General features: G+C 43.4%; 1 protein-coding gene across 1 annotated transcript; it reads left to right on the top strand.

Moving 5' to 3' along the window:
• The first annotated feature begins 27,332 nt into the window (after positions 1-27,332).
• Positions 27,333-50,313, top strand: DYNLRB2 (dynein light chain roadblock-type 2). Its single transcript, XM_073605543.1, has 4 exons — positions 27,333-27,456; positions 31,823-31,898; positions 45,613-45,780; positions 50,178-50,313. The coding sequence occupies exons 1-4, from the start codon at positions 27,454-27,456 to the stop codon at positions 50,219-50,221; spliced, it is 291 nt and encodes a 96-aa protein (XP_073461644.1). The 5' UTR covers positions 27,333-27,453; the 3' UTR covers positions 50,222-50,313.
• Positions 50,314-72,089: the final 21,776 nt, after the last annotated feature.

Below are 72,089 nucleotides of genomic sequence, written 5' to 3'. Positions count from 1 at the left end.
CTCTCCTCCACTATGTGTCTTTCATGTTCTATCTTAGCCGTCCTAATTGCACCCTTACATTTCTTGTTGCATTCTTTATAAAGTCTGAATGCTGAGGATGATCCCTCAACCTTGTATTTTTTGAAGGCCTTCTCCTTTGCTTTCATATGCATTTTTACATTGGAGTTAAGCCATCCAGGACTTTGGTTCGCTCTTTTAAATTTATTACCCAATGGGATACATTGGCTAATGCCCTTATTTAATATACTCTTAAAGCAAACCCATCTCTCCTCCGTATTCTTTGTTCCTAATATTTTATCCCAATCTATGCCTTTTAGCAAGGTTTGTAGTTTAGGGAAGTTGGCTCTTTTGAAATTCAGTGTCTTTGTATTCCCTTCAGGTTTCCTATTTGTGTGATTTATACTGAAACTAATTGACCTGTGATCGCTGTTACCTAAATTGCCCTGTATTTCCACATCCGTGATCAGGTCTTTAATGTTGGTAATCAGTAGATCCAGTAATGTTTTATTTCTAGTTGGTGCATCTACCATCTGACCCATAAAATTGTCCTGCAAGACATTTAGGAACTGGTGAGCCTTAAATGAATGCGCGGTTCCCTCCGCCCAGTCTATGTCTGGATAATTAAAATCCCCCATTATGATAACACTTCCCATCCTTGCTGCTAATTCAAATTGTGATAGGAGATCTGTCTCAACGTCCTCCCTCAGGTTAGGAGGCCTATAGTATACTCCCAGTATTATTTTCCCCTTAGCTTCATCCCTTTGGAGCTCTACCCATAAGGATTCCACCTCCTCCCTAGCTCCCTCAGTGATGTCATCTCTCACATTCACTTGTACATTATTCTTGATATATAGGCATACCCCTTCCCCTTTTTTACCCTCTCTATCCTTGCGGTAAAGGGTATACCCTTGAATGTTTGCCAGCCAATCATGAGAGCTGTTGAACCAGGTCTCTGAAATTCCCACAAAATCCAAATCCTCCTTGTACAACAGTATCTCTAGTTCACCCATCTTGTCCGCCATGCTCCTGGCATTGGTGAACATGCCACATAGTTTAGACCGGTCGCATATTGTCCTTGTATTGGGTGTTTCGAGATTGCAACTAGGACTTGCTACTATACTTACCTTGTGTTTTTTTGCTTTTGTCAACCTACCACTAATGCCCCCAATACTACCCTCTGGAATATTTCTGCTCTGACTATCTCTACCTCTGGACCCTCCCCCCCATCGCCTAGTTTAAAAACCCCTCTAACTTTTTGGCCATCTTCATTCCCAGCAAATCTGCACCCTCCTCATTTAGGTGCAGTCCGTCCCTTCTATAGTACCGGTTATCGACTGAGAAGTCGGCCCAGTCCTCCAAGAACCCAAACCCCTCCTTACTACACTAGCTCTTCAGCCACTTTTTTTACTTCCCTAATCTCCCTCTGCCTTTCTGGTGTGGCTCGATGTACCGGTAGTATTCCTGATGAAATATTAAATTAAATACATTGTTCTCATATCTCCAGTGCTTGCAGCATCACACTTCTAACCTCAGAAAGTTTATAATCCACATGTAATATCTTTAGGACACTGGCAACATGCTGTATCAGATAGTTTTTTTGCTAAACAAGATTAACAATCCTCAGGTTATGGACTGTTGCAGTTTTTAAATTTAACGAAAAGCAAACGTTTCTTTTTACATTTGAATAGAGTGGAGAAGGATTAGAACAACTGTCAGGTTTATATTGCTTTCTATTGCTTCCCATGTCAGGGAAATTCATCATCGCTATTTATTCCATTTACCATTATCACCTAGACTAGAGTGAAAGAAAATCTTCAGCTTTGGATTGTCACCATAACAGAAACGCAGGGGAAAACTTCTAATAGGAACACTAGTTCTGGTGACAACCAAGGATTACTTCACTTACATAGTTACATAGTAGGTGAGGTTGAAAAAAGACACAAGTCCATCAAGTACAACCTATTTGTGTGATTATATGTCAGTATTACATTGTATATCCCTGTATGTTGTGGTCGTTCAGGTGCTTATCTAATAGTTTTTTGAAACTATCGATGCCCCCCGCTGAGACCACCTGTGGAAGGGAATTCCACATCCTTGCCGCTCTTACATTAAAGAACCCTCTACATAGTTTACGGTTAAACCTCTTTTCTTCTAATTTTAATGAGTGGCCACGTGTCTTATTAAACTCCCTTCAGCGAAAAAGTTTTATCGCTATTGTGGGGTCACCATTACGGTATTTATGAATGGAAATCATATCCCCTCTCAAGCGTCTCTTCTCCAGGGAGAATAAGTTTAGTGCTTGCAAAATAGAGAAACACATGTGAGAGTACCCGGGCCTGCACGACACAAAGAGAGTTAAAAAAATGGAAGGTTTCCCCAGGGGTTTTTTTTAGCAGCAAAACATTGTTATTCTTATAAAAAAATAATAAAGTAGATAAAAAATAAAAGGTAAATTCTAATGTGCGATAGATTTATAAAAAATTACAACCTCTGGTTGAGATAAACAAACAACAACACATAACATCACTCATGGCAAGAATGCCCCCAGGAGAACATAGTTGGACAATTACATGTACAACATTAATAACATTTTATCCACATGAATACCCCAATGCATTTCGACCCATACTGGTCTTCTTCAGGAGGAATTAGATGCTAGGGAAATATATAAAAAAATATATAATTTAATTTAAAACTTAGGTCAGTATACAGAACATCATTGTGGCATTTCAAGTTGTGCAAAAAAATGTCTCCCCATATACATGGAGGCATATTTACCATTAAGTAGATGATAGGGTGAGGATGCATCGCACAAACCAGATTGTTAAAAGCATTCAAATTCAAAGATCCCAATGACCACATGTTGTAAATGTAATTGTCCAACTATGTTCTCCTGGGGGCATTCTTGCCATGAGTGATGTTATGTGTTGTTGTTTGTTTATCTGAACCAGAAGTTGTAATTTTTAATAAACCTATCGCACATTAGAATTTACCTTTTATTTTTGATCTACTTTATAATTTTTTTTTATAATAATAACAATGTTTTGTTGCTAAAAAAAAACCCCTGGGGGAAACCTTCCATTTTTTTAACTCTTTTTGGGTTGTGCAGCCCCAGGTACTCTCACATATGTGTTTCTCTATTTTGCTTGTCTATTTGGGTGGTTAAATACCCGTTCCCCTTTCAACACATAAGAGACCCATTATGAGATGAGGCATATCCCAATTGTTCGAAGATGTAGCCTGGATAGATTGTATCAACTATTCAGGCATAGGAGAACCATTCTTCTGGGATGAAGGAAAACAATCATTTTTCCCTCCCCATCTTTCATTCAATTGGTTGAACAAATATGCTTTCACCTCCTATAACAAACAGCTAATACAATTTAAATAATATAATATGTATACACATGACCAAATTCAATCAGTATTTCTGTGCATGTAATGTTATAATAGTTTTTTCAACAAATGTTTGGCCATTCAGTGTTCATTTTCCATGGGCCATCGCATCCCGCTGCCCGATACTGGGTGGGGGTTCCCCTTTCCATCTGGCTTCCCAGCACAGGGGGGGAGACGCAATCCCTTTTGTGTTTTTTTTCCCCATCCTTGTTTCCCGCAGATAGGCCCCTTCCCAAGGCCACGTGGCGGCAGCATCCCTTTGATCACCGCTGGACTGTCAGTGACGTCACGCGTGCACGTCACTTTGTGACGTCACGCAATTGCGTCAGAGGTGCTAGTGCAGTGGTGGGGACGAGCAGGGGAGTTTTTGACAGGGAGGAGTCTGGCACCTGGAATATAAGGGTAAATAATTGAGACATATATAAATAGGCAGTTCCCTGATGATCCCAAGGAGATCTCTGTAATGCCGCCATTACACACAAGAAAAGGTTTAGCATTAGGTAAGCGTAGCGCTTGGAACTCACTAGACTGGCTGATATTGATACCTTTCAGAACTTCTCATTCATTCACATTCTTTCCCTTCTTGGGCTCTTCATATAATTACTGTTTAGTATAGTTATCATATTTCCCCATTAATATAAAGAAAAGGTTTCATCAATACCCCAATACTCACACTCATCACTATACAACTTTTATTCTGTTTAGCTCAACCAAGACATAGATTCCCTCACTCTCAAAGGCACACCCTGCACACTTCAATAGTTTATACAATTATGCAATATAGCTTTATTATTAACACCGTATTTTGTTTTTCCACACCACTTTTCAGCATCTTGTATCATGTTTGCATTTATTTTCACACCCTTTTTCATCATAGCACATTGCACATCCAGCACACTTACTTCCATACTCTCACCAAATGGGGTACCAATACCCCATTTATTGTATTTTATTCAATTTATCTTATTGAATTCCTATTTAATCCATCTTACTAAACAAAAGTTCAATCATATAATAAATACATTAGGTCCAACTAATATAAATTAAATACTTGTTTTAGTACGGGCCAGTCTGTAGTCGCAAAACCATACTAGATACTCCCAGAATACCTTTATACTAAGGTTTTTTTAACCAATTGCAGGAGCCTTGCCCCCTGTCCTCCCTTCCAGGACCAAGCGTGTGGCCCCTTGCAAGTCCGATGGACTGTGGGGTCCGCCTGGAGAGCGTGGAGAGAATATGCGTGGTCATTGGGATCTTTGAATTTGAATGCTTTTAACCATCTAGTTTGTGCGATGCATCCTCACCCTATCATCTACTTAATGGTAAATATGCCATCCATGTATATGGGGAGACATTTTTTTGCACAATTTGAAATGCTACAATGATGTTCTGTATACTGACCTAAGTTTTAAATTAAATTATATATTTTTTTGATATATTTCCCTAGAATCTAAATCCCCCTGAAGAAGACCAGAATGGGTCGAAATGCATTGGAGTATTCATGTGGATAAAATGTTATTAATGTTGTAAATGTAATTGTCCAACTATGTTCTCCTGGGGGCATTCTTGCCATGAGTGATGTTATGGGTTGTTGTTTTTTATCTGAACCAGAGGTTGTAATTTTTAGTAAATCTATCGCACATTAGAATTTACCTTTTTTTTTATCTACTTTATTATTTTTTTATAATAATAACAATGTTTTGCTGCTAAAAAAACCCTGGGGAAACCTTCCATTTTTTGAAGTTCAGTGCTTGCAACCTTTCCTCATAACTAATATCCTCAAGACCGTTTATTAGCTTAGTCGCCCCTTCTTTGTACTCGCTCCATTTCCAGTACATCCTTCCTGAGGACTGGTGCCCAGAACTTGATAACATACTCTAGGTGCGGCCGGACCAGAGTCTTGTAGAGCGGGAGAATTATCGGTTTATCTCTGGAGATGATCCCCTTTTTAATGCATGCCAATATTCTGTTTGCTTTGTTAGCAGCAGATTGGCATTGCATTCCATTGCCAAGCCTATCATCTGCTAGGACCCCCAGGTCCTTTTCCATCCTAGATTCCCCCAGAGGTTCTCCCCCCAGTGTAGATTGCATTCATATTTTTGCCACCCAAATGCATTATTTTACATTTTTCTACATTAAACCTCATTTGCGATGTAGTTGCCCACCCCATTAATTTGTTCAGATCTTTTTGCAAGGTTTCCACATCCTGCGGAGAAGTTATTGCCCTGCTTAGCTTAGTATCGTCTGCAAATACAGAAATTGAACTGTTTACCCCATCCTCTAGGTCAGGGGTCTTCAAACTATGGCCCTCCAGTTGTTCAGGAACTACAATTCCCATCATGCCTAGTCATGTCTGTGAATGTCAGTGTTTTACAATGCCTCATGGGATGTGTAGTTCCGTAACAGCTGGAGGGCCATAGTTTGAGGATCCCTGCTCTAGGTCGTTTATGAACAAAATAAATAGTATTGGTCCCAGCACAGAACCCTGGGGGACCCCACTACCTACCTCTGACCATTCCGAGTACTCCCCATTTATCACCACCCTCTGAACTCGTTCTTGTAGCCAGGTTTCAATCCATGTACTCACCCTATGGTCCATGCCAACGGACCGTATTTTGTACAGTAAACGTTTATGGGGAACTGTGTCAAATGCTTTTGCAAAATCCAGATACACCACGTCTACGGGCTCTCCTTTATCTAGATGGCAACTCACCTCCTCATAGAAGGTTAATAGATTGGTTTGGCAAGAACGATTCCTCATTAATCCATTCTGATTACTGCTAATGATACCGTTCTCGTTACTAAAATCTTGTATATAGTCCCTTATCACCCCCTCCAAGAGCTTGCATACTATTGATGTTAGGCTAACTGGTCTGTAATTCCCAGGGATGTATTTTGGGCCCTTTTAAATAATGGTGCTACATTGGCTTTTATCCAATCACCTGGTACCATTCCAGTCAGTAGACTGTCAGTAAAGATTAGGAACAATGGTCTGGCAATTACTTGACCGAGTTCCCTAAGTACCCTCGGATGCAAGCCATCTGGTCCCGATAATTTATTAATGTTAAGTTTCCCACGTCTAATTTTAATTCTGTCCTCTCTTAACCATGGAGGTGCTTCCTGTGATGTGTCATAAGGATAAACACTGCAGTTTTGGTTACGGAAGCCCCCCGATTCCCTAGTGAAAACTGCAGAGAAGAATAAATTCAATATCCCCATCCTTTGTAACTAGATGTCCTTCCTCATTCTTTATGGGGCCAATATGGTCTGTCCTCCCTTTTTTACTGTTTACATACTTAAAGAATTTCTTGGGATTTTTTTTGCTCTCCTCCGCTATGTGTCTTTCGTGTTCTATCTTAGCCACCCTAATTGCACCCTTACATTTCTTGTTGCATTCTTTATAAAGTCTGAATGCTGATGAGGATCCCTCAACCTTGTATTTTTTGAAGGCCTTCTCCTTTGCTTTTATATGCATTTTTACATTGGAGTTAAGCCATCTAGGACTTTTGTTTGCTCTTTTAAATTTATTACCCAATGGGATGCATTGGCTAATGCCCTTATTTAATATGCTCTTAAAGCAAACCCATCTCTCCTCCATGTTCTTTGTTCCTAAGATTTTATCTCAATTCATGCCTTCTAACAAGGTTCGTAGTTTAGGGAAGTTGCCTGTTTTGAAATCCAGTGTCTTTGTAGTCCCCTTATGTTTCCTATTTGTGTGATTTATACTGAAGCCAATTGAGCTGTGATCGCTGTTCCCTAAATTGCCCTGTTTTTCCACATCCGTGATCAGGTCTGTATTGTTGGTAATCAGTAGATCCAGTAACACTTTATTTCTAGTTGGTGCGTCTACCATCTGAACAATGAAATTGTCCTGCAAGACATTTAGGAACTGGCGAGCCTAAGATACATGCGTGGTTCCCTCTGCCCAGTCTATGTCTGGATAATTAAAATCCCCCATTATGCTAACACTTCCCATCCTTGCTGCTAATCCAACTTGTGATAGGAGATCCATCTCCCCCTCCTCCCTCAGGATGGGGAGCCTATAGCATACTCCCAGTAATATTTTCCCCTTAGCTTCATCCCTTTGGAGCTTTACCCATAAGGATTACACCTCCTCCCTAGCTCCCTTAGTGATGTAATCTCTCACATTCACTTGTACATTATTCCTGATATATAGGCATACCCCTCCCCCTTTTTTACCCTCTCTATCCTTGCGATAAAGGGTATACCCTTGAATGGTTGCCAGCCAATCATGAGAGCTGTTGAACCAGGTCTCTGAAATTCCCACAAACTCCAAATCTTCCTCGTACAACAGTATCTCTAGTTCACCCATCTTGTCCGCCAGGCTCCTGGCATTTGGTGAACATGCCACGTAGTTTAGACCGGTCGCATTCTATCCTCTTATTGGGTGTTCCGAGATTGCAACTAGGACTTGTTACTATACGTACCTTCGGTTTATGTGCTTTAGTCGACCTACCACTAATTCCCCCAATACTACCCTCTGGAATATGTTTCATGCTGACTATCTCTACCTCTGGGCCCCCTACCCCCCCCCCCCCCCCCCCCCCGTCGCCTAGTTTAAAAACCCCTCTAACTTTTTGGCCATCTTTACTTCCAACTGATCTGCACCCTCCTCATTTAGGTGCAGTCCATCCCTTCTATAGTACGGGTGATCGACTGAGAAGTCGGCCCAGTCCTCCAGGAACCCAAACCCCTTCTTACTTTACCAGCTCTTCAGCCACTTGTTTACTTCCCTAATCTCCCTCTGCCTTTCGATGTACTGGTAGTATTCCTGAGAATACTACCTTGGAGGTCCTTTTCCTCAATTTAGCTCCCAAGTCCCTAAAATCGTTTTTTAGGACACTCCATCTGCCAACTTGCACCATGACAGCCAGGTCTTCCCCATCCCCTCCAAAGTAATCTGTCCACCAGATCCATGATGTGCCAAACTCAAGTGCCCGGTAGACAACATACAGTTTGACGTTTCAGGTCTTGTTACAGATTGCCCTCTCTATCCTTGAGTCCCCTACCATCAGAATCTGTCTATCCTTTTCTTTCCCTTCGCTTCCCTCCCACTCTCACGGGACGTGTTCTTCCCCTGGCAGCTAGGAGAGTCCCTCAGCTCCAGCAGTGCTGGTCCCTGACTGGTTTCACCAATGTCACTCAATGGAGCGTACTTATTGTAATGCTCCAGCCCTGGATCGGCCTCCCTGGCACTTCCCCCTCTACCCTTACTTACTGTCACCCATCAACTCTTTCCTAGTGCCTGTACCTCTTTGTCTCCACCCGCCTCTGTTCTGGCCCCTGCCAGCACCTGCCATGTACGTTCCTGGCTCTCCTTTAGTATGAAGGAACTGCTCAGTGCTGACAGCTGCTTCCCCAGATTCAGAACCTGGGCTTCCAGAGAAACAATGTGCTTACATTTTGCACAGCAGTATTTGCCGTGATCGGATGATCAAGGAACGCATACATGCTGCAAGATGTACACCGAGTCACATCTCCACACCCACCGGGCTTGGTGTGGATTGGGGATTATACCCTGTCCAAATTACCTAACAACTAGCTTCCTGACACTAATACTCAACAAGACAATATACAGGTACTCGCTGACCAACATGCACTCGCAGACCAACGTGCACTCTCAGACCAACGTGCACTCTCAGACCAACGTGCACTCTCAGACCAGCGTGCACTCGCTGACCAACGCACACTCGCTGACCAACGCCCACTCGCTGACAAACGTGCACTCGCTGACCAAAGTGCACTCGCCGACCAATGTGCCCTCGCTGACCAACGTGCCCTCGCTGACCAACGTATACACACACACAATACACAATACACTAACGATCCACACACACTACTCAGACAACACTCGTACTCACAATACACAGCTACTACCTGACACTCAATACAGCCCACGTGCACTCGCAGCACTCATGTACTTACAATACACAGGTACACACTCACCCTACACAGGTACTTGACACCTGTTACAACCTCTTGTTTTCAACTCTGGTTTTTTAACTCACCATTTAGTACAGTTTCACTAACTCTGGACTTGTTACTATACGTACCTTCGGTTTATGTGCTTTAGTCGACCTACCACTAATTCCCCCAATACTACCCTCTGGAATATGTTTCATGCTGACTATCTCTACCTCTGGGCCCCCTACCCCCCCCCCCCCCCCGTCGCCTAGTTTAAAAACCCCTCTAACTTTTTGGCCATCTTTACTTCCAACTGATCTGCACCCTCCTCATTTAGGTGCAGTCCATCCCTTCTATAGTACGGGTGATCGACTGAGAAGTCGGCCCAGTCCTCCAGGAACCCAAACCCCTTCTTACTTTACCAGCTCTTCAGCCACTTGTTTACTTCCCTAATCTCCCTCTGCCTTTCGATGTACTGGTAGTATTCCTGAGAATACTACCTTGGAGGTCCTTTTCCTCAATTTAGCTCCCAAGTCCCTAAAATCGTTTTTTAGGACACTCCATCTGCCAACTTGCACCATGACAGCCAGGTCTTCCCCATCCCCTCCTAAGTAATCTGTCCACCAGATCCATGATGTGCCAAACTCAAGTGCCCGGTAGACAACATACAGTTTGACGTTTCAGGTCTTGTTACAGATTGCCCTCTCTATCCTTGAGTCCCCTACCATCAGAATCTGTCTATCCTTTTCTTTCCCTTCGCTTCCCTCCCACTCTCACGGGACGTGTTCTTCCCCTGGCAGCTAGGAGAGTCCCTCAGCTCCAGCAGTGCTGGTCCCTGACTGGTTTCACCAATGTCACTCAATGGAGCGTACTTATTGTAATGCTCCAGCCCTGGATCGGCCTCCCTGGCACTTCCCCCTCTACCCTTACTTACTGTCACCCATCAACTCTTTCCTAGTGCCTGTACCTCTTTGTCTCCACCCGCCTCTGTTCTGGCCCCTGCCAGCACCTGCCATGTACGTTCCTGGCTCTCCTTTAGTATGAAGGAACTGCTCAGTGCTGACAGCTGCTTCCCCAGATTCAGAACCTGGGCTTCCAGAGAAACAATGTGCTTACATTTTGCACAGCAGTATTTGCCGTGATCGGATGATCAAGGAACGCATACATGCTGCAAGATGTACACCGAGTCACATCTCCACACCCACCGGGCTTGGTGTGGATTGGGGATTATACCCTGTCCAAATTACCTAACAACTAGCTTCCTGACACTAATACTCAACAAGACAATATACAGGTACTCGCTGACCAACATGCACTCGCAGACCAACGTGCACTCTCAGACCAACGTGCACTCTCAGACCAACGTGCACTCTCAGACCAACGTGCACTCTCAGACCAGCGTGCACTCGCTGACCAACGCACACTCGCTGACCAACGCCCACTCGCTGACAAACGTGCACTCGCTGACCAAAGTGCACTCGCCGACCAATGTGCCCTCGCTGACCAACGTGCCCTCGCTGACCAACGTATACACACACACAATACACAATACACTAACGATCCACACACACTACTCAGACAACACTCGTACTCACAATACACAGCTACTACCTGACACTCAATACAGCCCACGTGCACTCGCAGCACTCATGTACTTACAATACACAGGTACACACTCACCCTACACAGGTACTTGACACCTGTTACAACCTCTTGTTTTCAACTCTGGTTTTTTAACTCACCATTTAGTACAGTTTCACTAACTCTGGTTTTTTAACTCACCACTTAGTCCAGTTCCACTAACTCTGGTTTTTGAACTCACCACTTAGTCCACTTCCACTTGGTTTTACAAGCTCAAAGATGAGCGGTTTCACAATGAGTTCTACAGAAGGTTATATAGGCCTCAAGCACCTGTGACTAATTAACCACTCCCCTTAATTAGTTGGCTGAAAGAAGCAAAGAAAAAAAAACTGTTTAAAAAGTGACAGAAAAAGGTGTTAAAAAGCTACAAGGAAAAGCCCCAACAATCACCAGCAGTCAAAAAGCAAAACTTTCACTCTCCACTCAAGATCCCCACTGTTTAACTTCCAACCAGCAGCCCTTAAAACAGCAAAGTGGTGGCTAATGAAAACCTGTCATGGAATAAAAATGTGAAGGCTGCCTTTCTGGATCTTCTAAAAATGCTTGTTGTTTGGCTGCCATATTGATTTAGTAGCTCAATGCTAATCTGGAACAGGATGCAAATCAGATGCGCTCATTTCACTGGCTGCATACATGTTCTGGTACACTGATTAGAAGTACCGACTCCATGAATCCAGGTGGTACACATAAAATCCAGACAACTAGTATGTTGAGAAGAAAACTGAAAATAACGGTCTGAGGCCCGGGTTCACACTGGTACGACACGACAGTCCTACCACTTTGGATCCGACTTTGCCCTGCGACTTGAAGTGCGACATGCATCTGACTTCAATGAACAGGGATCCGACTTTAATCCCTGACAATACCAGGCACTGTGTCTGGTATGAATCTTTAGGGGAACTCCACACACAATGTAAAAAAAAAAAATGGTCTGGGTTCCCCCTCCAAGAGCATACCAGGCCCTTCAGTCTGGTATGGATTTTAAGGGGAACCCCCATGCCGAAAAAATGACCTTTATCCGAGCACACAGAATGGCAGGTCAGGAAAGGGGGTGGGGACGACGAAGCGCCCCCCCTCCTGAACCGTACCATGCCGCATGCCCTCAACATGGGGAGGCTGGTGGTTTGGGGCGGGGGGGCACTGCGCCCCCCCATCCCAAAGCACCTTGTCCCCATGTTGATGAGGACCAGGGCCTCTTCCCGACAACCCTGGCCGTTGGTTGTCGGGGTCTGCAGACAGGGGGCTTATCAGAATCTGGAAGCCCCCTTTACCAAGGGGGCCCCCAGATCCTGGCCCCTCACCCTATGTGAATGAGTATGGAGTACATTGTACCCCTACCCATTCACCTAAAAAAAATGTAAAAAACAAAACACATTACACAGGTTTTTAAAATAATTTATTAAGGCAGCTCCATAAAAATTAACTTCTTTTATTTGTTCCATTATGACTCTTAAATAAAGAATTTTGCTATATCTGTTGAATGACCGTACGGACGATAGACTTATTCTTATTCTTTATTTAAGAGTCAAAATGTAAGAAATGCAAGAAGAGAAGTTAAATTTTATGATTTACGAACACTTTAAGGTTGAGATTGCCGTTATTCTGGCCAGCCAGCCCCAGAGCGTGAATATATGCTGAACTGGGGTTCCACAGGCTGTAAACACAACCCAACCCTGGCCAGGCTGTGGCAGTGCAAGAGGATGTCTGTTCCTGGGGTCAGATATTCTTCCAGGCACGTTTTATGAGTATGGCAGGAGGGAGGAGATATAGGATCTGTTGTAAATGTAGTTATTTAAGAGCTGATGATGTTAATGAATGTTTAATATTGTGCGAGTTATCTGTGGCTAGTAAATACTGTCACCACACTGTCTTACTAGGAGGACGGGCGCATGTCGCGAGCTGGCCAGCTCTGTTTTTATACGTGATTTTAATACCTACTGAATGTAAATGCATTACTTTTTTTATTAATAGAAAATCAGTCAATATTACACTATGACCAGTCTTTATTTTTGGGTCTTCTGCTGAAAGAGATGGTCACGGACTTCACAGTGTGCCAGTGTGTGAGAGACATTACAGCCATTCATCCTGTGATAATCGTTCATAAAGTTCTTCCTTGCAAGTTAAAGGCCTTGGCTGGGCTATTAGCCAAATGCCTATTTTGCTTGCTATCTGGTAAGCAAGTTTTTCTTAAGGTGGCGGTGCACTTCTTGATGTGAATCACTGTGGTGCCATTGGGCTAAGGATTTACCCTACTACTTTCAATTATGTGACTATACTGTTATGGGATTCAATCAAGGATCCTTTTGCAACAATTGGTACTAATTTAGCGCGGCTTCTCTTATTACATCACAGGGCATACCCTTGTGGCTAACAGAGACCAGAGTGAAGGAAAGACTAGATAAACTTAATACAAATAAATCACCAGGACCAGATGGCTTACACCCAAGAGTCCTCAGAGAACTCAGTCAGGTTATAGCCAGACCATTGTTCCTAATCTTTGTGGACAGCATACTGACAGAATTGGTACCTGATTGTAGAAAAGCCAATGTGGTACAAATAATCAAAAAAAGACAGAGACAAAGCTCTGAAAACTACAGGCCAGTCAGCCTAACATCAATTGTTGGTAAATTATTGGAGGGGATGCTAATGGACTATATCCAAAAATGTACTGAGGAAAAAAATATTAGTAATAACGAGCATGGGTTTACGAAAGGTCGTTCCTGCCAGACCAATCTGCTAACATTCTACGAGGAAGTGAGCTGCCATCTAGATAGGGGGAGCTCTGTGGACTTCGTACTTGGATTTTGTAAAGGCATTCGATACAGTCCCCCATAAGCATTAACCTACAAGCTGAGGTCCGCAGGAGTGGACCATAGGGTCTATTCTTGGGTAAAAAATTGGTTACAGGGGTGTGTCCAAAGGGTGGTGATAAATAACATGGTTCTGTCTTGGGACCAATTCTATTCAATTTATTCATAAATGATATAGAGGATTGGACAAAAAGCTCAATCTCAGTTTTTGCGGATGACACAAAAATAAGCAGGGCAATAACTTCACATCAGGATATAGAAATTTTACAGAAAGACCTGAACAAAATAATGGAGTGGGCAAATACATAGCAAATGAGGTTTAATGTGGAAAAATGTAAAATAATGCACTTTCAGGGCAAAAAACATAAATGCAAACTACTCACTAAAAGGATAACCGTTGGGGGAATCAAGGATAGAGAAAGATCTGGGGGTCCTAGTAGATGACAGATTGAGCAATAGCATGCAATGTCAAGCTGAAGCTACCAAAGCCGGCAGAATATTAGCATGCATAAAAAAGGGGATATACTCCAGGGATAAAACTATAATCCTGCCACTTTATAAAACTCTGTTAAGGCCACATCTGGAGTATTCCGTCCAGTTCTGGTCACCAGTCCTTAGAAGGGATATGCTGGAACTGGAGAGAGTCCAAAGAAGGGCAACAAAACTAATAAGGGGACCGGAGGCTCTCGATTACGATGAATGACTGCAAACACTAAATCTATTCTCGCTGGAGAAACAACGCTTGAGAGGGGACATTATAGTGATTTACAAATACCTCAATGGTGATCCCAGCATATAGGAAAAAAAACATTCAGTCTCGAGGAGTTTAGAAGGACACGGGGACACACAATGAGATTGGAGGAGAAGCGGTTTAACCTTAAACTGCGCAGGGGGGTTTTTCACTGTCAGGGCAATAAGGCTGTGGAATGCTCTTCCACAATTGGTGGTGGCTGCAGGGAATATAGATATTTTTAGGAGCCTCTTGGATGTGCATCTTAAAGAGCATAACATACAGGGATATGGGAAATAATTATAAACACTGACACATGTGCACCTACACAGGTTGAACTGGATGGACTATTGTCTTTATTGAACCTTACCTACTATGTAACTATGTAATGTGTGGAAGGCTTCACCAATTAGAATGACCAGCATTTAGGTTTGGAAGAGACAGTAAAAGCTAATGTAGGTACATTCAGGCACCTCTATTTTTTATTCAGAGTCATTTTATCTCACTGATACACACCCAAAATGAAAGTATTACTATGAGTAAACCTCACCCAGTAGATGTTAAGTCGAGTATGCATATTAACAATGTTTGCATAGCTATGTGGAGTATATTTGCATGTTCTTGACTGTTTATGTATATGGTAACAACAGCAACCTGAAGGCTCACATCAGAAAACTGGCTAAACCAGACAACTATTGTTTAAAGTCTAGGGTGCAACTTTAACCTTCAATACAGTAATATTTGCAACACGCCCAGTGTAGCCACTTATGTGGTATCCAGATGTTTAGAAGCCATTTTTTCTGCTTACTTCACTAGCCCTGTCAACAAATTCAATCCAAGTCTTGTGCTAATGCATTCATCCAACAGCTGCTATATGCTTTAAATTTGATGGATTGGGCTGTAACATTTTAGAGAGACGTGCTAGGATGTCCAGCTAGAGAGGTATTTTTCGCTCTTGTTTACACGGCTTCACACGTGCTTAACGCATAAAGGTTTCCAGATCTCAGAGCCCAAATGCACGCTCGCCTGCACAGTTTTCTAGATGAGCCAAAGTTGAGCTCCTCTGGCTTGGCTCCCTCTCTAAAGTTTATGGCTTGCTTGCTCCTAGTAGCCCCCGCTGTTTACATTTTTCAGAACTAACCTCATCCATCATAAAGCCACATCCTGCTGGAGCAATCAAAGCCTTGCATAATTTAGTCTGCACATGAGCAGACTCACGCATATATAAACACTCAGCGGTGCCTAGCAAGCTCACGCTATATATTTATCAGGTGAATAGGGCCCAAAAGCAATACTTTAATAAACCCCGTTATCCTCTTTACTCTGAAGTTAATGTCTATAACTTGGCTCACCTCCTTGACATATCACTAATACCTTTCCCAGCTGTTCAAATAAAGGGATTTAAAGGAGATCAAAACAGCATCAGATCAGATGTATTGCTCTTACGTGAAACCTGTAAAAGAGATATTTTTGTAACCAGAAATTTTATGTTCTTTTACTGTTGGCATTGGCAGGTGGGCACAAGCACACCATGAAAGAAGGCCCAGAAGATCAGTAGAGCTCACTTGAAGCACGCCTTGGCTCTAGGTTAAGATCAAATGCATTTACGGCACCAGCCAGTTGACCTATAAACTTCTGCTGAAAAAAAACTGCACAAATTTAAGAGGCTGGAAAAGTGTTTCTTATGTAAACATCATTCATTTAGTATAATAATCATTAATCAAAATTCAAAAAAGCAGTATTTACCATAGAAAATTTTAAATGAATGGGGAAAGAAAGCTGTCAGTTTTACATGGAAGGCTAATATACTCAGATTTATGCAGAATAATGTTGGCCAAAAAAGCCAGCTGTTTGGTCTACAAAACTGTAAGGACCTATTTTTTTTAAACCTAGGGTTAAATGGCCACCTCCAGGTACATATAACAGGCTACCATTTCAACTAATTATATATTATTTCAAAATACTTTTCAGATATAGCTAGAGAAAGTACCTGAATCTATTTTTATTTTAGGTTTCTTAGATGTCTGCACAGCCAATTTCACACTGGCAAAAGAAGGGGCAAGCACCTTGAGCTAATCAGGTTTTACTGCATTGCTTCAATTTGTCAGTTTAATGCCCCGTACACACGATCGGACTTTCCAACAACAAAACCGAGGAATTTTGTTCGAAGGGTGTTGGCTCTTGCATACACACGGTCACACAAATATTGGCCAATAATTACGAACGTAGTGACGTACAAGACGTACGTGATATTTCCATTACGATCACTAGTTTTACAAGAACGAGCGCTTCTGATTCCGAGCATGGGTGTTTGTACTTTGGACTTTTGTCTGACGGACTTGTGTACACACGATCGGAAAGTCTGACAACACACATTTGTTGGCGGAAAATTTGAGAACATGCTAGCCAACATTTGTTGGTGGAAAGTCCGACAACAATTGTCCGATGGAGCATACACACGGTCGGATTTTCCACCAACAGCCTGACAGCCAACATTTCCCGTCGGAAAATCCGATCGTGTGTACGGGGCTTTAGAGTTTGCATACAGGATTAAAAATACGAGTAAGCAGAGGTAAACTAATCAGTGTGTTGCTGCTCTTTCGATGGCCAATCAAAAGGCTGGGGGGTGTTCTTGACCAAGCTGCACTACTGCTGCAGGAGGTTGAAGATCTTTCCTGTTTGGCAGGAATGCCTCAATGACAAATGTGGAGCTACCCCCCCCCCCCCCAAGGAGCCACTGGATTGTTTGGGTCCTCCTGCCCTGCACCAGTTATGACCCGTCCTGTACCTGGACCCACGTGACTACTGACACACCTAGAATGGGATTTATTAAAGGGAGTTAAAGCCCTGAAAAAGGAAATTGGTCAGGCAGTAAAACAGCACAACTCTCCCCTGTCCGGTTGGGTCCAGTGTACAGGACTAACTTAGGCCAACCAATCAGATTCCTCCTTGAACCCACTTTCACTTTTATCCCCTCTGTTGCTAGGAGCAGGCTCCCCTTGGCAGCCAAACAGTGTCCTTTCCTGTGTCCTGTGTCCTCCCCTGCCTGTGTTGTCCATCAAGTGCAAAGACGGAGGAAAGAACACTTAGCAACGGGAAATGATCTTCTGCTGGGTGGTTAAGGGGCCACTGGTTGGTGGGTGCCGTACAAGACTGGTTAAACAAAATCCCAAATATTTGGCAGGTGAAGCAGTTCACATATAAATGCATTTCTTTAACAAAGATTTTATTGAAAAGAAAACAATGCAGCACATACATGGATAGGATCAAAAGCATACTGTACCAATTAAGTCATACAATGGCCAAAAGACAAAAAGAACACACCCACGCAAGGGTTGATAAGAACATACAAAAATAGTTGTACATATGCAACTTAAAAGAATATAAAACAGGTGGAGGACCTGATCAATGGAAAAAGTGAGTCAGGCATTAGGTGTAGGAAAACCTACAACAATGTCCCAGTGTAGTCAGCCAAAGGTCACATGCAATAGATGTTGCTAAACAGGCCCAACAGATTAGCTAACAATCAAGTACAGTAGACAGGGGCCTGGTAGCTTGGAATTTGCGGTAAGGAAAAAAGTGACTCTCAAGCGAAAGGAGGAAAACGGGCAAGGGACCCCTAAAGCAAGGAAAGAAAAGACAGGGGGGAAGCGGGCAGGACAGTGGGGAAAGGAACTTTGCCATGGGGGGGCAACATTTTGTTCCCGAAAGCTAGGAAAGATTAAGAAGCTCTTGACTTACATTTGGATTAACCGCATAGTAAAATGAGAGACTGGTTGGTAATCAAGCCAGGGATGCCAAATGGGAAAAAATTTACAATGTTTATCCTCCAGGATCGCAGTCATTTTTCATTAATGAAAAATGCTTTGTATTCTGGTTTCAAGCTCCTCAAAACTAAAGGGGATTTCCACGCATGGGCTATGGTTTGCTGCGTAGCCATAAAAATGAAGGAGATCAAGGTGCGAGACTGTCGTGGCACATTTTTTATTGGTCTGTGGAGTAGAGCTTCCCATGGATTTCTCCTGACATTTATTTTCACAAGAATCATATTAAACACCCAAATCCATAGGCGACATGCCACTGGACAGGACCACCATATGGGCAGCATGCCACCGTCAACCCCATAGTCTGTTTTCATATGGTGTGTCACAACCCACTGTTTTGGTCTTAGTAGAAAAATTTAGCCTACCCTGCACTGGGTCGAGAGTGCGTAATATACAGAGCGTTGGGGTCAGGGGTGCACAACACACAGAGTCAGTAGTAAGTAATAAATAAAATAAAGGGGTCAGAATGGTAAATGCCTCCTGAGCAAAAATTCCTCCGTCCTGACACACCCCCATCCCCTTCCACCTCAAGTACTATCAGTGCCAGGACAAGGTCATCTAGAGCCCAGGGCGAACATGCCAAACTGTGCCCCCCCCCAAGATTTATGAGCATTATGTGTCAGCAAAAATCAGCCCACAAAAACACTAAGCACTATTTTGCATGCTTACCCCCAAGCATAAATCCACACCCCGGTTAAAATACCCCCTCTCAGCACAATTATTTGCCCCCCCCATCCCCCAAATACCCCCCTCCCCCCAAAAAAAAATTCAGCCCTCCAAACACAAATCTTCTACCCCTAAAATTTCCCCTCTTAGTACACATCTCCTCCCCCCCTCCCACAAAACAAATCCCCCCTCCTAGCACAAATCATCTTCCCCCACCCCCCCTCCAACACAAATCCCCCCCAAATCACCACTCTTAGCAACCGCCCAATTTCCCCTCATAGAACAATACTTAGCCCCTGCTTCCCCCTTCCATTCCAAATCCCCACCCCCTCAATCTCTTTATGCCCCCCCTCCACACCTAACAGTACCCGGGGCAGCTCCCCCTCCTGCCCACCCCGTGTCCCGGCCCTAAGTACTATATCCCATTCTCCTTCCTAAATTGCACTCACTGGCCCTTGCCAATGCATTGCATCCACTGGTAAGTTTATACATTGTATCAATTGGTTACTTTTGCTGCAGTTGTAGGAATACTTGGGCAAAGAATGAATAATCATGACAATACATGAGCAAAAAACAGGCAATTGTTATAATACACAGTCATGCAATGGAAATTGGGGATCGTGATGATGTGCTGTGGCCCTCTGGGGGGGGGGCAGGGGGCAGTAGTAAGCAACACCAAGTTTAGTTGTCAGTAGTATGTACTGCATAGCTCCCAACTGTCCCTGATTTCGAGGGACTGTCCCTGATTTGGAGCAATGTCCCTCTGTCCCTCTTCCCCCCTCATTTGTCCCTCATTTTGGTCTGATCCATATAGCTGTATATAAAATGCACTTTTTATCTTTCAAAACGTGTTTCCCAGTGCTAAACCTTTCATCCAATTTCTAAATTGCTGCATTTGTAAATTTTAAAACCCAATATAAAGGAATAGTAATGGTAAAAAAAAAAGCCCTTGTGGATTTAATTAACCTTTTTTTGGGGTTAATTCTCCTTTAGGGGGGTGTGGCAGGGGACGTGTCCTATGCCTGCATACGTTTGCTAGTAGGTGTCCCTCATTCCCATCTCAAAATGTTGGGAGGTATGCCTGTCCCACTTCCGTCGGACCTCGCCACGGCGAGGTATGTCATGTAAGTCCAGCCCCCTCCTCCTCCCTCCTCCTTTCCCGGCTGCCGGACCAGTAAGGGAGCGCAGCGCACCGCACAATAGGGACCCAGCTGTGAAGCCGCAGGGCTTCAATGCCATGTTCCCTTACCGGCAATGGCGGTGGCAGCACCCGACAGCCGATGGAAACATCGGCTGGGGTGCCGACATGGCTAGACTCCAGGACAGGTAAAGCAGAATTCAGAGGTCACTAGTAAGTAGCACAGAGTTCAATAGACAGTGGTATGTAATAAAGGGTTCAGAGGTCAGTAGTAAAACAGAGTGCAAGGGTCAGGAGTAAGTAACGCAGAGTGTATAGGTCGGTAGTATGTAAAACTAATGCCGTGTACACACGAGCGGACTTTACGGCGGACTTTGCCCGGCGGACTGGATTTCGTCGGACAATTCGATGTGTGTGGGCTCCAGCGGACTTTGTTTTCTCAAAAGTTGGACGGACTTAGATTTTAAACTTGTTTAAAATTTATCCGTTGAAATCGAGTCCGGTCGAAAAGTCCGCTCGTCTGTATGCTAGTTCGACGGACAAAAAGGCACGCTAGGGCAGCTATTGGCTACTGGCTATGAACTTCCTTGTTTTAGTCCGGTCGTACGTCATCACGTACGAATTCGACGGACTTTGGTGGATTGTGTGTAGGCAAGTCCGTTCATTCACAAAGTCCGTCGGAAAGTACGTCGAAAAATCCGCCGGGCAAAGTCCGCCGTAAAGTCCGACCGTGTGTACGCGGCATAAGATTTTTGGTCCAAGAAATCCTCCTCCTCCTCTTCCTGGACTGGACTTGGGTCAAAGCAATAACTCCAAGGCCAATAATAAATAACATGTTATCTGCTCCGATTCCGCAACATGGTTGATGAATGGCCGTTCAGAAACGAACTGAAAAGCACGAAATGAAAAGCGCAAACTGAAAAGCGCTAAATGAAAAGCGCAAAATAAAAAGCGCGAATCAACACTCACCAAACTTCTACTAATACGAAATTAGCAGAAGGAGCCCAAAGGGTGGCGCTAAAGAGCTGAAAAACCACATAGTACGTCACTACGTTCGTGTTTTTTGGCCATCAATTCCTTGCCGTTTGTATGCAAGACAAAATCCAGGCACACACCTTCGGACAAAAGTCTGAGATTTTGTTTGCGGCAAATCCGATCGTCTTTCCCCACTATCAATTCTTTGATGAATGCTTTATAGATAAATCCTGTAAATGTTGTAAGGGATGGAATATTGCAATAAAAGGAGGCCAATAAAAGGGGGTGTGCAAACTTTCCAGCTTGACTCATAAACTTGGGTAATGTGACAGAGCACTAAAACACAGTCATTGTGTAGAAAGGCAACTCAAAAAGCAGAGCCTGTAAGGATGAGCCTCATGTTCAGGTTGACCATAAGTTTGACCCAAACCCAATGCGGATCACCGAACTGGCAAACTATATGACCAGATTTGGCCAGTTAATGCACACAAACCTCTGGCTCCTCCAGTTGGAAGTCATTCATTTGATAGGGGTCTCATTATTGTCACAAAATGACAACTTCCCACTCGGGGATATCTGCCTCTCCTGTCATTGGTTGCTACGATGTGGGCGGCTGCCTGCACCAAAACAACCAATGACATTGTCCAGCCCCAGCCCCCTGTATCCTAGCAATCAATGACGCTTTGTGAGCCGCACACATCATTGGCTGCTAGAACGCAGGCGGCTGCCATCATCCTAGCAACCAACAATTCCACTGCCAGGACAGCTTGTTTCAAATTGATAACAAACAAACCGGCATCCTGGTGACACCATTGATTAAATATGGCTGGCGTTACTCTACGCAACCTCACCTTTTATATTTTACCAAAAAAATGGGTAATATATTGTGTTAGTGTGCCCTAAAGTTACCTTTACTGTATATTTAATGATGCATTTGACAGTTGTACTCATATGCTCTAACATTAAAAAAAATATGTTTCCACCCCCATTTTATTCTCCAGTGTGTCTGCTATCAGAAAATATATAATGTGTGGGAGTTTTAACAAATCTTCAGGCCTTAAATGTGCATTTTAGCATATTGTAAAACAAAAATGTCTCCAACAGGAAAAGGGTTAAAGGAGAAGTATGGGGTTTGGAAAAAACAAACTTACATATTCAGCTCTATGCCCCATAGCAGCTCTAAGCCCAAGAACTGAGTGATTACGTGACTGATGATTACTCGACATTCTCTGAGCAGAGAGCGGTAAATGTCAATCACTGCTTTCTGCTCCGCCCCTCCAGCACTCACTGGAGCACTGGGCTGGGGAGGGAAAGGGCACACGTTCAGCCACCTGCTGAGAGGCGGAGCCAGCTGTCAGTCAGGCAGTTGGGTGGATTCTGATAATATTGTCGGGATCCTTCCAGAGCCTTGCATGGCTCTGCCACTACAACTGACTCTGGGTCACAGGAGAGCAAAAGTAAGTGCACTCCTGTGACCCACAAGTAAAATATTACCAAAAAAGCCTTTGGCCATACTTCTCTAATCGGCCACTTTATTAGGTACACTTTGCTAATACCGGGTTGGACCCCCTTTCACCTTCTGAACTGCCTTAATTCTTTGTGGCATAGATTCAACAAGGAGTTTGGTCCATAGTGACATGATAGTGTAGCAAGGTCCCAGGCCTCCTTTGATCTAATGAGAACCTTCAGGGCCAGGGATAGCTGACATCATTCTGTATGTTGTGGGTTGTGAAGCATGGTGGGTGTAGACTAGTTAAGTTATTGGGCACCAGACACTTCTTGGATGCAAAAGAAAATGTATTTCTCTTAATAAACCTTTTTGGGGGAGAGAGAGTTAGGGCCAGGACACCCTTAGGTAGTTGCAATTTGCAAGATTAATTGGCTAAATCCGAGACTTCAAAAGGAGGACAGCCATGCAGGGAAAGGCATTCAGCAAGAAGCCACATCTGCATGTGTAGGAATGCTGTCTCCTATTGCAACAGTCTTTAACAGTTCCAATCACAAGGCTTAACAGTTACCTTTCACTACAATCACTCCTTGTAGTTCTTCAGCACACTGATCTCCCGGCCTCTCACTAGACCCCCTGATTCACTGCCACTGAATCCCTTGAGCTCCTCCAAACTTCTCGGTGGTATATTCCTCAAGCACTCTAGATATACCTCTCAAGCTTCACCCCTGCTGGCCTGCTCAGTCCCTGGCTTGACACACAAACAGTGGCGGCCCGTGCATTAAGGGTGCCGCCCCCTCTATCCTGCCACCTCACTGTATTGCATAAATCTATCTATGGCTGCTTCTGCCACCCCTTATTCAGGCGCCCGGCCGTTGAATTACAGCGAGGGGGGTGTTTTTGAAGCACCTGATTAGAGCCATAAGCTCTAATAGGCGTCAAAAAAGGTGACCTGCGAGTGTCATGCTGGGCGCTCGCAGGTCACTCAGCTGTATTAGAAAAGCGAATGACCATTCGCTTTCTTAACACTAAACCACCACTCCGCCAATCAGGTGCTCGGGTCTGTTACCTGTCACCTGATTGGCTGAAACGACAGGTGCCGCTATTGGACGCCTATCAGGAGGAGAGGAAGGGAGATGAGGAAGGTAGGAGAAGCATGGGGGACTCCGCTCATTGCTGTCACCCGCTGCCCCATCAAGACAGAGTACAGTAAGTGCCGGGCAGACGGGAGTCACACTGGGGGCATTCAAGGGCACACTGGCAGCATTTAATGGGTACAGTGGCAGCGTTTGATGGGCATACTGGCAGCAGATGATGGGCACACTGGCAGCATTAAATGGGCACAGTGGCAGCGTTTGGCACAGTGGCTGCAATTGATGGCACAGTGGTAGCCTTTGAGGGCACAGTGGCAGCGTTTGATGGCACACCACCACCAGATGGAACCGTTGATGCAAGGCAGGATAGATCCATGCTTTTATGTTGGTTACGCCAAATTCTGACCCTTCCATCTGAATGTTGCAGCTGAAATCGAGACTCTTCAGACCAGGCAATATTTTTCCAATCTTCTATTGTCCAATTTTGGTGATCCTGTGTGAATTGTAGTCTTGGTTTCCTGTTCTTAGCTGACAGGAGTGGCACCCAGTGTGGTCTTCTGCTGCTGTAGCCCATCTGCTACAAGGTTTATTGTGTTGTGCATTCAGAGATGGTATTCTGCATACCTTGGTTGTAATGAGTGGTTATTTGCGCTACTGTTGTCTTTCTATCATGTTGAACCAGTCTGTCCATTCTCCTCTGACATCAACAAAGCACTTTCCTCCACACAACTGCCGCTCACTGGATATTTTCTCTTTTTCGGATCTCTGTAAACCCGAGAGACGGTTGTGTGTAAAAATCCCAGTAGATCAGCAGTTTTTGAAAAACTCAAACCAGCCTGTCTGGCACCAACAACCATGTAGAGTTCAAAGTCACGTAAAGCGGAGTTCCGCTCACCCCTCCAAAAATTAAAAGTCAGCACCTACTCACATACTGCAGCTGCTGACTTTTAATATTAGGACACTTACCTGTCCTGGAGTCTAGTGATGTCGGCACCCCAGCAGATGTTTCCATAGTTTCTCGGGTGCTGCCACCGCAATTGCCAGTAAGGGAACACGGGAGCGAAGTCTTGCGGCTTCACGGCCGGGTCCCTATTGTACATGCGCAAAGTGCGCTGCGCTCCCTTACTGGTCCGGCACCCGAGGAAGGAGGAGGGAGGAGGAGGGGGCTGGACTTCCGACGTACCTCGTCGTGAAGAGTTCTTACGGAAGTGGGACAAGGGACCTGTCAAACACAGGTACCCGCTCCCCCCCAAAAGGCGCCAAATGTGGCACTGGAAGGGGGGAGGAAGCAGAATAGCGAAAGTTCCACTTTTAGGTGGAAATCCGCTTTAAATCCCCTTTCTTCCCCATTCTGATGCTTGGTTTGAACTTCAGTAAGTTGTCTTCACCATGTCTAGATGCTTAAATGCATTGAGTTGCTGCCATGTGATTGGCTGGTTAGCAATTTGTGTAAGGTTGCCACCTGTCCAGGATTCACCCGGACAGATCGGGTTTTGCATCATGTGTCCGAGTTTCAGACTGTCTGAAACCCGGACACATTATTTAGACCGGACTATGGCTTCATACTGCCCAAAGCCAGCACTAACAGTTCCTCCCACACACACAGGCGGAGGAGGAGAGAGGGCTCAATCTGCTCCTCTTCCTCCCACCCCTACATGTCTACCCACATGCCAATACCTGGCACTGTGCTTCAGAAAAGGAAAGTGAGGGCTGGAAATTTGAAGTCCAGCAGCCTCAGATACATCTGGATGAGAGGTGCTGACTACAAAGGGGTGAGTGAGCTCACCATCCATCCCTGTCTCCCCCCTTCTCTCTCCTGCCTCTGAGTGAGTACACGAAAGTAAATCAGGGTTCTCAGAGCAACCCTTACATCAGTATTCCTCTTTACACCAGAGCCCACAGTGTTCCCCCTTACATCAGAGTCCTCTCAGTACATCAGAGTTCTTAGTGTTCCCTCTTAAATCCGGGTTCCCAGAGCATCCCTTATGTCAGAGTCCCCAGAGTTCTCCCTTACATCAGAGTCTGCAAAGTCCCCCCTTACAGCAAGTTCAGATGTAAAAAGGGGAACTCTGCGAGTTCAGACGTAAGAGGAAACTCTGCAAATTCAGATGTAAAGGGGGACTCTGTGGACTCTGATCTAAAGGGGGCTCTAGGAACCTATATTAAAGGAGATTGCAGGTAACTTTAATGTAATTGGGACTCTGGTTACCAGGGACACCCTTACATCAGAGTCCCCCCTTACATCAGAGGCATCTCCGAGCATCAGAGTTTTTAGTGTTTGCCCTTAAATCAGGGCTCCCATAGCATCCCTTATTTCAGAGTCCCCAGAGTTCTCCCTTGCATGAGATTCTGCAGAGTCCTCCCTTACAGTGTAAGGGAACTCTGCCAGTTCATATGCAAAAGGAGAACTCTGCAGATCCAGATGTAAAAGGGGAACTCTGTGGATTCTGATGTTACATAGTTACATAGTAGGTGAGGTTGAAAAAAGACACAAGTTCATCAAGTCCAACCTATGTGAGTGATTATATGTCAGTATTACATTGTATATCCCTGTATGTTGTGGTCGTTCAGGTGCTTATCTAATAGTTTCTTGAAACTATCAATGCTCCCCGCTGAGACCACTGCCTGTGGAAGGGAATTCCACATCCTTACCGCTCATACAGTAAAGAACCCTCTACGTAGTTTAAAGTTAAACCTCTTTTCTTCTAATTTTAATGAGTGGCCACGAGTCTTGTTAAACTCCCTTCTGCAAAAAAAGTTTTATCCCTATTGTGGAGTCACCAGAACGGTATTTGTATATTGAAATCATATCCCCTCTCAAGCGTCTCTTCTCCAGAGAGAATAAGTTCAGTGCTCGCAAACTTTCCTCATGTAAAAGGGGAACTCTGTGGACTCTGATGTAAAGAGGGACTTTTGTGATTAACTTCATATGATTAGAAATTATATTTAATCTCAAAATATATGCATAGTTTTTACTATAAAAAAAAATTGCTGTGTTCGGGTTTGACTTGAAGAAAAGATGGCAACCCTAAATTTGTGTTACCAACAGGTGTATCCAATAAAGTGGCCGGTGAGTGCAAATCCTGTTTTTCTGCAGCAAATAACTTTGCAAACCCAGATTTTATCTTGTAAATATAGCAGTGACATATTTACTGTGCTGTACATAGCCTGTGCAGTACGCAGAGTTGTAGGAGGGCTCCAACAGGCTCCACCCACTACAGGCTGCCTGCAGGAAACTACAGGAGGGGGCGGAGACCAGACCAGTCACCCTGCACAAGGAGGGAGATCAGCAATGATGGGTCTTTATAACATTCTGCACAGAGGTGAAGTGCGGGAGTTTTTTCATGTTCGATTTCTTCACAGATGTAGAATAAATACACAAAGCACACCAAGTCTGGTAGGAAAACACAGGGCTCCTGTATTTAGACAATATATGTCTAGCCCACAGCTTTATTATTAGACTATTACCTTGTGTTATGAATTATTTATACCTGACCACCAGAAATTCTATGCTGGAGAGCTGTACATTGCCTTTTACTTCACTCATTGGCCATATTCTACTATAAACAAGGTGCTGATTGCGTCACTGCACCCCGCCATAGGGGTGTACCGCTGCACCCTGCAATACTCTAGGACGGCCAGCAGGGGCAGCAAACCACCTGTAAAAACAAGAAGACATAACACGTGACCGACGGTGATGTCAAAATCACGCCTACGCCTCCGTGGCGTAAGTTCCGGGGTTTCCATAGAGACCGGGGACGCGGCTGTTTGTTGTGTCTTCCTGGTGTGATCGGCGTCTGCAGCAACATGGTGAGTGTGATCTCCCAGGGGAGCCGGCTGAGCGGTGTGTGCATAGAGCTGGGGGGAGGCTGTGATTATAGTCACACGATGGCGGGGTGTGTGTAATGGGGGAGCCGGCTCTGATCTCTCCTTACTATAGATGATGGAGAATTCCAGGGACGGTCTCAGGATTATTCCTGACAATCTTTTGTCCATAAAAGTGCCAGGATCACATAGTGACCCCTCTGTACCATGGACTGTCCATCTCTGTGTATGTGATCATCACCACTCTCATCATCTGTTACCCTCTATTCATTTATTACAGCGGAACTACACCCTCCTGTCCTTTACAGCCAAGGAAGCTGCCATCTTGGCCTCTGTTTTGATCAGCGGTTGCCATGGTGCTGACCCCTCTGTACCATGGAATGCCCATCTGTGTGATCAACAGAACTTCCATCATCTCTTATCCCCCATTCATTTATTAAAGAGGAACTAAACCCTCCTCTCTTTTACAGCCAAGAAAACTGCCATCGTAGCCTCTGTTTGATCTGCGGTTGCCATGGTGCTGCACATGTGATCAGCCATTTGATGGCTTGACAGTTCAGTTGAGAACTCAAAGAACTGTGACAGTTATCAATCACGGCATGCCTGGAATGTAACTGTTTTGGGAAACCGTTAAATTGATAGGTTTCTGCTTTAAAAGCGGAACTAAACCCATCCATTTTAACTTGACACCTTTGCATATCTCTCTCCTGTTCAATTGTGTAGCCCATCTGTTCTGTGACAATTCATGTAACAATACCTATGTGAACAATTGTGTATCTGCATCGCTTGTATTGTAAAAATTGAAATAAATATTTCCTTTCTTGTGAAAAAAAAAAAAAAAAACTATCAATTTTAAACTGCTTCCACAAACAGTTACATTTAATCCATGCCATGAATGATAACTGTCACAGTTGTTTGAGATCTCAACTGAACTGTCAAATGGCTGATCACATGTGCAGCACCATGACAACTGCGGATCAAACCGAGTCTACGATGGCAGCTTTCTTGGCTGTAAAAGAGAGGAGGGTTTAGTTCCTCTTTAACCACTTCCCTACCCGCGTATGTACATATGACGTCCACAGATGGGATCTCCCATCCTGGGTGGACGTCATATGACGGCCTCGGGTTCCCGGCCGCCTAGGGGGCGCGCGCGCGCGCGCCGCGTTGCTCGGGTCCCGGTGCCCGATGTCCACCGGGCACCTGCGATTGCCCGTTAACTGGGCCGGACCGTGGATCTCTGTGTGTAAACACAGAGATCCACGTCCTGTCAGCTCAGAGGAGAGCGATCTGTGTTCCCAGAACGGAGGAACACTGATCGGTCTCCTCCCCTTGAGCGTCCCCTCCCCCTACAGTTAGAAGCATTCCCTAGGAAACACATTTAACCCCTCCCCGCCCCCTAGTGGTTAACCCCTTCACTGCCTGTCACATTTACACAGTAATCAATGCAATTTTATAGCATTGATCGCTGTATAAATGTGAATGGTCCCAAAAATGTGTCAAAAGTGTCCGATGTGTCCACCATAATGTCGCAGTCACGAAAAAAAATTACGATCGCCACTATTACTAGTAAAAAAAAAAATAAATAAATAATTTTTTTTTAAAATGCCATAAATCTATCCCGTATTTTATAGACGCCATAACTTTTGCGCAAATCAATCAATATACGCTTATGAGGAAACTGAGGAAACTATTTGTTTTTTTAAAAAAAAATTGGGATATTTATTATAGCAAAAAGTAAAAAATATTGTGTTTTTTTTTCAAAATTGTCGCTCTTCTTTTGTTTATAGCGCAAAAAATAAAAACCGCAGAGGTGATCAAATACCACCAAAAGAAAGCTCTATTTGTGGGGGAAAAAAGGACGTCAATTTTGTTTGGGTACAACGTCGCACGACCGCGCAATTGTCGTTTAAAGTGCGACAGCACTGAAAACTAAAAATTGGTCTGGGAAGGAAGGGGGTGAAAATGCCCGGTATTGAACCGGTTAAAGTGGAGTTCTACCCAAAAAATTTAAATTAAAAGCCAGCAGCTACACATACTGTCTTATGGCTTCACGCCGGGAACCCTACTGCGCATGCGCGAGGCCCCGCTCCTCTCTCCTACTGGCCCGGCTACAGGGGGAGGAGGAGGAGGGAGCCTCGCGGTGATGTCACGGGCCACGGCCCGAACGTGGGAACAGGATACTTGTCAAAGATCCTATCCCCCCTGAAAGGTGCCATTTGTGGCACCGGAGGGGGAGAGGAGACAAATGAGCGGAAGTTCCACTTTTGGGTGGAACTCCGCTTTAATAAATGAATGAGGGATAAGAGATGATGGAAGTTCTGTTGATTACACACACAGATGGGCATTCCATGGTACAGAGGGGTCAGCAACATCAAACTGAGGCCAAGATGGCAGCTAACTTGGCTGTAAAGGACAGGAGGGTTTAGTTCTTCTTTAAAGCGGAGTTCCGCCTTGGGGGAAAAAAAATTAAAAGTCAGCAGCTACAAATACTGTAGCTGCTGACTTTTACTATATGGACACTTACCTGTCCAGTTAGCCCGCGATGTCGGCACCCCAGCCAATCTTCAGATCGACTATCAGGTGCAGCCACCGCTATTCTAGGTAAGGGAACCCGGTAGTGAAGCCTTTCGGCTTCACAGCTAATTCCTTACTGAGCATGAGTGAAGTGTGCTGCTCTTTCTGATTGGCCCAGTGGCGGAGGAAGGGGCCGTGGCCCAGTCTCCCGGAAGTGGGGAAGAGGACCTGTCGAACAGGTCCTCATTCGCCCCCCCCCCCCCCCCCTCCCGAAAGGTGCCAAATGTGACACCGGAGGGGGAGAGGAGACAAATGAGCGGAAGTTCCACTTTTGGGTGGAACTCTGCTTTAATAAATAAATGGGGGATGATGGAAGTTCTGCTGACCACACACAGAGATGGCCAGTCCTTGGCAACTCCTGATCAAACTGAGACCAAGATGGCAGCTTCCTTGACTGTAAAGGAAAGGAGGGTGTAGTTCTTCTCCCCCCCCCCCTTTAAGAAAAAGCACACAGGACGGTAGTTAAATTCAATGACAAGTGTCCTCTGTGCTGCTGGCTGCTCTGCCCAAAGCAGCTGCCCCTGGAGCCCGCGCTGCTCGCCGACTTTTTTTCAGCCGAGTTCCTCCACCTCCAGAATCTGGTGATGGCTGCTCGCTATTCGCTACTGTCACTTGTAAATACAGAAGCACTGCTCCTGTATTTAAAAAATTGACAGCGCTCTCCTCCCGATGGCCTTTAAGAACTCGCTCTGCTCTACAAAACACATCGTCCATTTCTTTGTGAGAGCAGAGGGGGGAGGGGGACTTGGATGTACACAGCTCACCCCTAAACCCTGCATTTCATACACAGATCACCCCTAAATCCTGCACACCATACATAGCTCACCCCTAAACCCTGTACTCTGTACACAGATCACCCCTAAACCCTGCATTTCATACACAGATTACCCCTCAATCCTGCACTCTGTACATAGAGCACCCCTCCACACTGCTCTACCACAGGCAGCATGACTAGTCATTTATTTCTAGCAGCCTGCCTTCGGGGATACTGCTCCTTTTGGGCTCTGTTCCTAGCGGCACTCAGTTAACCTTCATAGCTGTGTGTGCTCTGCTCATTGCTATTAGCAAGTCCTAGGAGTTTTCTGTCTATTGGCGGGTCCCCTCACCAATCCAGTCTATGGTGTGCAGGCAGTGAGGAGATGATGTGCTGTATCCTTCAGTTACCAATCAGTGAGCTGTATTGATGTGCTGTGACCTCTAGCAACAAATACATAAGTGGCAATGATGCACAGTAACCTCTAGCAACCAATCACTGAGCGGTAATAATGTGCAGTAACCTCTAGCAACCAGTGAGCGGTAAGCATGTAACCTCTAGCAACCAATGAGTGAGCAGTAAGCATGTAACCTCTAGCAACCAAGGATGTGGACTAACCTCTAGCAACCAATCGGTTAGCAGAAATGGTGTGCTGTAACCTTTAGCACCTATTCGATTAGTTGTAATGTGTGCTGTGACCTCTAGCATCCAGTCAGTGAGCAGTAATGATATGCTGCGACCTCTGGCAACCAATCGCTGCCTGACCTTAGAGACAGCCCTGCAGATATCCACTGGATTTCTGGCAGGATCAACAGTTTTTTTCAATTATTATTATTTAAAAAATATAACCAGTCCCTTTCAATGGTAAATATATCAGTCTAAAAGGCAACTGAATGAATGTCATTATTGGGGTTCACATACACTTTAAGTGATGAAAATAATTGGAAAAAAAAATAAAATGAACATTTAATCACAATTGTTAGAAATACTCAATTGTAAACATTTCTATATTTTCATTTACAGTCTGAGGTTGAAGAAACTTTGAAGAGGATTCAGGCTCAGAAAGGAGTCATTGGAACTATAGTAGTGAATTCTGAAGGTATGGTTATTTAAAGGGGAACACCGGTGAAACTGCTAAATACATAGTTTTCTCACACCTCTGCTGCACTACATAATCGGGGACTAGAAGAAAGGTGTGGAATCTCTTAACCACTTTGCCTCTCACACCTGTTCACCCCTATAGACCAGAGCAATTTTTACATTTCTGCTATGGACCTGTTTATTCGGCAATAACTTTGTCATTACTAAAGATTACATGGTAATACATACAGCGGGTAAAATAAGTATTGAACACGTCACCATTTTTATAGGTAAATATATTTTTAAAGGCGCTACCGACATAACATTTTCACCACATGTCAGTAACAACTCATGCAATCCATACATACATCCAAGCAATATAAATAAGTTCAGAAATGAAGTTAGTTGTAATAAAATGGAATGACACAAGGAAAAAGTATTGAACATGCTAATTGAAATGTATTTAATACTTCGTACAAAATCCTTTGTTGGAAATGACAGCTTCAAGACGCCTCCTATATGGAGAAACTAGTCTCACGTATTGCTTAGGTGTGATTTTGGCCCATTCTTCCACACAAACAGTCTTCCAATCTTGAAGGTTCCGTGGGCCTCTTCTGTGAACTCTGATCTTTAGTTATTTCCATAGATTTTCTATTGGATTCAAGACAGGTGATTGGCTGGGCCATTCTAGGAGCTTTATTTTCTTTCAGTGGAACCATTTTAGAGTTTCCTTGGCTTTGTGTTTGGGATCATTGTCTGCTGAAATGTCCACCCTCATTTCATCTTCATCATCCTGGTTGATGGCAGCAGGTTTTTATCAAGAATGTCTTGGTACATTTAGAATAGTGAGAGGCATGGGGGAATGTTGGGACTTTGTGTGAAGCACACCACCAGAAAAAAATGAATCAATTAGTATGTATTATTTAATGGTGCACATGGATGCATGTGGGACAATAAATGTGTGTGTATATGTGTTCCTTCATAGTATATATTAAATGTAGCCCAAACTCTCATATAGACATGATTGATTGCACACATGATATTGTAAAATTGATTCAAATTTGTTCAAGGTAGTCTCATAGTACACACATAATAGCTGTGACAATACATCGATCGAAAGCTCTACGCACATTTCGTGGATAACTTCCACTCATCAGGAGCAATTTGCGATATAGGTATGTCTGTAATGCAATATACATGCCAAATAGTATAGTAACTAAAATAACAGGGAGAGGGGGAACCACATCTTAATCCCAGCACTCTTACCTTAAGTGAGCTACAGTATTCAACAACATGGGTAGTATTGGTAGCTGGAGGCACTATGGGAACATCATCCCCAGAAACTGGTGGCGATAACTGCGGCAACACAGCGGTGAACAGAGAACAAGAAGTGGGCATCAATAGTGATTTCTTTCCCAATAAGTAACTGTGTTTGTAATAAGTGCTGAGTAAAGGCCCATAGTGCTTCTGTGGAAAAATTGTAAATAAAGTGTATCAGCAAAGTGACTACACAATAAATGGGGAAGCAGTTGTTGTCTCATATAAAGTCCCAACATTTTTATTTAATGAACATCGTGGTACATTTTTCCTCTCATCCCTCCTTCAATCCCATGAAGTTTGCCAGTACCATATGCTGAAAAACAGCCTCACACCATGATGTTCCCACCTCCAAACTTTACTGTTGGTATTGGGGTGTTTTTGGGGTGATGTGCAGTGCCATTTGACTTCCAAACATGGTGTGTATTATGGCATTCAAAGAGTTCAATTTTGGGCTCATCTGACCAGACTATATTCTCCCAGTATTTCACAGACTTATCTAAATGTTGTGCAGCAAACTTTAAATGAGCTTCAACATGCTTTTTGTTCAGCAAAGGAGTCTTGCGTGGTGGTCGTGCGTACAGGCCATGGCGGTTGAGTGTATTATTTGCTTTGAATTGTACCTACTTATTCCAGGTCTTTCTGAAGCTCTCTACAAGTCCTTGGCTCTTGGACAACTCTTCTAATAATTATTTTCACTCCTCTGTCAGAAATCTTGCAAGGAGCACCTGGTCATGGCCAGTTTATGGTGAAATTATGTTCTTTCCACTTCCGCATTATGGCCCCAAGAGTGCTCACTGGAACATTTTAGAAATCCTTCTGTAACCAATGCTATCGGTATGTTTTGCAACAATAAGGTTGTGAAGGTCTTGAGAGAGCTGTTTGCTTTTACCCATCATGAGATGTTTCTTGTGTGACACCTTGGTAATGAGACACTTTTATAGACCATCAGTTGAGACTGAACCAGCTGATATTAATTTGCACTGACAAGGGGCAGGATTGCTTTACTGATGGAATTCAGCTGGTGTCTTGGCTTTCCGTGCCTTTTTGCACCTCCCTTTTCTTCATGTGTTCAATACTCTTTTCCTGTGTCATTCCATTTTATTACACATAATATTGTATATTGTGTTTTTTTTTTTTTTTTTTTTTTTACCGCTTGACGGCCGGCTCAGGCCGGTATACGCCGGTATACGTCGGCAGAAGGGCACGTACACGCAAATTAATGTACCTGTACGTTGCCCTTAAGAAGCGGATTGCGGGCGAGTGCCGCCGGCGACACGCGCCTGCTGCGACCTCTGTGAGTGTGATCACGGGTCCCGCGGACTCTATGTCCGCGGGGATACCCGCGATCGTCTCACGGAGAGGAAGAATGGGGAAATGCTGATGTAAACAAGCATTTCCCCGTTCTGCCTAGTGACAGGACACTGATCACTGCTCCCGATAATTGGGAGCGGTGATCAATGTCATGTCACACATAGCCACGCCCCCCCCCCACAGTTAGAATCACTCCCTAGGACACACTTAACCCCTTCACTGCCCCCTAATGGTTAACCCCTTCACTGCCAGTGTCATTTACGCATGCATTTGTATAGCACTGATTGCTGTATAAATGACAATGATCCCAAAAATGTCCGATGTGTGCGATTTTACCAAAAATATGTAGAAGAATATGTATCAGCCTAAACTTAGGAAAAAAAAACTCTTTCCTATATTTTTTGGAGATATTTATTATAGCAAATAGTAAAAAATAATGCTTTTTTTTTTTTTTTTTTCAAACTAGTCGCTATTTTTTTGTTTATAGCGCAAAAAATTAAAACTGAAGAGGTGATCAAATACCATCAAAAGAAAGCTCTATTTGTGGGGAAAAAAATTACATCAATTTTGTTTGGGAACCACGTTGCACGACCATGCAATTGTCAGTTAAAACGACGCAGTGCCGAATCGCAAAAAGTGCTCTGGTCTTTGGCCAGCCAAATGGTCCGGGGCTTAAGTGGTTAAGGACAAAGGCTTTCTTTTAATGACATTGTTTTACAAGATTTTTTTCCCCACAATCCTTGGACAATAAAATATGAAAAAACTAAACAAGCTTACTTTTTTTTTTTTTTTTTCTTTTTGAGCAGTGCTGGTTTGCAAAGAGTGTTACTGCGCATAAAAAATGCATATTTTATTCTGTATTTTTTCTAAAAAGGTTCTGCTATTATTGCATGTTTGCTGCATGTAGGCAGCTGAATGAGCTGCTCTAGACACAATGTGTGTTGACGCATAAAAAAAACCCGCAAAAAATAAGCGAGCGGAAACAAGCATTCCTGCTACTATCAGGTGTGAATGGGGACTTAAGGGGTCTCCACTTTGGATGTAGGAGAAACGGAGAAACCTTTTGGACAGCGGCATTACTAGTCTGAGGTAAAGGCAATGATGCACTAGCAGATTTAGATGGACTTCATAAGAAATGAAAACCGGACTCCCAACTAAGGCTGGTCATACATTATACAATGTCCCTGTACAAGTTTCCCTTAGCTTTACCAAAACTATTTAATATGAGGTCAAACCTAAACAACTGGCTGCATTTGCAGACGATATACTATTCTATATCTCCAACCCTCATATTTCTATGCCTTGCCTACTGAAAGTGCTAAAAGAATATGGTGACCTTTCCAACTTTAAGATTAACCCAGGTAAATCGGAGGTATTAAACATAAATGTAAGTGCAAAAGACGAACATGGCCTGCAGCAGGAGTTCCCGTTTCCATGGAGAAAGACGGAAATAAAGTATTTAGGGATAAAACTAATGACATCCTTGGGGAAAATCTACCAAGCAAATTACATCCCATTGTTGGAGGAACTAAAAATCGAAATAAAGAGAATAGCAGCACGATTGCCCGGATCAATGCTATAAAGCTGATAATCTTACCTAAAATTCTTTATAAGTTCCAGATGCTCCCCATATATATTCTCCCAGCATATTTCAGAGTTATAAAAACTCTGAAAACAAAACTAATTTGGCAAAATAATGCTGCGTACACACAAGCGGAATTTCCGTCAGAGTCCGATGGGAGCTTTTCATCGTATATTCCGCCCGTGTGTATGCCCCATCGGACTTTTTCTGTGGAAAATTCGGACAGACTTGGATGGAGAACATGTTCTATATTTTTCCGACGGAACAAATTACTATCGGAAAAAACGCTTGTCTGTATGCTGTTTTAACACACCAAAAACGAAGCATGCTCTGAAGCACATACGAGACGGAAGCTACTGGCCTTCCATTTTCTAGTCCCGTCGTACGTGCTGTACGTCACCGCGTTCTGGACGGTCGGAATTTGGTGTGACTGTGTGTATGCAAGACAGCTTGGGCGGAATTCCGTCGGAACAACCTTCAGAGTTTATTCCGACGGCAGAACCAGTTGTGTGTACAGGGCATAAGAAACCCAGAATAGACCTAGCAATCTTACAGAAAGAAAAAAGCCAAGGAGGATTAAGTGTACCAGACTTTAAAAAATACTACGAGGAGGTTCTATTAACACGTATGGTGGAATGGCGTAAATTGAAGAGTGCGAAAAGATGGGTAAAAATAGAACACACAATGGCAGACACGCAGGTAGCCTCCCTGACGGTAATCCCGAGTGTGGCTCGGGGTTAAAATTCAGTCCCATTAGTGGTAACCCTGAGCCGCATTCGGGATTACATTGCAGGATCCTGGTAGCGGCGTTACTTACCTTGTCCCCAGGATCCTGCGATGTCCCCCACTGTGTCTGCAGGCTCTGTCTCCTTCGAAGCCTCTCCGTGCCAGGCTCCGTTCCCTGCGAGTGTCGCGACGCACGGGGGCGGAGCCTGGCGGCAAATTCAAAAAAATTTACAAATCATAACACAGTACTGTAATCTTACAGATTACAGTACTGTATGAAATGATTTCACATCCCTTTTGTCCCCAGTGCTTTGGCCCATGCCATGCATGCAGTTTTATATTATATATACTGTTCTTTCTGCCTGGAAACTGGAGATTGTCCATAGCAACCAAAAAGTGTCCCTTTATGTCAAAAGTGGCTTTAGATCAGCTAGAAAACAGCGATAGTAAATTAGAACACTTGCAGAATTGAGCGATAGTGAATCGTGGGGAAATTTATTTTATTTTTTTTTTTTTTTTAATTATTTATATTTATTTATTATATTATAATTTATGTTTTTGTGTTTCAAACTTCATCATACCCGGGATATCTACTAGACTCTTGTTTGGGCAGATTCAAGTGTGTTATTGTTAAGAATTACAGGCCTACAATATAAAACGCCAAATTTCCATGCAAAATAATTGTACCGCTTTCAGCACCTAAAATCCGAAATAATCATACCGCCAGGGAGGTTAAGGAGAAACATTTGGACACCACTACATAATGGGGCACTAGGAGGAAACGCACATACACTGACAAGGAATGTAATTAGGGGATGGGACTGGTTACACAAACAAAATAAATGGGACTATAATTCCCCATTAATAGCACTAAAAGAAAATAATTATTTTGCACCAGGGAAAAGATTGATAGGTGGGAACTGGATTAAAAAAGATAATGTACAACTACGAGACATAACACATAAGGGGAAAATTTATATTCACTACAAGAATTAAAAATGAAAATATTTGAAATTAATGAATGCCGGTACTTCCAGCTCAAGTATTTTGTGGCAGCACTACCTCACCCGGTGAGAGGAGGAGAAGATCTGACAGCATTTGAGCGAGAATGTTCAATGGAAAAAGCCCGTGGGGGTATCTCGAGGATCTACAAAATCCTTATGGAGGGAAAGGAGCTGGAATTCCTGACATATATAAAAAATTGGGAGAGGGAAATAGGGAAGCGAGGAAAGAACCAAGAAGTAGGGAAAATTATGAGACTGGTACAAGGATCATCAGTAAATATCAAGGCAGAAATGAACTATAAGTGCATAACTAGGTTGTATAGAACCCCGGACATAATAGGAAAATACCAAACGGGACAAACAAGGAAGTGTTGGAGAGGATGTAAACAAACGGGAACCATGGCCCATATTTGGTGGAGCTGCCCTAAGATTAGAACATACTGGAGGGAAATATTGGGGTATATTAAGGAGATTACTGGCATGGATCTGCCCGAGGAACCCTGGACATGCCTATTTCATGAGGTGGATATCCCAATAAAAGAATATAGAAATTCAATGATTATACATCTGAACACCGCGAAAAACCTGATCCTGAAAGAATGGAAGTTGATAGCCCAAAAATAAGAGAATGGTTTGACAAAATAGAAAAGATATACAGTATGGAAGGTCTTAGATACTGACAAGAGGAAGGAAGAGAGGGATTTACCAAAAGATGGGAAAAGTGGGAATTGTTTAAACTAAACTATTACTGAGGTAAATAGGACTGGGAGATGAGGAGTGAGTAGTCCGGGGGGGGGTTTTAGAAGGGGAGGAGGGAGGGGAGGGGTTAGTTGAGGCGGGCAAGGGGGAAAAGGAGACTTTGGTATTGTGAATAATATGTTAATGGATAATTTTATCCTGTACTATGGAGGAAATGTAGTTCCTTTTATGTATGATAAAATTTGAAAAATAAAGAATAAAAAGAGAAAAAACCTAAACCCTTTCAATTTGTATGCATTTAGGAAGGCCCTTGTATTACATAGTTGAAGGTAAGTCTAAAGGAAATTGTATATGGCCAGCTTAACGCATTTTTAAAGAGGAACTTCAGTTAGTATTTGTAGCTGCTGACTTTTAACTATTAACTGCCAACTTTTAATAAAAGACACTTGGAGCCCTTTTACACTGAGCCATGGGAAGTGTTAGCAATAATTTCCGCTAGTATTTGGTAGCTTTACCGCTGTTTTAGCTATGCTATTCGGCCACTAGCAGGGAGCTTTTCACCCCCACTAGCGGCTCAAGAAAGGGTTAAATGTGCCCGTGTATCGCCGCTGCTGAATCGCTTTGCAGGCGCATCGGCAGCGGTGCCCATTCATTTCAATGGGCAGGGGGCGGTGGAGGAGCGGTGTATACACCGCTCCTCCACTGCCCTAAAGATGCTGCTTGCAGGACTTTTTAACGTTCCAACCAGCACATCACCCCAGTATGAAAGCACTCGCGCTTTTACACTGGGGCTGCAGGGGAGGCATTTTTCAGGTGCTTTACAGGTGTTATTTTTAGCCCTTTAGCACCTAAAAAACGCCTCCAGTGTGAAAGGGGTCTAACTCTTACCATGGATCCAGAGCTGTCGGCATCCAGGCCCGTTCTTTGCTGCTCTTTGGGTCCCTGGCACCACCATATTAACTGTAGGAAACCGTCTGTGACCTCCTGCAGCTTCACACTGTGCATGGGTGAGCTGCTCTGCGCTCTATGAATGGTCACACAGTCTTTGTTGACCTGTGATGTGCCCCAGGAGGTTGTGGGCTGTGGGGAGGCCAACTTCCATCTCGGATTGCCTAGGCTAGTAATGGCGAACCTTGGCACCCAAGATGTTTTGGAAATTAATTTCCCATGATGATCATGCGCTTTGCATTGTAGTGGAGCATCATGGGAAATGTAGTTCCAAAACATCTGGGGTGCCAAGATTTGCCATCACTGGCCTAGGCCAACCGAGAGGGAGTGGGGACCTACCAACTAGGTACCGACTCCCAAAATAATAAAAAAAAAAAGTTACCATTAATGGCAGAAGAGGAGGATGAACCACAGGAAGGTCTGCTCTAAGTGAAGTTCTGTTTTAAGCTGTTACAGCAGACCATTTAATTTTCCTTTTGGGATACAGATTTTAAATAAATAAAAGATGACCATTGTATGCACCCTTACCAGTGTGCCCTTTTGCTGGACAGCGTGGTCTGTTAAAGAAACTTAAAAAGTTGAACTTACTGGCTGGATCACCAGGTCAAAATAATAAATAAAGTAAAAAAAAAAAATACTCAGGCCTATATTTAAAGTGGAATAAAAAAAGGAAGTGCTGACAAGCAGGATTTTAATGACAGAATAGGCTCTATGTTGGTCTCTTCTGTCATAAACTCTTCTCCTTCCCTGTCACAATGTGCAGCTCAGCATACATTTATGGCACCTCTCTGTGCCATGATGATGTGATTCCCGAGCGCACCTGTGGGCGTAACGTTGTTGCAGCCAAAGATTCTGAACCTAGAAGGACGACCGGGAGAAGATGACAGCATACGTGACTGATGGAGTAATGACATCACAGCACTGGAGGGGATTGCATGCCATGTAAGTCTGTCATAATGTGCATACTAGTACATTATGGCTACAAGTTCTTGGCACCCAATAGAAAAATAAGGGTGGAGATTTAATTCTGCTTTAGGCTCTATTCACACTTGTCATGCGACTTTGGACACACAGGGGTTGATTTACTAAAACTGGAGAATGCAAAATCTGGTTCAGCTCTGCGTAAAAGCTTAAAGGGTAACTCCACTTTCGTGGGGGAAAAAAAGAATATGGCGCATTTGATTGCGACACTAATCATTTTGTAATTGATTGTTATTAAAAATTACCTTTCCTTTTCAATCTGCAGCCACTGTAATTTTCTGAGAATACGTTGCAATATGGCTACCTGGAGTAGTTCTGTACACAGAAGGTGTACTGACCACTCCCCAGAAACATCATTTCCTGCTTGTGTGATTGGCTCACCAATTCTTTCAAAGATACAAGTCTGTCTAAGATACAAGTCAGATTTTATGCAGCCCCTGCAACAAAAATGTCTTTTTTTTAAAGATAATTTTAATAGGAACCCACCAAAAGGGATGCAGGCCTATCAGATTTCCTCATTGGTGCCCTGTAGCGCCACACCTGACAGTTAATTATGAAACCACTTCCATTAGACCCACTCAGTACAGAGGCACAGACAAACGCACAGGGATTTCTTCAGAATAACAAAAGGTAGGAATCTGCAACAAAGTTTGTTATAATCCTTGCAATGTACATAGATCACCCAGAGGGAAATGTTTTTTTTCTCAACAAAAGTGGAGTTACACTTTAATTGAACAAGTTGAAATTAGAAGCTGATTGGCTACCATGCAGAGCTGCGCCAGATTTTGCGCTCTCCAGTTTTAGTAAATCAACCCCATAAAGTCGCATGACAAGTTGCAGCCCATATATTTTAATGGAAGCCATTCAAATCTATGCAACTTAAAATTGCAGCAACTTTAAAAAGTTTTCTACACTACTTTGATGCTACTTTCGTGCAACTTGAGTGCCATAGACTGCAATGTAAACTCTCAAAGGTCGCATGAAAGTCACATCCTAAAGTGATACTAAAGTCTTGCTTTTATTTTCTTTAAAATAACCAACATGTTATACGAGCCTGCTTCTGTGCAATGGTTTTGCACAGAGCAGACCAGATCCTCCTCTTCTCGGGTCCCATGCCCTCCCTCCTGGCCCCCCTCTCCTGTCGAGTGCCCCCGTAGCAAGCAGCTTGCTATGGGGGCACCCGAGCTGCAGCTCCGTGTGTCCATTCAGACACGGAGCCCTGGTTCGGCCCCACCCCCTATCTATCCTCATTGGCTAATTGACTTTGACAGCAGTGGGAGCCAATGGCACCGCTGCTGTGTCTCAGCCAATATGAAGGGGAGTCCTGGGTGGCCGAGGCACTTGTACACATCGCTGGATCGAGATAAGGCTTAGGTAAGTATTAGAGGGGCTGCTGCATACAGAAGGTTTTTTATCTTGATGCATAAAATGCATTAAGATATAACCTTCTGCCTTTAGAACCACTTTAATGTTATCAATGCGACAGTTGTGCAACAGTCAAAGTCAGCAGCCAAAGTTGCATCCAAGTCGCAATGGAAATGGCATGACTTTGGAGTCACACAAGTGTGAATGGAGCCTTAAGGATTGGAAAGCTGAGTGGTAATTAGTATGATTGCTCCAGATGATGGTTAACTGGCCTCTGTAGCAATCATACTAATTACCCCAAAAAATTTATATAAGAATCTAAATAAAATAAATCTGGATCTTATCATTTTTTTTTTTTTTTTTTTTTTTTTTTTCACACCCAGCCCCTTCCTCAGCACTGTATAATCAGGCAGGTGACGGCCATATTTCATGATTCAGCTTTACAGCTTCCTGTATAAACTGCCTCTCCACCGAACCGTGAATTAGAATGGTAATAAAGCAGACAATCGTTGGCCACCAGCTTTCATTTCACTTTGCATAGTCATTGTGTCTGATTATCTTCTTCATCATACTTTTATAGCATGTGTACACATATTCAATAATGCAGTGTAAGGAACACTTGTTTGCACAGTACAGTAAGACGTAGATTCTCATCTGTTCCTATAGGTTACTGCCATATGAACATTACTGCAACTCTTATTTAACAAACCTTTTTTGAATTGACGTTTTGGCTAAATTTACATTTTCCTTTTTTGCTTTATATTGGCAATATTTCTGGTTGGAAAGACTTATGACGCGTACACACGGTCAGACTTTCCGATGTAAAATGTGCGATTGGAGCTTGTTGTCGGAAATTCCGACCGTGTGTAGGCTCCATCGAACAGTTTCCATCAGAATTTCCGTCGCTCAAAATTTGAAATCTGGTTCTCAAATTTTCCAACAACAAAATCTGTTTGCGTAAATTCCAATCGCGTGTACACAATTCCGACGCACAAAGTGCCACGCATGCGCAGAATCAAGCAGAAAAGCCGCACTGGCTATCGAACTTCATTTTTCTCGGCTCGTTGTACGTCACCGCGTTCTTGACGTTCGGAATTTCTGACAAGATTTGTGTGACCGTGTGTATGTAAGTTTAAGCCGACATCCGTCGGAAAAAATCCATGGATTTTGTTGTCGGAATGTCCGATCAATGTCCGGTCGCGTGTATGGGGCATTACACTCGCAGCCCATTGTAACAGCAAAGAAAAGGAAAAAAACATTTTTACTTACCTGGTTGTGGTTTGCAGTCTTTAAAGTGGAACTGAACCTAAACGAAACTCTTATATTGTCAATTTCATCACGGGCCACATCAACATTATGGTTGCCCTACAAAAGGCCAGTTGTGTCTGTAAAAATAGATGTCCAGAGCCCCCCACCCACCCTTATATCAGATGTCAAGATCCTCCCCACCATCAGAATTTTTAAGAGTCCCCCACCCTTCCTTACATCACCGTGCACCCCCTTTTCTTGTGCTGCTACTAGGAAGGAGCTGGGGTGGAGCTGGGAAGCAGAAAGTGCAGGGTCTGGAGAAGGACTAGAGGAGGGCTGGAGTCTAATGAATGCTGAGACCAGGGGAGGCATAGACAAGGGGCTGCTACAGCTGCGCAGGATCTGTAGGAGGAGGGGTGAGGAGATGAGCCTCTCTACGGCTGCACAGTTCTGGGGGAGGAGCTCTTTACATCTGCATGGTAAAGTGCAGGATATGGTGGAGAAGTTCTGTCGTCCTCTCTGCTGAGACAAGGTGGGGTCAGAGATGAGGGGGGTGCTGTACCTGGCAAAGAGGTTTGAGGGCAACATAAACCACTAGCTGACCAGCTCATGCAGAGATACTGCGGCAGGTCGGCACTCCTGCGCGAATCGACGTACCTGAACGTCAGTCTGTACAAGGAGGATAGCGGGCGTGCGTGCGCCTGCGGACTCTGTCTCCCGCGATCATGGTGAGAAGAGGCAGAACGGGGATCTGTCTTTGTAAACAAGGCGATTGCCCGTTCTGCCAGTTGACATGACAAAGATCTACTGTTCCCAGTGATCTGTCATGTTCCAGTGAGCCCATCCCCCCCCCCCCCTACAGTTAGAACACACCCAGAGAACACACTTAACCCCTTGATTGCCCCCTAGTGTTGACCCCTTCCCTGCCAGTGTCATTTTTACATTGATCAGTGCATTTTTATAGCACCGATCAATGTAAAAATGTCACTGGTCCCCAAAATGTGTCATTTGGGGTCAGATTTGTCCACCGCAATGTCGCAGTCCTGCTAAAAATCACAGATCGCCGCCATTACTAGTAAAAACCATTAAAAAAAAAGTCCTTAAATCTATCACGTAGTTTGTAGAAGCAATAACTTTTGCACAAACCAATCAATATACGCCTATTGCTATTTTACCAAAAATATGTAGAAGAATTATATATTGGCCTAAACTGATGAATACACCCTTTTTTATTTTTTTTGCATATGTATTATAGCAGTAAGTAAAAAAAAAAAAAAAGTTTTGTTATTTTTTCAAAAATTGTTGGTCTTGTTATATAGCGCAAAAAAAAAAAAAAAAAAAAAAAAAAAAAAAAAAAAACGCAGAGGTGATCAAAAAGCTCTATTTGTGGGTAAAAAAGGACATCGATTTTGTTTGGGTACAGCGTCGCACGACCGCGCAATTGTCAGTTAAAGCGGCGCAGTGCCGTATTGCAAAAAATCATTAAGGGGGAAAATCATTAAGATCATTAAGGGGGAAAATCCTTCCCTGGCTGAAGTGGTTAAATAGTCTGGCCGGCTAGATTTGACCCATGGGCATTGTGTTTGATGCATGTGCTTTAGAGCCAAGGAAGATTCCATCTTGGCCTTTTCTGTAGCTGCCATGGTGCTTTGCATGTGATCAGTTATGACACCAGCCATTTGATGGCTTGACAGTTCAGTTTAGGGCACAGGCATCTGTGACAGTTATCATTCTTACCATACCTTGAATGTAACTAGTTTGAGAAACAGTTCAATTAATGAGTTTAGTCCTACTTTAAAGTGGTGTTCCGGCCGAAATTATACTTTTTAAATAAAAATACCCCTATAATACACAAGCTTAATGTATTCTAGTAAAGTTAGTCTGTAAACTAAGGTCTGTTTTGTTAGTTTATAGGAGTAGTTTGTTATTTTATAAACTTACAGCAGGCCATGGCCATCTTAAGTGTGGGCATCTGAAGCCAGACTGTATTTCTTCCTGGATCTCATCCTTACAGATCTCACACATGCTCAGTGCAGCACCAGCAGTGTAATAGGTTTCAGGTCAGGTTTCCATAGCAACGGCAGTTTAAGAGGAAGTTGCCGCCCCTTCCCAGAAGGCATTGCAAACAGGAAATGATACGATGGGCCGTGGCCAGGGAGGAGGAAGTGAAAAATGAATACAGCAGATATACAGTAGGTGCTGAGAAAAAAAATAAAAAAATATCCAATTTGTTTACAGTGCACAGTTTAGTGAGGGATGCTGAAGAGTTGTAAAAGTGGGTGGAACTCCACCCCCCCCCCCCCCGTTCAAAAAGCAAATACCGTATGTACTACATTAGCAGATGGAAAGAAAGACAGTTCTTACATGACCCAGTTTGTCTTGTACTTTTTCAACACTCCTGGCCAGCATTAACCAATCTGGAGTTGTCTGTTTTAAATCTGATTGGTTAACGTGAGCTTCTGCAAGTTGCACATGTCATTACTTTTCGTAATGCCTTGTTGGTTACACCTAAACGAGGATCCATATTAATGACTGAATTTATTTTCCAGGTATTCCAATTAGGACTACTCTAGATAATTCCACCACAGTTCAGTATGCCGGGCTTCTTCACCAGTTGTCTATGAAAGCTAGAAGTACGGTACGAGATATCGACCCTCAAAATGATCTGACATTCCTCAGGATTCGTTCAAAGAAGCATGAAATTATGGTTGCCCCAGGTACTGCTAGAACTGGCCGATCTGGTTTTAATTGTTTGCTCATCTGCTCAGTCGAAATATTTACTAAATAATTCATTTGCAATCCTAATAATAGTCCACTGAGGTTATTTAAAGGGTAACTCCACTTTCATGGAGGAAAAAAAATAGCAAATAAAGTAAAATATAGCGTATACAATTGCGACACAAATCATATTGTGGTTGAATGTTATTTAAAATGTACCTTTCCTTTGCAATCTGCAGCTCTGTAATTTTCTGAAAATGCAATATGGCTACCTGGAGGTGTTCTGTGTACAAAATGTGTACAGAACGCCCCCCCAGGAAACATAATTTCTTGCTTGTGTGATTGACTCACTGATTTTCTCAGAAGTCTGCATTAAGATGCAAGTCAGATTTCCAGCACCCCCTGGAACAAAAATTTCATTTTTGGTGATAATACCCCCAATAGGAACATGTCTAAAGGGATGCAGGCTCAGCAGCTTTCCTCATTAGTGCCCTGCAGCCGCACAGCTGATTGATAATTATGAAACCACTCCCATTAGGTTCATTTTCCCACATAGGCACAGAAAAATACACAGGGATTTCTTCAGAATAACAAAAGGTATTAATCTGCAACAAAGTTTGTTAAAATCCTTGCAATGTACATAGATCACCCAGAGGGAAGTGTTTTGTTTTTTTCCCAACAGAAGTGGAGTTATGCTTTAATATTATGTATAGGCATCCATACAAACCTTTTTGTAATTTTTAACAGAACTCCACCCAAACTTTGTTTTTAGTTTTGAATTGAAATACCTGCTGAATTGTCATATTACAAAATAAATATTCCCTCACATCAAGAAAATGTTTGGTATGTATAAAAAGAATTATGCAGGATAAATTAGAACACTGAATTACAATGTGTATTCATTTGGTTAAAAATGGTTACACCATAGATGCGTATTGTGGCGGGAAATGGTCAGTCCTGCAGGACATCAACAGGAATACAAGGCTGCAGTAATTTGTGTCTCTGCTTCCTCCTACAAGACCATGACCAGCAGCCTCTTTGGATTTCCCAATCATTTATTTATTCTCTATTTTGAGGAATGAATTGGGGCATTTTGACACCCATATTTGCTGTTGCAATGGTCGTGCCATTTGAATATAACTAGCATTACTGCTGGAGTTATAACTACTAGTTAAATAACTAGTTATAAGCATAACTAGCTAAAAAAATTATATATGTGTGTGTGTGTGTGTGCGTGTGTGTTATATAATATAGTGTGTGTGTGTATGTATATATAATGTGTGTGTGTGTGTGTGTGTTATATAATATAGTATGTGTGTGTGTGTGTGTGTGTGTGTTATATAATATAGTGTATATGTGTGTGTATATATGTGTATGTATATATATATATATATATATATATATATATATATATATATATATATATATATATATATATATATATATATATATATATATATATATAATGTTTAATGTAGAAAAATGTAAAATAATGCATTTGGGTGGCAAAAATATGAATGCAATCTATACACTGGGGGAATTTGGGATGGAAAAGGACCTGGGGGTCCTAGTAGATGATAGACTCAGCAATGCCAAGCTGCTGCTAACAAAGCAAACAGAATATTGGCATGCATTAAAAAGGGGATCAACTCCAGAAATAAAATGATAATTCTCCCACTCTGCAAGACTCTGGTCCGGCCGCACCTGGAGTATGCTGTCCAGTTCTGGGCACCAGTACTCAGGAAGGATGTGCTGGAAATGGAGTGAGTACAAAGAAGGGCATCAAAGCTAATAAAAGGTCTGGAGGATATTAGTTATGAGGAAAGGTTGCAAGCTCTGAACTTATTCTCTCTGGAGAAGAGACGCTTGAGAGGGGATATGATTTAAATTTACAAATACCATACTGGTGACCCCACAATAGGGATAAAACTTTTTTGCGGAAGGGAGTTTAATAAGACGTGGCCACTCATTAAAATTAGAAGAAAAGAGGTTTAACCTTAAACTATGTAGAGGGTTCTTTACTGTAAGAGCGGCAAGGATGTGGAGTTCCCTTGACCATTCGTGAAAGAAACGCATTTGTGAGGTCAGGTATTGATGTTGGACGAGAACGCCTGGCTCACAGTCTCTGCTCCAATTTATCCCAAAGGTGTTCTATTTGTTGAGTTTTGGTTGAGTTAAGGACTCTGTGCAGGACAGACAAGTTCCCCCACCCCAAACTCACTCATCCATGTCTTTATGGACCTTGCTTTGTACACTGGTGTGCAATCATGTTGGAACAGGAAGGGGCCATCTCCAAGTTAGGAGCATGAAATTGTCCAAAATGTCTTGGTATGCGTTCCCTTCACTGGAACTAAGGGGCAAAACCCAACCCCTGAAAAACAAACCCACACCAAAATTCTCCCCTCCACCAAATGATTTAGACCAGTGCACAAAGCAGGGCAGCTTTTGAGTAGTATGACCGGGTGCCATTGATATCTCCCTGAGTAGAATAGTTCACAGCCACATTTCCTGCTTTCTGTAGTTTAGAAAAGGGAGCGTGACGTGCTAATGTCGTACTTCTTTCATTGAGTGGGTGTGATTTACACAGCACCCAACTGTGACCTGTGCACAGCCTTTGATTGGTGGCTGTGTGGTCATTATAAAGCAAAGGCTACCCCCCTGGGCACCACCCACTCTTTTATAGATCTTCCCTAGGTGTCTGGCCAAAGCATAATTTTAGACAGCAAATGATGACGTCACGAGGTAGAGAAATCATAAGTGCTGAAAAAAAACAAATAATAACTAAAAGCCTGTATAGCAGCTTTTTTGTGAATGGGGACAGGAATCTCAAATTGCAAAGTTGACCCTGAAGTTCAGCTGTATTATAGACAGGGTAAGCTTTGCGTTGTGAGAAGAGGTCATTTGCATTTCAGCACTAGTCTCTAATTATGTCTGTGCCTATCCTCTATAGTGCATCATGCTGGTTTACTGTTCATCACAAGTAGGAGTAGAAGAATTGCTTCATAGGAAACCAGCTTTTTTTCTTCTGATTCAGATCAATTAGCTACAACATGCTGAATAGTCGGTGGAGGAGTGGCCACACAGTAAAGAAAACATATTAATTATTTATGTTCTTCGCAGTGAAAGGTACACTTCAGTCAAACCTGAGAATCAATCCTTGAGATGCAAATGGCAGTCCAATTCAGGCATTTCTGTGCTTTACTAGTTTAACCCAATCCCATTCCTTGGTAGTCTGGACGCCCCTTTTTTAAAACTATTTGTAATGCAGGAGAGGTATTCCCAAACCACCACTGCAAGCGCCTTTGTCTTTCCTAAACAGCCTGATGTATCAAAGTACCTGCCGAATTTTCTCGTAGCCACGAGTAATAGTGGAGGTTCCCCCCCAGCCACGAGTAACAGTGGAGGTTCCCCCCCCAGCCACGAGTAACAGTGGAGGTTCCCCCCCCAGCCACGAGTAACAGTGGAGGTTCCCCCCCCAGCCACGAGTAACAGTGGAGGTTCCCCCCCCAGCCACGAGTAACAGTGGAGGTTCCCCCCCCCAGCCACGAGTAACAGTGGAGGTTCCCCCCCCAGCCACGAGTAACAGTGGAGGTTCCCCCCCCAGCCACGAGTAACAGTGGAGGTTCCCCCCCAGCCACGAGTAACAGTGGAGGTTCCCCCCCCAGCCACGAGTAACAGTGGAGGTTCCCCCCCCAGCCACGAGTAACAGTGGAGGTTCCCCCCCCAGCCACGAGTAACAGTGGAGGTTCCCCCCCCAGCCACGAGTAACAGTGGAGGTTCCCCCCCCAGCCACGAGTAACAGTGGAGGTTCCCCCCCCAGCCACGAGTAACAGTGGAGGTTCCCCCCCCAGCCACGAGTAACAGTGGAGGTTCCCCCCCCAGCCACGAGTAACAGTGGAGGTTCCCCCCCCAGCCACGAGTAACAGTGGAGGTTCCCCCCCCAGCCACGAGTAACAGTGGAGGTTCCCCCCCCAGCCACGAGTAACAGTGGAGGTTCCCCCCCCAGCCACGAGTAACAGTGGAGGTTCCCCCCCCAGCCACGAGTAACAGTGGAGGTTCCCCCCCCAGCCACGAGTAACAGTGGAGGTTCCCCCCCCAGCCACGAGTAACAGTGGAGGTTCCCCCCCCAGCCACGAGTAACAGTGGAGGTTCCCCCCCAGCCACGAGTAACAGTGGAGGTTCCCCCCCCAGCCACGAGTAACAGTGGAGGTTCCCCCCCAGCCACGAATAGTCGCGGACATTTCTTTAGCCTGCTGTCGGCTGAAAATGGGTCACAGAAGTGCAGAATGTCATCAGCTGAAAAATTATAGGGGGGGGGGGGGTTTGGTTCCACTTTAAAACGTTTAAAAGACCTTTTAACTGTAACCTTCTTTTTTTTTTTTTTTTTTCTTTTCAGACAAAGACTATCTATTGATCGTTGTACAAAACCCATCAGACTGACCAAAGCAATGGAGTGGTTATTCGTCGTCTTTATAATTTTCCTTCAAAGAAATGTGCATTTTTCTTAAATTAAAATCTTCACACAAATCTAATTATTATTATTTTTTATATATTGTGTGTATTGTTACTGGAGCGCCTTTTTTAGTAGTTACATTTCTCTCCAAATCCCTAATGTGAAACTATACCTTTAATGGAGTTTGTTTATTGGTCTTCACTGCTGGTCCTGCTTCCAGAAGATTGTGATCTTCCGAAACCCTTCTTTGGCAGTTGGAATTCGTTTTTAAATAGGCTCCATCTATTTGCTGCAGGCAAATGTATTGCATACAGCAGAGGAAAGAGATTGCTGAAGAAACTTTACAGTGGAAATTGAACATCAATGGGTTCCAGAGATTAGTAGACCTGCAGAATCTAGATGCTTGAATCACCTGCTGCTAAAGACTAAATAGACTTTGTGGACTTGGCCTTTAAGTAATTTATATTGACCACTTTGTACTTCACTTATAACTCTAGCCAAACTTTCTGGGAATAGGTAAAACCTTTTTCAAATATTTCTTTTTAAATTCATGGCGATCGGCAAGACAATTCACATTTCACAATTCAACGGCATGCTTTCTCAAAGAGTGTGGTCTTTCTGTAGTGCAACATCAACTACAGATGCACTGAACTTCGTATTTATGTCCGTCTCCTCATTTGTGAGATGTTTTCTTATTTCCTTTCTAGGTGACAGGTGTCAGATGGAAAATGAGACATCTCCTCTATAGGGACACAGATAGCATTTAATGTGACTCATGGGTCTTGAAGAAATGCCGGCACTTTGGTAGAATCCACAAACAGATAGCCTTTATTAAATAGAACAATGCATAAAATCCCTCTGTCCATATTTTATGCATTGTTTCATTTAATAAATGCTATCTGCGTGCGGATTCTCCTGAAGTGGCAGCATTTCTTCTAGACCCAGATTCTACAAGGCTTTTGGCAGCCGATTGCTCGAGCACCAGTGAACACACTTAACATGATTAGGGAGAGGAGGTAGCCATGTCGCGTGTCTTGTTTTCAGTTAACGTGACTCATCCCAGTCCTCTTGCTATTCCATTTAACAGTACAGGACTCGCTCGTAAGAGCTGTTCTAGGATCTTTATCATCCCCCCCCCCCGCTCTCTCCAGAGATCCCTAAATAGCAGCTCTGACACTCTGTGTAAAAATCCACTTTGCCTGCAGAATTCTGATTTGAATGTGTCTGTATTCAGTCTGCTAGAATACTTCTGGTTCTGTTATGACAGGCTTCCTTTTAAAGATGGAAAAATGCAACTGACTTATAAATGGGTTTTTTTTTTTTTTTTTTACTTGGTTCATACTACATATGTACATCATCTGGAGGATTTATTAAATAAAGTGCTCTTCTTATCAAGCTTTGGTTTTGTATTCCCTTTTTTAAATTTGATATGCCTATAGATACTGTGTGTGTGTCTGTGTGTAATGTATACCCAACCTAACACAATGTTTAAGTACTGTAATTCTGATGGAATTTGTTGTACAATACATAGATAAATGAACTAAAGGTGGTGATACATGGCAGGACTTTTGGCCAATTCTTGATGAACTATCAAAAATTTGCTCAGTGGGAGGCCTTCTTTGCCTTCTCCCAACTGACATCTCTCGAATTAAAAATCGAAGGAGCTGGGCAGAAAATTGGTGGACAATCAGTCCCTGATTCTAGATGGATGCAGACGCTATTTTTCTGACAATTTTCTGCCCAGCTCCTTCGAATGTTTTATGCCCCGTACACACGGTCGGACTTTGTTCGGACATTCCGACAACAAAATCCTAGGATTTTTTCCGACGGATGTTGGCTCAAACTTGTCTTGCATACACACGGTCACACAAAGTTGTCGGAAAATCCGATCGTTCTGAACGCGGTGACGTAAAACACGTACGTCGGGACTATAAATGGGGCAGTGGCCAATAGCTTTCATCTCTTTATTTATTCTGAGCATGCGTGGCACTTTGTCCGTCGGATTTGTGTACACACGATCGGAATTTCCGATAACGGATTTTGTTGTCGGAAAATTTTATCTCCTGCTCTCCAACTTTGTGTGTCGGAAAATCCGATGGAAAATGTCCGATGGAGCCCACACACGGTCGGAATTTCCGACAACACGCTCCGATCGGACATTTTCCATCGGAAAATCCGACCGTGTGTACGGGGTATTAGTCTTTTTTTGGCTACTGTGTATTTTAACAGTGCATAGGTATGGCTGTAAAAATACAATAGCTGCAGTAGGAGATTAGTCCATCTATGCTATTGGCTTTTTTTTTTTTTCAGTATCCAGACCAAATTAAAAACTTACAGCGGTGGGCGAACGTTTTTAGAATTACACAAATATTACGCTTCCTAATAAAAAAAAAGTCTGCTGCCTCAGTTTTTATGATAGCAATTTGCATACACTCCAGAATGTTGTGAAGAGTGATCAGATGAATTACAATTAATTGCAAAGTCCCTTTTTGCCATGAAATTTAACTTCATGCCATAAAAAAAAAACATTTCCACTGAATTTGTAAAGAAGGCTTCAGGGCGACCAAGAAAGTCCAGCAAGGGCCGGGACCATCTCCTACAGTTGATTCAGCTGCGGGATTGGGGCACCACCAGTGCAGAGTTTGTTTAGGAATGGCAGCAGGCAGGTGTGAGTACATCAGCACGCACAGTGAGGAGAAAACATTTGGAGGATGGCCTGGTGTCAATAAAGGCAGCAAATAAGCCACTTCTCTCCAGGAAAAACGACAGGGACAGACTGATATTCTGCAAACAGTACAGTGCATGAATTGGACTGCTGAGGATTGGAGTAAAGTAGTTTTTTCTGATGAATCTCCTTTCTGATTGGGGCATCTGAGAAAACATTGTCCGGAGAAGAAAAGGTGGGCTCTACCATCAGTCCTGTGTCATGCCAACAGTAAGGCATCCTGAGATCATTCATGTGTGGGGTTGCTTCTCAGCCAAGGGAGTGTGCTTGCTCACAATTTTGCCTAAGAACACAGTCATGAATAAAGAATGGTACAAAAACATCCTGCGAGAGCAACTTCTTCCAACCATCGAACAGTTTGGCGATGAACAATGCCTTTTCGAGCATGATTGAGCACCTTTTCCATAAGGCAAAAGTGACAACGAAGTGGCTTGGGAAACAAAACATTGCAATTTTGGGTCCATGACCAGGAAACTCCCCAGACCTTAATTCCATTGAGAACTTCTGGTCAATCCTCAAGAGGCGGGTGAACAAAAAACCCACAAATTCTGACAAACCCCAAGCATTGATTATGCAAGAATGGGCTGCCATCAGTCAGTATGTGGCCCAGAAGTTGATTGACAGCATGCCAGGGCGAATTGCAAAGGTCTTGAAAAAGAAGGGTCAACACTGCAAATATTGACTCTTTGCATAAACTTAATGTAATTGTCAATAAAAGCCTTTGGCGCTTATGAAATGCTTCTAATTATGCTTCAGTATGCCATAGCAACATCTGACAAAAAGATCTAAAAACACTGAAGCAGCAGACTTTGTGAAAATTTAATATTTGTGTTATTCTCAAACTTTTTGCCCACGGCTGTATATGCGTATGGCCTGATTTATTTTCACTATAAAGCAAAACTATACTCCCCTTCAGTCCAGCAATGCAATGCCCCAGATCCTCCCTGCCAGCTACTGATATCTTTGGGCAGCCGGCTTCTGGATATCGATTCATTGGCCAGAAGGCAGTGATGTAATTCCCGTGGGAGTTCAGTCAGTTCTGCATTGCTTAACTTGTACAATGAGCTGCAGCTCACTTTATGGAGCAGGTAAGTAACTTTATTGTAGAAGAGACCAAGCATGTCTCTTCTGCATTAAAAATCCTGCCTGTTCACTAGGGATGAGCCGAACACCCCCCGGTTAGGTTCGCACCAGAACCTGCGAACGGACCGAAAATTTGCACGAACGTTAGAACCCCGTTGACGTCTATGGGACTCGAACGTTCAAAATCAAAAGTGCTCATTTTAAAGGCTAATTTGCATGGTATTGTCCTAAAAAGGATTTGGGGACCCGGGTCCTACCCCAGGGGACATGTATCAATGCAAAAAAAACTTTTAAAAACGGCCGTTTTTTCTGGAGCAGTGATTTTAATGATGGTTAAAGTAAAAAAAAAAAGTGAAATATTCCTTTAAATATCGTACCTGGGGGGTGTCTATAGTATGCCTGTAAAGTGGCGCGTGTTTCCCGTGTTTAGAACAGTCCCTGCACCAAATGTCATTTTTAAAGGAAAAAATCTCATTTAAAACTGCTTGCGGGTTTAATGTAATGTCGGGTCCTGGCAATATGGATGAAAATCAGTGAGACAAACGGCATGGGTACCCCCCAGTCCATTACCAGGCCCTTTGGGTCTTGTATGGATATTAAGGGGAACCCCGCACCCAAATTAAAATAAGGAAAGGTGTGGGGCCACAAGGCTCTATATACTCTGAACAGCAGTATACAGACGGTGCAAACAAGACAGGGACTGTAGGTTTGTTGTTAAGTAGAATCTGTTTGTAATTTTGAACGGGTACATTTTTAACGCGTTTAGCTCCAGCCAAAAAATCTTTTTTAAGCCTTTTGGAAAACATAGGGAAGGGTTATCACCCCTGTGACATTTGTTTTGCTGTCTTTCCTCCTCTTTAGAAGATTTCACCTCACTTTTTGTCCCAATGACAAATGTTTTTTGAAAATTTGTTTTTTTTTGTGGAACAAGGATTGGAAAGCATCAGTGGAAAGGAGAAATGTTTTTCCCATATTAACTCTTACAGGAGAGAATTTCCCTTCCTAGGGGTAGATTTCATCTCACTTCCTGTTGTCTCCTTCCGTTTGCAAGTAGGAGTCGTTTGTAAGTTAGATGTTTGAAAGTAGGGGCCTGCCCTATATACTCAGCATAAATTTGGCCCTTAGGTGTTGTTGTGGCCACAACAACGTAAGCCCTCACAGGGCCCTGCTGTGAAATATTAGATCAAGAATTGTAATTACATGCCCCTGTTGAACAGGGGCAGAAAAACTGGGCCTTTGGTGGTGGTGGTGCTGGTGCCACAACACTGTAAGTCCTCACTCGCTCTTGGTGGGTGCAGAAATGGGCCCTGCTGTGAAATATTAGATCAAGAATTGTAATTGCATGCCCCTGTTGAACAGGGACAGAAAAATTGGGCCTTTGGTGGTGGTGGTGCTGGTGCCACAACACTGCAACCCCTCACAGACACTCTAGTTGGAACGCAGGAATGAGCCCTGCTGCAAAGTATTGCATCAAAAATTGTAATTACACGCCCCTGTTAAACAGGGGCAGAAAAATTGGGCCTTAGGCACTGGTGCTGGTGCTACAACACTGCAACCCCTCACAGACACTCTAGTTGGAACGCAGGAACGAGCCCTGCTGCAAAGTATTGCATCAAAAATTGTAATTACACGCCCCTGTTAAAAAAGGGCTGAAAAATTGTGCCTTAGGCATTGGTGGTGGCGCCCAGAACCAAAAATGTTCTTTCAAGCTATCAGCGTGATGATTGAGGAGGAAGAGGATAATTACTCAGGGATAGTCACTCAGCATCAGCATAGGCAGTCTTTGAAGGGATCTGAGATTTCAAAAAAAATTATTCGGTTACATCAGCATCAGGTGCTTGGTAGCTGGTGGTGATCCAAGACTGATTCATTTTTATGAAGGTCAGTCGATCGACCGAGTCGGTGGACAGACGCACCCTGTGATCGGTTACAAAGCCTCCAGCAGCACTGAATGTGCGTTCCAAAAGAACGCTGGATGCAGGACAGGCCAGTAACTCAATTGCATACTGTGCAAGCTCTGGCCAGTGATCCATCCTCAAGACCCAGTAACCCAGAGGATTTTCGGTGGGAAAGGTGTCCAAGTCTGATCTTGCCCCTAGGTATTCCTGCACCATGTAAAACAGACGCTGGCGATGGTTGCTGGAACCGATCATACCTTGGGGCTGCGGACCAAAAAATTGTCTGAACGCATCGGTCAGACGGCCACCTTCTCCACCGCTCCTTCTTTGACTGACCGAAGCCTCAGCAACACGTCCAGAAACAGGAGTTTGTAACCTCCCAGTCTCTGGGAACGCATTGCACAGACCTTTCTGCAAGGCCTCCCGAAGATGTTTCATCCTCTGCTCCCTCTGCGATGGCAAGATAAGGTCCGCAACCTTACCCTTGTAACGTGGATCAAGGAGGGTTGCCAGCCAGTATTGGTCCTTCTCCTTGATACCACGAATACGAGGATCCTTACGCAGGCTTTGCAAGATCAGGGAGGCCATGCAGCGTAGGTTTGCTGAGGCATTCGGTCCGGAGTCCTCTGGGTCACTAAGGACGACATGGTCCGCAGCCACCTCCTCCCAGCCACGTACAAGTCCATGTGTTTCTTGGGACTGATCCCTTAAAGACTGCTGCTGATGCTGAGTGCCAGGCTCCACCTCCATACTGACACAATCTTCCTCCTCCTCCTCCTCCTCCTCCTCCTCCTCCTCCTCGTCCTCTTCCTGTGTGATTGGCGGGCATGCAGAAACACTGTCTGGATAAAGGGGGCCTTGAGAGCTAAGGAAGTCCTTCTCTTCCTGCCTCTGTTCTGCCTCAAGTGCCCTGTTCATTATTCCACACAGCGTGTGCTCCAACAGGTGGACAAGGGGGACAGTGTCACTGATGCATGCACTGTCACTGCTCACCATCCTTGTGGCCTCCTCAAATGGTGACAGGACAGTGCATGCATCCCTGATCATGGCCCACTGGCGTGGGGAAAAAAAAACAAGCTCCCCTGACCCTGTCCTGGTGCCATAGTCGCACAGGTACTCATTGATGGCCCTCTGCTGCGTGTGCAGCCGCTGCAGCATGGCCAACGTTGAGTTCCACCTGGTGGGCATGTCACAGATTAGGCGGTTCTTGGGCAGGTTAAACTCCTTTTGGAGGTCCGTCAGCCGAGCACTGGCATTATATGACCGGCGGAAATGCACACAGACTTTCCTGGCCTGCCTCAGGACATCCTGTAAGCCCGGGTACCTGCCCAAGAACCGCTGCACCACCAAGTTAAGGACGTGAGCCAAACAGGGCACATGGGTCATTTGTCCCTGTCGGAGGGCAGAGAGGAGGTTGGTCCCATTGTCGCAAACCACCATTCCTGCCTTAAGTTGGCGTGGCATCAACCACCTCTGAACCTGCCCCTGCAGAGCTGACAGAACCTCTGCCCCAGTGTGGCTCCTGTCCCCCAAGCACACCAGCTCAAGCACCGCATGGCATCTTTTGGCCTGCGTACTTGCGTAGCCCCTTGAATGGCTACGGAGCACCGCTGGTTCCGAGGACAAAGCACAGGAAGAGGCCATGGAGGAAGAAGAAGAGGAGGGGGTGGAGGAGAGAGGTGTGTCACAATCATTAGCATTTTGGAGGCGTGGTGGCGGAACAACCTCCAACACTACTGCACCTTGTCCTGCATCCTTCCCAGCTGCCAGCAGAGTCACCCAATGCGCCGTGAAACTTAAGTAACGTCCCTGTCCATGCCTGCTGGACCATGAGTCAGCGGTAATATGCACCTTACCGCTGACCGCCCTGTCCAGCGAGGCATGGACATTGCCTTCCACATGCCGGTAGAGAGCCGGAATCGCCTTCTGTGAGAAAAAGTGGTGTTTAGGTACCTGCCACTGAGGAACCGCACATTCCACAAACTCACGGAAGGGGGCAGAGTCTACCAACTGAAAAGGCAGCAGTTGAAGTGCTAGCAATTTTGCCAAGCTAGCATTCAACCACTGCGCATGTGGATGGCTGGGAGCAAACTTCTTTCGGCGGTGCAGCAGCTGGGGCAGGGAAATTTGCCTGGTACAATCTGACGTCGGTGTACCAAAAGCAGATTGCCCACAAGTACTTGGCTGTGACACACCTAATTCTACACCTTCATTCCTCTCAGTGCAGGTCTCAGAGAGGACTGAAGGTATAGTGGGGTTGGAGATCTCAGCTGATGAGGAGCAAGGAGAGGTCCTCTTTGTTCTTTGGTGTGGGTCTTTTAGATACGCTTGCCAACGAACTGCATGGCAGGTCAACATATGTCTGGTCAAGCATGTGGTACCCAAGCGGGAGATGTTTTGGCCACGCGAGATACGCTTGAGACATATGTTGCAAATAGCAGCGGTGCGATCTGATGCACTCGTCTCAAAAAAGGCCCACACCAAAGAACTTTTTGAATAACGCGCAGAGACTGCAGCGCCCTGCACATGTGGAGCTTTGGGGTGTGATGCAGTCAATATGCTGCCCTTAGGCTGGCCCCTGGAGGGCATCCTGCCTCGTTGGTGATGTGCCTCCTCATCTTCCTCCTCCTCCTCCTCTCTCCTATCAGGCACCCACGTTGAGTCAGTGACCTCATCATCCCCTCCCTCCTCATCACTGGAGCAAACCTGGCAGTATGCTGCAGCAGGGGGAGCATGACTGCCAGATTGCTGTCCTTCTTGGGCACCCCCTCTGTCTGCGCTCATGTTACTGCCTTCATCGAGTTCAGTATCATCATCAGAGCCTTCCAAACGCTGGGCATCCTCCTGGAGCATGTGCCCAACACTGTGGTCAAACAGTTCAAGGGACTCCTCAGGAGGACATGGTGGGGCTAGGGAAGGAGTCACTGATGACATTGAGCCAAGGGAAGAGGCCGCTGCTTTGCCAGACAAAGTACCCTGGGCATGGGTGAGAGAGGATGAGGAGGATGAGGACGGCTTGGTCATCCACTCGACCAAGTCTTCCGCATGTTGTGGCTCAACACGGCCAGCTGCCGAAAAAAAGCCCAAGCGTGTCCCACGGCCACATGCTGATGAGGATGCACCGTCTCCATGACCAGCACTAGACACAGAGCCTGCTTGCCCTCTCTTATTGGCTTGTGACTGTCTGCCTCTCCTTCTTGGCCTTCCAGACATACTAATGGCCTGTAGCTGCACTAAGCTGGGATATATATATATATATATATATGTACTGATACTGCAGCTAGCAAAATCAACTGCCTGCCTGTAGTATGAGAACACCACAAACCTTCTACAGGTAGCTTTAGCTGAACACTGTGAGGTGGACGCACCCCACTAACTTGTAGGTTTAGCTGAACACTGTGAGCAGGACGCACCCCACTAACTTGTAGGTTTAGCTGAACACTGTGAGGTGGACGCACCACACTAACTTGTAGGTTTAGCTGAACACTGTGAGGTGGACGCACCACACTAACTTGTAGGTTTAGCTGAACACTGTGAGCAGGACGCACCCCACTAACTTGTAGGTTTAGCTGAACACTGTGAGCAGGACGCACTGCACTAACTGTAAATAGTCTAGCTGCCTGACTGTGGTACTAATAGGATCAAAAGAACACCATTAATTTTCTTCAGGTAGCTGTATATACTGTAACAAGACAAGCCTGCCTGTCAGTAAGAAGATAACAGGAACGGATCTAGCTGAACACTGTGAGCAGGACGCACTGCACTAACTTGTAGGTTTAGCTGAACACTGTGAGGTAGACGCACCACACTAACTTGTAGGTTTAGCTGAACACTGTGAGGTGGACGCACCACACTAACTTGTAGGTTTAGCTGAACACTGTGAGGTGGACGCACCACACTAACTTGTAGGTTTAGCTGAACACTGTGAGCAGGACGCACCCCACTAACTTGTAGGTTTAGCTGAACACTGTGAGCAGGACGCACCCCACTAACTTGTAGGTTTAGCTGAACACTGTGAGCAGGATGCACTGCACTAACTGTAAATAGTCTAGCTGCCTGACTGTGGTACTAATAGGATCAAAAGAACACCATTAATTTTCTTCAGGTAGCTGTATATACTGTAACAAGACAAGCCTGCCTGTCAGTAAGAAGATAACAGGAATGGATCTAGCTGAACACTGTGAGCAGGACGCACTGCACTAACTTGTAGGTTTAGCTGAACACTGTGAGGTGGACGCCCCACACTAACTTGTAGGTTTAGCTGAACACTGTGAGCAGGACGCACCCCACTAACTTGTAGGTTTAGCTGAACACTGTGAGCAGGACGCACTGCACTAACTGTAAATAGTCTAGCTGCCTGACTGTGGTACTAATAGGATCAAAAGAACACCAGTAATTTTCTTCAGGTAGCTGTATATACTGTAACAAGACAAGCCTGCCTGTCAGTAAGAAGATAACAGGAACGGATCTAGCTGAACACTGTGAGCAGGACGCACTGCACTAACTTGTAGGTTTAACTGAACACTGTGAGCAGGACGCACCGCACTAACTTGAAGGTTTAGCTGAACACTGAGCAGGACGCACCCCACTAACTTTTGTAGGTTTAGCTGAACACTGTGAGCAGGACGCACTGCACTAACTGTAAATAGTCTAGCTGCCTGACTGTGGTACTAATAGGATCAAAAGAACACCAGTAATTTTCTTCAGGTAGCTGTATATACTGTAACAAGACAAGCCTGCCTGTCAGTAGGAAGATAACAGGAACGGATCTAGCTGAACACTGTGAGCAGGACGCACTGCACTAACTTGTAGGTTTAGCTGAACACTGTGAGGTGGACGCACCACACTAACTTGTAGGTTTAGCTGAACACTGTGAGCAGGACGCACCCCACTAACTTGTAGGTTTAGCTGAACACTGTGAGCAGGACGCACTGCACTAACTGTAAATAGTCTAGCTGCCTGACTGTGGTACTAATAGGATCAAAAGAACACCAGTAATTTTCTTCAGGTAGCTGTATATACTGTAACAAGACAAGCCTGCCTGTCAGTAAGAAGATAACAGGAACGGATCTAGCTGAACACTGTGAGCAGGACGCACTGCACTAACTTGTAGGTTTAACTGAACACTGTGAGCAGGACGCACCGCACTAACTTGAAGGTTTAGCTGAACACTGAGCAGGACGCACCCCACTAACTTTTGTAGGTTTAGCTGAACACTGTGAGCAGGACGCACTGCACTAACTGTAAATAGTCTAGCTGCCTGACTGTGGTACTAATAGGATCAAAAGAACACCAGTAATTTTCTTCAGGTAGCTGTATATACTGTAACAAGACAAGCCTGCCTGTCAGTAAGAAGATAACAAGAACGGATCTAGCTGAACACTGTGAGCAGGACGCACCGCACTAACTTGAAGGTTTAGCTGAACACTGAGCAGGACGCACCCCACTAACTTTTGTAGGTTTAGCTGAACACTGTGAGCAGGACGCACTGCACTAACTGTAAATAGTCTAGCTGCCTGACTGTGGTACTAATAGGATCAAAAGAACACCAGTAATTTTCTTCAGGTAGCTGTATATACTGTAACAAGACAAGCCTGCCTGTCAGTAGGAAGATAACAGGAACGGATCTAGCTGAACACTGTGAGCAGGACGCACTGCACTAACTTGTAGGTTTAGCTGAACACTGTGAGGTGGACGCACCACACTAACTTGTAGGTTTAGCTGAACACTGTGAGCAGGACGCACCCCACTAACTTGTAGGTTTAGCTGAACACTGTGAGCAGGACGCACTGCACTAACTGTAAATAGTCTAGCTGCCTGACTGTGGTACTAATAGGATCAAAAGAACACCAGTAATTTTCTTCAGGTAGCTGTATATACTGTAACAAGACAAGCCTGCCTGTCAGTAGGAAGATAACAAGAACGGATCTAGCTAAACTGAATACAGTGTATATATATATATATATATATGCAACACCTGGGATGCATATATATATACACAATACACTGTAAGTGCAGCTAACTGACTGACTGTTCTGCCTAATCTATCTAACTCAAATCAAATGTCACTGTCTGTCTCTCTCTCTCTCAATGAACGCCGGAACACACACTACACAGGGCCGCCGTGCAGGCGGCCTTATATAGTGTGGGGCGTGTACTAAATCCCCTGAGCCATAATTGGCCAAAGCCTCCTTGGCTTTGGCCAATTATGGCTCTCTGTTCAGGCGGCGCTGTGATTGGCCAAGCATGCGGGTCATAGTGCATGCTTGGCCAATCATCAGCCAGCAATGCACTGCGATGCCGCAGTGAATTATGGGCCGTGACGCGCCACACGAATTTGGCGCGAACGGCCCATATCGTTCGCAATTCGACGAACGATCAAATAGCCGATGTTCGAGTCGAAAATGGGTTCGACTCGAACACGAAGCTCATCCCTACTGTTCACCCATTTATTTATTTATTTTTTTGGTAGAATAAACTTGTGGCTTTAAATAGACCAATTGTTTTGCTTTAAGAAAGTCAATTATCAGCTTGCAATTGATCTGTCATTTTAAAGTAGTGGCTCAGTAATCGTGAAGAGCATTTGCACTAATGAAGCATTGTCTGTGAGACCTGGAGGTTACAAATGAATAATGTACTGGTTCTATAGAAGCAACACACACCATTCATGACACCCACTCAACTCTGCTGGTTTTCTCTTCTTGTCAAACCAGATATGCAAAGTGATGTCAGTCCGACTCTTGCTAACTGGTTATTGGCTGTAGTTTCCCTGACAAGCGGCCCATATTTAGTAAGGCTATAACACAAACGGCTAAAAAAAAAAAAAAAAACCAAGGTAGAAAGGTAAGGGTAACAAACTTATACTGGCAGAACAGAGGTGTACCCTGTTCTAATCATGAATACAGTAAGTAACATAAAAACAACAACAATGGACTTTCTTGGTACCCTATAGACACTGATACAAGTTTCTTTTTTACATCATAAAATCTAATTTTATTCCATCATTATAAAAAAAAAATAGCCACAATTAAAAACATATAATGTAGCCCCTCATAATCTTCTTGGAGATTGCTCTTCAACCATTATGATGGTACTAAAGAACTCATATAATAAGCTAGCATAACATCATATCATTACAGTACAGAAGAACAACAAACATCATGAAAGATGTTTTCCTCTACATGTTTCATGGTGAATACTGCTTCTTCAGGCCGAACACTAAATAAAATTAAAAAAAAGAACACAATAGACATCAATATTAAAAAATACCTCAACATTACTAGTAAACACCCGGCAAAGCACTCAAACTCACCCACAGGAGACCTTATAAGGAGCGCAACCTAAACCCCAGGCACGATCCTCCCCTCAGTGAGGGCGGATGTGGGAGCAAGACCCACCGGGCAAATATACCTATGAGTTTGTAAAGAGATCTCTTTATAAGGGCCATATACAACCAAATAGGGTATAAAGCCAGCCCACTATTATTTAATACTGACTGTTTAAAGGGCATCTGATGAGACAACAGATTTATTCCAGTCAGGGGCAGAGTAACCCTAACATATTTGAAGGAAGTATTATATAAAGAGAAACCATGCAATCTAAAACTAAAAATCAACCCCAATAGTGAAAACTGGGGGGGGGGGGCAAGCAACCAAATTTTTATCAAAGATAAAATGGGCAAAGATGATGAACACTTTGGGGTTGATTTACTAAAGGCAAAAGACTGTGCAATTTGGAAAGTGCAGTTGCACACGGCAAGAGCAGTTGCTCCAGAGTTTAGTAAATGAGCAGAAGCTCTGCTGACTTTCATCAACCAATCATGTGCAAGCAAAAATGCTGTTTTTTTTTTTTTTTTCCTTGCATGTGATTGGGTATTCTTGACAAAGTGAAGCTTTACCTCATTTACTAAGCTTGCACTTGCAGAGTGCAATTGCACTTTCCAAGGTGCACAGTCTATTGGCCCTTAGTAAATCAACCCCTTTGTCCTTCAAAAGACAGATGTCTAGTTAGCCAAAATGCATAGGCAGAGATCTGCAAGTTTTGGGTAACAATAACCATTATTGTATCATTATTGATCTCTGCCAGTGCATTTTGGCTAACTGAACATCTGCCTTTTGGGGGACAAAGTTTTCATCATCTTTGGCCATTTTTTCTTTGATTAAAAACTTGGTGGCTCTTTGCTCACCCCCCCCCCCCCCCCCGTTTTTATTATCGAAGCAGATTTTTCGTTTTAGATCACATGGTCTTTCTTTACCCTTAAATAATCCTTCCTGGAAAGATGTTAGGACTTCATTGTCCCTGGCTGGGTTATGTATGTCATCTCTTGTCGGATGCTCTTTAAATGGTCAGTATTAATAGTGGGCTGACTTTATACCCTCATCGATTGTATATGACCCTGTTATAAGTTCTGCTCTTTGTGAGGTCCCTTCCATGTTCCACTGTGCTTGAGTTTGAGTGCTCTGCCAGGTGTTTTCTAGTGATGTTAAGGTATTTTGGAATATTGACCTTTTATTGTTTTTTTTTATTTATTTTTTTATTTAGAGTTTGATTTATTACCCCTCCACCTCCTGAAGTGGTATTCACCACGAAGCACGTAGAGGAAAACATCTTTTATGGAGTTTGTTGTTCTTTTGATGTTATGTTAGCTCATCATACGAGTTGTTTTGTACCAACAAGTTGGTTAAACAGCACTCTCCAAGAGTACTGCGAAGAACTACATTATGTTTTTAATCTTGGATATTTGTTTTTCTAATGATGGAATTAAATTAGATTTTATGATGTAAAAAAAAACTTGTATCATTGTCTATGGGGTACCAAGAAAGTCCATTGTTTTCATGTTCCTTACTGTATTTAAAAATGTATGGTGAGTCAAAGGATTTACCTTTTACTATATGACTATGACTTGATCAGTCTCAATGTTCTAATGAGGAACATTGCATCTCTTGGCAACCCTTTTGACATGCAGCACTTTTACCAGTGTTTTACCATACATATAACTCCCAGTGTAATAAACCCAAGGACACAGTCTATCTGCATCCTACTCTGTGCATCAGTCCCGCGCAAATGTACATGAACACCTGTGCATCCCACATGGGTGAAGATGACCCTTTGCACCGGAGTACAGATCGGGACGCCCATGTGAATGAGGCCTATAGTGCTTTGGGGTGACGGTCAAAATGTTAATGTACATTTTCCAGTCTGTTACTGCAGTGCATAAATGTTAACAGAGCCTCATCGTATGATCTGTGTCAGTGCTGGGACAAGAAGCATGCACCCTTGGGGGGTAATTTACTATAAGTGGAGGGTGCAAAATCTGCATATAAATCAGCTTGCAGGTTTTATTGCCAAACCCTAATTGAACAAGCTGAAGTTAGAAGCTGATTGGTTTCTATGCAGAACTGCACCAAATTTTGCACTCTATAGGTTTAGTAAATCTCCCCCTTGGTCTTACAAACAGAAAACAAACAGAAAATTTCTAAAATGAACTGCTAAAGGAGGCATCTTATATGCAATGGGATGTTATTGACCAAGTACACCCTTCATGGAAACTGCATTCCCTGTTGGCAGTGACCTCTTTCAGCAGGATAATGTGACCTGCCTCACTGTATAAATGGTTGAAGAATGGTTTGAGGAACACAACAATGAGCTTGAGGTGCTAACTTGGACTACAAATTCTCCAGATCTCAATCCATCGAGCATCTGTGGGATGTGCTGGAAAACATGTTTGATTCATGGATGCCCCACCTCCCAACTTACAGGACCTAAAGAAGTTGCTATTGATGGCTTGATGCCAGATACTACAGCATAACTTCAGAGATCTAGAGGAACCCATGCCTCAATGGATCAGGGCTGTGTTGGTGGCAAAAGGGGGACCTACTCAGTATTAGGTGCTTGGTTATAGAGTTATGGCTGATTGTTTATACATGCTATATTTTTCATGATATAAAGTTGTGAATGGCTGAAACCCTAAAAGTAATTATAAACAATAAATGATATAATGTGCAAGAATTAAATGGATTCATAGTTTTATTATAATAAAACATACAGTGCCTTCTATAGTGTGATTACATAATAAAAGCATATGGTAGTTGGTACTTATACTGCAGTTTAGTGGTATGCAAGATCTAGCTTCACAGTTACCTATACATCAATATTTGATCCTATGAGAATCTGTATTGGTGTTCCTTAGATACTGCATGCCTCATAACATTGTTGTGAGAAGGTTAGATTGATTGTTCCTGATGGAAAACACGCATTGACATGTTTACAGAGCGCCTACATTGCTTTAGCTGTAGCATACAGATGAGACTGATATTTCATATTTAACAAATTCTGCCTCTTGAATAGCACCCCAGTACCTTAAGACAACACAATTTTGATGCACATGCTTTACAGTGCACCACAATGCACAGTAATGTACTGTCAGAAAAATAGCTGCATGTCTGTTTTTTGGTCCAATTCTGTGTGTTGGCAGCCTATTTAAAATCAATGGGCTGTTTTAATGAAATGCACGTAAATGCATAACACAATGCGCATTATTGCAACGCACAGGGACCGAGAAGCATAAATGGGCCTTTAGCCTGCAGATGATTGATGCAACTTTTAGGCTGCAGTGGCATTTGCAGTGTCATCTGTTTAATACTGTAATTGTCAGATACAACTACAGTGTTAAAAAAAAAAAAAAAAAATAGAAAAACAAACCGTATTATATATTTTTGTGCATTTGTCAGCCTATAGAAGAGCTGGGTTTGTATTAAACAATGCGCCAAATAAAAGCCTTATATGTTATTAAAAATGCATAAAACATATTTAGGAATGCAAACTAGTTATAGTGTTTTATTGTCATATTAACCAGTGCATGCTGAATCTGGTAAACTTGACCTGGGCATCTAGACATCAGTTACCTTTGATCATAAAAGGGTTTTGGTGCAATATGGGTAGGGCCAAGGAAAGGGAAAACACGTCATAGGCTGGCCGCTATAGAAGCGATACTCGCAAGAGAATCCGGCAGGCTGGTTGTACCCAAGTTGATTGATTAATCAACTTGGCACATTCAGCCTGCCCATTAACGGCTTGAATCAGCAGGAACCAGCTGAGATTCGAACCATGTATGGCCAGCCATAGTTGTACTTTCTTTAGAAATTGTAGTGTTCCACGTGGTGAACTCTCCAGGTCAGAGGGTCCAGGACCATAAAGCACATTTACCAAGGCAATTCACATTTACCATTTTTTACGTAATATTTTGGTTTTCTGTGTTTTAACCACTTCCGTCATTATACGGCGGCAGGTCGGCGCGATCCCGCAAGCCGTTGTAGCTATACGTCAGCTCCTTTAAGTGGGATAGCAGGCGCGCGCACGCCACGAGAGGTAGAACAGCAACGTGCATGTGTAAACACACAAATCCCTGTTCTGTTCTGAGAGGAGATGCAGATCATGAGTTCCTAATAGCTAGGTACCACGATCTATCATCTCTTATAGTCAGTCCCCTCCCCCTACAGTTAGAACACACGGTCAGGGAACACAGTTAACCCCTTGATCGCCCGCTAGTGTTAACCCATTCCCTGCCAGTGACATTTATACAGTAATCAGTGCATTTTTATAGCACTGATCACTGGATAATTGTCAATCATACCAAAAATGTGTTAAAAGTGTCCGATGTGTCCGCCATAATGTCACAGTCACAATAAAAATCACAAATTGCCGCCATTACTAGTAAAAAAATAAATAATAATAAAAATGTAATAAATCTATCCCCCATTTTGTAGACGCTATAAATTTTGCGCAAACCAATCAATATACGCTTATTGCAATTTTTATTACCAAAAATATGTAGAAGAATACATATCGGCCTAAACTGAGAAAAAAAAAATCCTTTTTTTAAAAAAAATTGGGGATATTTATTATAGCAAAAAGTACAAAATATTGTGTTTTTTTCAAAATTGTTGCTCTTTTTTTGTTTATAGCGCAAAAAATAAAAACCGCAGAGGTGATCAAATACCACCAAAAGAAAGCTCTATTTATGTGCTCTATTTGTGGGTAAAAAAGGACATCAATTTTACTTGGGTACAGCCTCGCGCGACCGCGCAATTGTCAGTTAAAGAGACGCAGTGCCGTATCGCAAAAAGTGCTCTGGTCATTAAGCAGCCAAGTCTTCCGGGGCTTAAGTGGTTAATGGGAAATCTGAGACTCAGAAACATTTGCTGTAGTTATGCTAAAACCAGTGTCACTGCACATTCCCTGTCACCAATTTCTTTTTAAATATTTGTCCTTCTCAGAAGATGAATTATAGTATTTATCAGTGATTCACCATTAACTATGGAGAGGCACCATGCTCGGTCATGCTTGCTATGTCCATATAACTACATGTTGGACACCACACGGGAGAATGTAGGCCTAAAATCCTCAATTGCTTACACTGGCGTTATCCCTTGAGGGTGATGCTGCTATGATAACTGTGCAAAATAGCAGGGGTGAGTGATAATGGGGAGAAGCCTAAATCCTTCCTCTTATTTTTTTTTTTTGTTCAATCTGTTTTTATTGAAAAGGATACAGATACAAGTATTTAAACACAAAGTATAAGCAGAAAATTATTATAGACAATGCATAATTAAAAGGATAAGGTATCACAACAGGCTCAGATAAACGGGTCTGAGAAATTCAGATGAATGTATATAACAGAGAGAAATAGGATATGAGAAAGGGTGCAATGCACCGACATCAGCGTCATGGATAACTATAAAAAACAAAATAAACAAAAAGATAATTGAAGCATTGTGAAATACACTGAAGCACTATTACTCTTAAGAAAAGAGTATGCCGAAGGGATCACACACTGTGTTGGATAAAAAAATATTACTTTGCCTACTGAGAAGACAGGGGGCTCTTGAGGGGTGCATAAGTAGGAAAGGAGGAAAGCACTGAAGGAGAAACGAGACAGGGACCAAGTAAAGAGTACGCTCCATCCATGCTCTTAGGGTGTGACATCAGGTTTGTCTTCAGCCTAGGATACGAACTCCGAGGAGTAGCAGAACATGGACCATGAAGTCCAGGTGAGGGAAAACTGCTCTTCCTTTCCAGCTTCCTGAGCCAACAGGCATTCCAGGTCTCTTATACAGTCCACCTCTATTGCACATTACCATAGGGAAGGCATGTTTGTCGATCTCCAGTAGCGGGGGATCAGTAGCTGTGGCTAGAAAGTGTCTAGGAAGTGTTGTAGTACGTCTTTCTTTACAATTTTGAAGGGTCCAGGGAGCAATCCATCGACTTTTTATGAAGATTGAATTTTCTTCTTAGCTTGACAATATTTTGATATGAGATAAAGCCAAAGTGTTTGAATAACACAGGATTAGAGAACTTTAGAAAAATGTCCTTATGGAATGGAAAAGGCAACAATCTCCTCTATTCTAGTCTATGCCTAATTAACCACTTAAGGACCAGGCCTTTTCTGGCACTTTTTGTGAAGTGAAAATCAGTATTTTTTGCTTGAAAATTACTCAGAACCCCCAAAATTATATATTATTTTAGCAGAGACCCTAGAGAATAAAATGGCAATTGTTTCAATTTTTTTTGTCACACGGTATTTGTGCAGCGGTTTTTCAAATTCAATTTTTTGGAGAAAATACACTTCTCCAAGTGGATTTTAATGGAAAAAGACACAATATATAACCCAATTTTTCTATATGATATAAAAGATGATGTTACAGCCAGCCGGATCACAGTAAATGGCTTCTATATGGATCCTTCAAGGATGAAATTGTGATCTACATACCTATTTGACTCTGTAATTGGGTCAAAAGGTTCCAGAAAGAGTCCTCTAAATTTAAGGTGACAGTGCACCTGGGGATTACAAGCAATGGATCAACACAGCATTTATATCAGCACAGTGGTCGATTTCTTTATAGAATTAGGACTGATATATACAATATTATATTTTCACATTATTGTCATTTAAAGTTGTTATGTAGCTTTTATGAGTTTTAGAGTGTCACGTAAAATGCGGCAACCTGTATCCATTTTTATACACAGTCTAACTGTATTTTGCCAGCAGCTAATTTTAGATCTGCCAGTGCGATTTCTAGTATGTTTAATCATTTTATTAAAAACTGCAGATTTAAAAAATGTTTAATGTTAAATTGACATGTTAAAGCTTGTATGAGATTTTAGCATTGGGGTTGACATATAATTTAATTGAGAATATCAAGGAAAATTCTAAAAAAAATCTTCATGTAGGTTAAGGTTAGGTTTCCAAAAGAGCAAACACAGCAGAAGCTGTATGTTTTCAGACTGTCTGTCTCTATTTGATTCTCCACAGGTAGACAGCTTTGTCTAAATTTGAGCTTGAGCTACTGAACTCTTTAACAAACAGGCTTTGTTTCAGCAAAGCAGTTAGGATTAGCATTAGCATTTCATATTTACCAGACAAAGACAGAGTTTTCAAATATTATTTTAGTCCTGCACATAAATACATGAAATATATCAAAAAACAGTATACATTCTCTTTAAATATGAGAACATGATATCAAAAATTGATTAGAGAAACACTTCAATAACAATTCAAATATTATGCTCACTAGAATTACACTACACAATAAAAAGGCATACTATACTGAAAGCAAACCTGTACTTAAACCATGGAAAGCCACATGGTAAATAACAAATATACAAAAACACAATACATTCCCTTTGTATGATCCTTTAGGGTGAGTTTATTTGGCATTAAGCTGATGGTTTCGAATTATTGATGGTTTACAAAGTATACTGTCTTGCAAATGAGTGGAAAACTGACCAACAGCAAGAATCTAGATAATCACAGTCTGTAGATAATCATGTTAAAGGACATTCCATAATCTGCAGGGTGAGGAACACCATGAGCCTGATTGCAGTTGCTAAATTTGTGCCTTGTATTGCTAGACACTTACATCTATAAATATCCATTAGCAAAGGCATTGCAACAGTGTTCCTTTTTCTAATGACTTGTGTGAAGGCCTATTACATGGACTTTGCAGGGTTAGAGACCTACTCCTTCTCTGCCAGTATAAAGTAGAAGTGCACTTACATATTTTTTTTGTAAAAAAAATGTAAAAATAGCCAGCCTTTAGCTGAATTGTAAATGTTGTAATAAACAGCCACAATATACCGCACAGTTGCGCAGGAGACATTGTCAAATTCTGGACACAGTCTGTATTCTAGTCACTGAGAGAAAAGAATGGTCACTTAATATATCACCTTAAAGGTTAGCTGTACTTACAGTATAGTTATCCTTTAAGGTGGTCCTAAAGTCTAAGGATTGGTTCACACTATTTCGGGTGGTTGTGGGAATCGCACCTGTTCCCGCATCTGCAACCACACACAGCGAAAATGTGCTGCTGTTTAAAAACATTAATTCTCAATGGCACTCCCATGCATCTAAAAATGCAGCTGTTTGTGGGTGAGGGACCTGCTGGGAAATCGCATGGTGCTTTTTCCTGGCTGCTGGGTTTTCAAAATGATGCAGGAACCTGACACGCACTTACCTACCTGACATACACTGACCTATCTGACATAGAATGACCTACCTGACATACACTGACCTATCTGACATACACTGACCTACCTGACACACAGTGACCTACCTATCTGACATACACTGACCCACACTGGCACACACTGACCTACCTGACTAGACTTCAGGTGACGTGACTGTGACGAACGCGGGTGCCAGATTCCTGCCCTCCTCGCTAACTTGCAACGAAGGACTGGCCAACCTCACACCACGCTGTCACTTACGTAACAATGCCACTCTCAGCTGCGCCCAGCACAAAGATTTTCCAGCTTGCAGGACCACAATCTAGGTGCGAGCAGCCTGAGAGTGATTGTCACTGGGCTAATTACACAATTAACCCTTTAACTGCCACCACCCCCGTTTAAAAGACCGAGCCGGGGGAGACTCGTAATTTTGCAATACCAATTATAATTTTAGAATAAGCGTCTGCCACACACACTGCCACCACAGACAGGTCTGCTCAGAGTCTTACTCTACAACAGTAGCGCCCTTCAAGAGGCAGGTTCGTTTATAGCTTGCATTAAGAGCTTTAGAGACAAGGTTAACACTTTTCAACATAAGGGTTTATTATGAAAAGGTCAAAGTTGGTGCAAATAAAATATTTACAG

This window comes from Aquarana catesbeiana, linkage group LG11, assembly GCF_042186555.1.
Source record: "Aquarana catesbeiana isolate 2022-GZ linkage group LG11, ASM4218655v1, whole genome shotgun sequence".
In the NCBI taxonomy this organism is placed as follows: Eukaryota; Metazoa; Chordata; class Amphibia; order Anura; family Ranidae; genus Aquarana; species Aquarana catesbeiana.
Note: the sequence above shows the minus strand (reverse complement) of the source record. Positions and strands in the feature narration are given on the sequence as shown.

Excerpts from the sequence above, each read along its gene's own strand:
- DYNLRB2 (XM_073605543.1), top strand. Across the intron at positions 31,899-45,612 it reads TATAGTAGTGAATTCTGAAG|GTATTCCAATTAGGACTACT; the intron begins GTATGGTTATTT and ends TTTATTTTCCAG. Across the intron at positions 45,781-50,177 it reads TGAAATTATGGTTGCCCCAG|ACAAAGACTATCTATTGATC; the intron begins GTACTGCTAGAA and ends TTTTCTTTTCAG.